The following is a 71,087-nucleotide window of genomic DNA, read 5'->3' as shown; positions in this document are numbered from 1 at the left end:
CGCGTGAATGTTTGTTCCATAATGCAATTAGCGGGACAACACAGTTGTCAAAAGGGCACTGCATATGCGAGCGGATTCATGTGACAGAGATTAAAATATTTGTTCGAAATTTAGAAAGAGGAGATCTTTCCCGAACTAAACTCGGAAACTCTGGCCTCTTTCTAGAGCTCTGACTTTCCAAAATAATTCCAACTCGGAAACTCTGGCCTCCTTCTAGAGCTCTGACTTTCCAAACTAATTCCAACTCGGAAACTCTGGCCTCTTTCTAGAGCTCTGACTTTCCAAAATAATTCCAACTCAGAAACTCTGGCCTCCTTCTAGAGCTCTGACTTTCCAAACTAATTCCAACTCGGAAACTCTGGCCTCTTTCTAGAGCTCTGACTTTCCGAACTAATTCCAACTCGGAAACTCTGGCCTCTTTCTAGAGCTCTGACTTTCCGAACTAATTCCAACTCGGAAACTCTGGCCTCTTTCTAGAGCTCTGACTTTCCAAACTAATTCCAACTCGGAAACTCTGGCCTCCTTCTAGAGCTCTGACTTTCCAAACTAATTCCAACTCGGAAACTCTGGCCTCTTTCTAGAGCTCTGACTTTCCAAACTGAAGATCAGTGACGTCGTATTTCCCCAGTTGTGTTGAAAGCACCACAAGATGCTGCAGATGTTCTACTCAAAGGCTCTGCATTTGTATGCTGTACACGTGTGATAAGATAAATAACAAATATACTGTGCACACAAGCCAATTTAATTTCATACAATTATGCAAATGACCTATAGAACGATAAGCATGACTAGTCAAATGTATTTCCATCAGTGAATAGGCTAAAAAGCATTATTTCGCGCCAATTTTATTTATCAGCTTTTCTAAAAACTTTTTGGGGGACAAAAGCCAGCTTTTACAGGCTAACGGAAACCCTGGCACACACAGCCCATCTCCTGACCAATGGTAGGACTGAGTATTCTGATTGCTCGTTAAACAGGCACACAGTGTTCTAATGTGTCTGGGGAGTAGAACAGCCCAGCGCCAGCCCTGCTCCATGCCTCATTACACACACCCTTGTTTTTTAACCATTAACTGCCCCCCTGCTTACCCAATGTGTGGCCCCTCGGCTCCAGGGGGTCCGGGAAGGGAGGGGTGGAGGGGGCAGGTTTGGGAGAACCCCCCCTCTGCTCTGCTAGGACCAGGCCGATCCTCAGCGGCAAGGCCAGAGGCTGCAGGGGTAGGGCTGGAGTTACGGGCTGGGAGAGCTGTGGGAGAAGCACATTCTTTAATCCACCAATCAACCAACTAACTCATGAAATAATACATCAAATTCTACATTACTAACACATTTTATAAATGCCAAAAATACCAAAAGTACAAAGACAAAACTAACACTAGCAAGAGCGTCACTAGAGCACTTATATTTCCCTTGTAAACAAACAGAGGAATAGAGAGAGAGTACAATGTCCTGTAATTCACCTGTGCCAGAGGATCCAGAATTCTAGGTAAGAGGAGTTGTGGGAATACAGTACCTGTAGGGGGAAGGTATCCATGGAATAGAACACTGCCACAGGACGAACGTTCTATTTCCTCACACAGCAGCAACCTCCTCACTGAAGACAGCCACCACAACACAAGAGGCAGATATTCAGAAACCAAACATAATTATGCCACCAAATCAGCACTTCGTGTCAGGAAAGTAGTTTTATATTGTATATTTTATATAGGTAGGTATACTGTATCTGATAGCTAATAGGTAAATGGACAAGGGAAAACTATAAAGTGATTATTATTTGTGTTATTTCCCAGATTAGCTCAAGACATTAAGTGAGAAATATAGCAAATAAATAACTATGTAATACCATAGTAATACCAGATAGTAGCATAGTAATTATTCAATTTAGTGCACGGACGCCATACCTAATGGCGTTATCCCATAAAACTCAGCTTCATGGCGGAGAATGTTAATGTTTACCCCCCTACGAAGAGAAGAGAACATCAGTCAAGACCTAACCTGGCCCAATATGCTTTACCATAATGTAGACTATATACACATATTGACCTTGTATGTAAGAAGGGTCAGGTATTCTTACCTTAAGTCTAACTCTTTGGTTCGAAGGAAATTCAAGATGGGCGCAAAGGCTGTTGGGTCCCTGTCAATAAATATCTAGAGGACAAGAGGGACATTTAGAAGTCATGTTTTTTTTTAGGGGGGGGATAAATACCATTGGTACAGTAATATCACTGCATAAAAGAGCATAAGAGAGTACATCTGTGGAATGTTTAGTCCCCTGTCCAAAAAACATTGGAACATATTTGTTTATGTAACGACTCAGAACTCACAGCTCCAGTTTCATCCAGTAGAGATGATATTCTCCCACTCAGCAAACTGAAACACACACAGGCACATACACACACTTAACCTCTTTTTTGATTTGTTTTATTTCACCTTTATTTAACCAGGTAGGCTAGTTGAGAACAAGTTCTCATTTACAACTGCGACCTGGCCAAGATAAAGCATAGCAGTGTGAACAGACAACAACATAGAGTTACACATGGAGTAAACAATAAACAAGTCAATAACACAGTAGGGGGAGAAAAAAAAAGAGTCTATATACATTGTGTGCAAAAGGCATGAGGAGGTAGGCAATAAATAGGCCATAGGAGCGAATCATTACAATTTAGCAGATTAACACTGGAGTGATAAAACATCAGATGATCATGTGCAAGTAGAGATCCTGGTGTGCAAAATAGCAGAAAAGTAAATAAATAAATAAAAACAGTATGGGGTGAGGTAGGTAAATTGGGTGGGCTATTTACAGATGGACTATGTACAGCTGCAGCGATCGGTTAGCTGCTCAGATAGCAGATGTTTAAAGTTGGTGAGGGAAATAAAAGTCTCCAACTTCAGCAATTTTTGCAATTCATTCCAGTCACAGGCAGCAGAGAACTGGAAGGAAAGGCGGCCAAATGAGGTGTTGGCTTTGGGGATGATCAGTGAGATATACCTGCTGGAGCACGTGCTACGGGTGGGTGTTGTTATCGTGACCAGTGAACTGAGGTAAGGCGGAGCTTTACCTAGCATGGACTTATAGATGACCTGGAGCCAGTGGGTCTGGCGACGAATATGTAGCGAGGTCCAGCCGACTAGAGCATACAGGTCGCAGTGGTGGGTGGTATAAGGTGTTTTAGTCACAAAACGGATGGCACTATGATAAACTGCATCTAGTTTGCTGAGTAGAGTATTGGAAGCTATTTTGTAGATGACATCGCCGAAGTCGAGGATCGGGAGGATAGTCAGTTTTACGAGGGTAAGTTTGGCAGCGTGAGTGAAGGAGGCTTTGTTGCGAAATAGAAAGCCGATTCTAGATTTGATTTTGGATTGGAGATGTTATATATGAGTCTGGAAGGAGTTTACAGTCTAGCCAGACACCTAGGTATCTTGCTCTAGTTAGCCATAAAAAGCTCATCTCAATTTCGCTCTGGCTTTATCTCAACTGTGGGGCAATCCTGTAGTCCTAACGCTGTTTGATACCCTGTACATTATCAATATTGATTCGCTGGGAGATAAACATGAAGTGAACTGGGTCACCTTTCCAGAGCTGTAGCCAGATCACATCTTAGCAGAGATAAAGAGATGTGTGGATTGACCCACCTTGAAAAGAAAGAGTCTGGGATCCACATGAGAGTCTGTCTAGAGGTGCTGAACCTGAGGAAGGAGAGGATATACCTAAGATCAAACCGACTTAGACATATCATGACAATGCAAAATGAATGAGACTCAATGACAGTGGATTGTATTTTACAATACTATTTTTCATGAATTCTCATAGGTTGTCACGTTTTTTATCATATTCATCCGGTGTAGGATATCACCACATATTGTATTCCTATGTCCAAGCCAAGGTGGAATCATGTTACAGATCAATACACACATACAATATGGAAAGTGTTTAATGTGGGATATCATGCTTGGGAAATTCATATGCTGCTGCTAACACATATGTGACTGGAACACCGTCAATAATTCGGGCAATTTACTACACATTGTCCAGACATATGCTAAAATACGTTTTGCAACAATGTAAACACGCCTTGACAATGTGTTGCGTGCTTTTCGTGCATTTTATCTCAGCCCGAATTCCATGTTATCGTCTGCGACATCATATCAACCTAAAAAGAAACGACCAAGCCGTCTGTCTGCCTGTTCGAGTATGTTAATAGTATCCTGCCCTCCCTGAGAGCACATTGACAGTTTTTAGACTGAATTGGTCTATTTAAACGATGTAATACCGTGTCCCACCAACGTTCAGTTGGATAATTTCTCCCATCCCAGATGTTAAATTGTTGCCATTCGCGGCCATGTTTCCACCCCGTCCCGTGCGCGTGGGTCACTCGTAGCCAGCAGAAGCTGTACTGTTTCCAGTACGTTGTAGCAATCTCCAGTTTCCCCACTTCGGCTCTTCGCTCCCCGCGTCCTTCCAAGCCTCCATAAAAGATTTCACTTCCACGCAGCATCTGCAATTCTCCCTGCATACATAACCTAGCATAAACTACGGCTATGTGTAACCTTGTGGTAATGGTCAGGTGCGTCTAATTTTGCTGTATTCGCCGATATACTCGTTCCTATAGATCCATGTGTGTTTTTAGTGGCGTATATTTTAGGGTCTGGTTCGTTTTCTGTGTCGTACGGTTACTCGATGCTGTGATCTTCTTCTTAGATGAGGTTTAATGGCGGTTGGCATCCAATATTTTGCATTACCGCCCCCAACTGAACTATAGTATAAATCCATTACACGTTGTAATAGATCATGGGCAAAGGGGAAACGGGAATTTTTTTATAAAACATATTTTTAATTACCCTACCAACTAACCCTACACTCATATAAACCCACCACCTTATTCCACTAATTTAATCTGATCCTAGCCCAGGCCAACGACCTGGATGGACGGGACACCACCAGTCAACACACCCTGTAACTCTTCTAAAATCCAATCTCGTACACCCAAGTACTTCTCAGCTGCTGCCAAAACAACATCTATTTTCTGTGATTTACTTTCCATTTCTGCAGTACAGTTGATAACCATTGCTACAGAATGAACGCTAAGAAGCTAACCTTACTGAAGCATATATAACTCATAGGCCTATCCCTCTGTGCTGGCACAAATCTACTACTCAGAGGGATCCTCTCAGCATAACTCACCCTTGACCCATCTTCCTCTACTTTCTTCACTCCCTCGGCATACAACACCTGCCTCAGCACACATGCACTTCCGATCTCCAGCAACATGGGCACCCCTACAGTTGACACACAACTTTTACCACTGAAACTACACAATCCTTTGTCTCATGCCCTCCTGCACACTTCTCACATCTTGTAATCTCCCTCCTAAACACTGCTGCAACATGACCATAAACGTAGCACCTGAAACACAGCAGTGGATTTTGCACTAAAGATCTAACAGGATAACTGAAATATCCTAACATGACTTTGTCGGGTAAAGACTCTAATTCAAATCTCGAAAGGCACAGAGCGCCCACTCCCTCTGGGCGGAAGAAACACAAACAAACATCACAAGTCCACTTCAGTTTACCTTCACCGATTTAACAGTACCCAACATCTTTTCCACCCAACCCGATACCACATTTGGATCAGCCAAAACGCCTTATCATAGTAGTTACATATTCAACCTCAGGAGGCTGTAGAAATTTGGCGTGTCCCTAAAACCCTCACAAACTTTTACAGGTGCACAATTGAGAGCATCCTGTCAGGCTGTATCACCGCCTGATACTGCAACTGCACCGCCCGCAACCGCAGGGCTCTCCAGAGGGTGGTCAGGTCTGGGAAAACTACCTGCCCTCCAGGACACCTTCAGCACCCGATGTCACAGGAAGGCCAAAAAAATCATCAAGGACATCAACCACCCGAGCCACGGCCTGTTCACCCTGCTACCATCCAAAAGGGGAGGTCAGTACAGGTGCATCAAAGCTGGGACCGAGAGACTGAAAAACAGCTTCTATCTTAAGGCCATTAGACTGTTAAATAGCCTTCACTAGCCGGCTTCCACCCGGTTACGCAACCCTACACCTTAGAAGCTGCTGCCCTATATACATACAGTTGAAGTCGGAAGTTTACATAGACTTAGGTTGGAGTCATTAAAACTAGTTTTTCAACCACTCCACAAATTTCTTGTTAATCAACAAACTATAGTTTTGGCAAGTCGTTTAGGATATCTACTTTGTGCACGACACAAGTAATTTTTCCAACAATTGTTAACAGACTGATTTTTCACTTATAATTCACTGTATCACAATTTCAGTGGGTCAGAAGTTTACATACTCTAAGTTGACTGTGCCTTTAAACAGCTTGGAAGATTCCAGAAAATTATGTCATAGCGTTAGAAGCTTCTGATAGGCTAATTGACATAATTTTAGTCAATTGGAGGTGTACCTGTGGATGTATTTCAAGGCCTACCTTCAAACCCAGTGCCTTGTTGCTTGACATCATGGGGAAATCAAAAGAAATCAGCCAAGACCTCAGAAAAAAATTGTAGACCTCCACAAGTCTGGTTCATCCTTGGGAGCAATTTCCAAACGCCTGAAGGTACCAAGTTCATCTGTACAAACAATAGTGCGCAAGTATAAACACCATGGGACCACGCAGCCGTCATACCGCTCAGGAAGGAGACGCCTTCTATCTCCTAGAGATGAACGTACTTTGGTGCGAAAAGTGCAAATCAATCCCAGAACAACAGCAAAGGACCTTGTGAAGAGGCTGGAGGAAACAGGTACAAAAGTATCTATATCCACAGTAAAACGAGTCCTATATCGACATAACCTGAAAGGCCGCTCAACAAGGAAGAAGCCACTGCTCAAAAACTGACATTAAAAAAGCCAGACTACAGTTTGCAACTGCACATGGGGACAAAGATTGTACTTTTTGGAGAAATGTCCTCTGGTCTGATGAAACCAAAATATAACTGTTTGGCCATAATGACCATCGTTATGTTTGGAGGAGAAAGGGGGAGGCTTGCAAGCCGAAGAACACCATCCCAACCATGAAGCACAGGGGGTGGCAGCATCATGTTGTGGGGGTGCTTTGCTGCAGGAGGGACTGGTGCACTTCACAAAATAGATGGCATCATGAGACAGGAAAATTACGTGGATATATTGAAGCAACATCTCAAGACATCAGTCAGGAAGTGAAGGCTTGGTCGCAAATGAGTCTTCCAAAGGGACAATGACCCCAAGCATTCTTCCAAAGTTGTGGCAAAATGGCTTAAGGACAACAAAGTCAAGGTATTGGAGTGGCCATCACAAAGCCCTGACCTCAATCCTGTAGAAAATGTGTGGGCAGAACTGAAAAAGTGTGTCGAAGCAAGGAGGCCTACAAACCTGACTCAGTTACACCAGCACTGTCAGGAGGAATGGGCCAAAATTCACCTAACTTATTGTGGGAAGCTTGTGGAAGGCTACCCGAAACGTTTGACCAAAGTTAAACAATTTTAAAGGCAATGCTACCAAATACGAATTGATTGTATGTAAACGTCTGACCCACTGGGAATGTGATGAAAGAAATAAAAACTGAAATAAATCGTTCTCTCTACTATTATTCTGACATTTCACATTCTTAAAATAAAGTGGTGATCCTAACTGACCTAAGACATGGACTTTTACTAGGATTAAATGTCAGGAATTGTGAAAACTGAGTTTAAATGTATTTGGCTACGGTGTATGTAAACTTCCGACTTCAATTTATACACAGGCCATCAGTCGAATTCAAAATCATGTTAAGTGCAGTGGCTACTTTAAACGTTACTTTTTGTATCCTTGTAAGATTTTTTTCTAGACAAACATGGTTACTTTGTGTCATGATGCGAATACAACATTGATAACTAAGCGCTGATAAATAAGGGGCTATTTATCCAACAAATGCCCTAACTAATGGATGGGATTGGGTTGAGTTGGAGGTAGTGTAATCTGATCCTAGATCAGTGGTAGGGGAGCAATGTTTACCTCTCGAGCACTGAGGTATAGGTTATCAAAGCTGCGCTTTACATGCGCATTGCGCACAATGGTGGAAGTAGTTCTGATATTCTGCGAATGGGTGTCCCTCCCCCTGGCCATTTAGAGATAGCTAGCTTCTAACGTTATTAGCTAGATAAATTACGCACTGTGAGGGGTTTTACAATAAATACATGTCGTCGCTTTCTTCTAAGTAAGTAGCTAACCGTGTGTGTTGATATAATTGCTGGGTAACAATGGGACTATTGCTGACTTGTTAATACGCTAGCTAGCTGACAATAGCTAATGAACTGCTTGCCTAAGTTATCTTGCTAGTTCACTAGATAGCTAGCTAACTTTGCTAACGTTAGCTAAAGTTGTGTTTTCAGCTTGTTTGTTTGTTGTTTATCGGAGTTCGTGCTAGACATATTTTCTGAATGCATGTACGTTAACTGTTTATGTAGCATTTTGTAGTTGAGACCCATGGCCGGGGATAACTTTACGTTTTAGTGAAAGTTGATCAATTAGCTAGCTTCTGTTAGTTATAGCTAACTTAGTGTCCTGGGTTTGGGATAGAGAGGCGTGTAAAGTTAACTTGAGTGCCCGACAGCCAATTAGCTTGCTAACTAACGTTAGCAAACTAACAAAACAATTTACTTGGCTGCCTCATTAATTACAGTCCACTATAACAACTGCATAGCAAGTAAGCCACGTTTCAATTTTAATTCTGGCAAATTTCTTTTCTTTGCTGCCTTTACTGGTAACCATAGAGTTATTGTTGAGTGACATAGCAAGTCTTGACCCAATTGGATTAGTAGTTCATAAAGAAAAGTTGAGAAGGTCTTATTTCATATAACAGGTAAGGTATTGATTGCTATGTAAGTTGTGTGTGATATTAAGGTTCTCGTTTGCCTATAGTGCCTCATAGCTCCCAGGGTGTGTGAGGGAGTGGAAGGGGGCGCGACTGCTACAGTTTGAGAAGAGCGAGAAAGGCGTTCTGCCTTCACACCCCCCAGAGGAGAAGAGTAGCATAGTCCTTCTCAGAGATCTGTATTGCTGTGATGTCAGAGGGAGACGGTAAACCCCTCCAGGTCCCGGAAGCCAAGGCAGAGACGGTGACCCCAAGTGGCCAGGGACCTGCGTCTGTGTGTCCCCCTGTAACGGGGCCCCCCGCCACCACCCCCACAGAGGATGAGGAGGAGGAGAGCGAAGACGAGTCGGAGATCCTGGAGGAGAGCCCCTGCGGCCGCTGGCAGAAACGCAGAGAGGAGGTGAGACGGGAGACCATTGGACTATCAATGAACGTTTTGCAACTGTGTTTGTGAAGGTACTGAACCATGTCTCTGCCTCTGTTCTCTCTCCCAGGTGAACCAGCGGAATGTACCAGGGATAGATGCTGCCTACCTGGCCATGGACACGGAGGAAGGGGTGGAGGTGGTCTGGAACGAGGTCATGTTCTCAGAGAGGAAGAACTTCAAGCTGCAGGAGGTACAGTATGCCTGGCGGCGACACCAGCAGGATGCTCAGTCTGAAATCAGACCCCCAGTGTCCTTTTATTGACTCATTACTTAATCTGAACTCAAATTCAAACAGCTCAAGGCTTCCTTTCTAAGTAGCTGAATACAGGCAGCTCTGGCCTTAGAATAAAATCTAATTTTATTTATTCACCACATTTCAGACATGGAATGCAATGCAATGTGTGGTTTACAGGGGGGGGAAAACTGCTTCAGACTTCCTGAGGTCATGTATTCAGTGATGAAAATAACTTGAGGTGTAGACAAAGGGAAAAAAATAAGAATCATCATTCAAAGTATGTTGTTACATTGTTCCATCATTTCACTCACTCGCTTTGATGCTTCTATCTCATGATGCAATCTGGCCTGGAGGAAGAGAGAGCATTTGGTATTTCCCCCCTCCTCCTCTCTCATGTCTAGTAGAACTGTTATCTTTGTACTTGAGCGAATATCTAATTTCATATGCCTTGCACACTGATACAAACAGTTGAACCCACCACTACAGACCCTGTTTATTTAAATGTTTACCATGTCTGTCCACCTCTGTGAACAGGAGAAGGTGAAGTCTGTGTTTGACAACCTGATTCAGCTGGAACATCTCAACATCGTCAAGTTCCACAAGTACTGGGCTGACATTAATGACATCAACCGCGCCAGGGTAAGTTCTGTCTGCTACGGGAGGAGAAACCTTCCTTGTTTGGCCTGGTTGATATAATCAGGACTGAATGCGAGTGAGTAGTGAGTGAAATGACAACATTTCATTTCAACATTTTATGTAACAACATAATTTGAATGATTCTTCTTAACTTATTTTTTCCTTTGTCTACACCTCAGGTTATTTTCATCACTGAGTACATGTCTTCGGGAAGTCTGAAGCAGTTTCTGAAGAAGACCAAGAAGAACCACAAGACTATGAATGAAAAGGTGCAGATGTCATAATACAATTTACCCTGCCCACCAAGTCACCTACAACACAGTAGCACATCAAAGGATGCTTAGCGTATAAGAAGATGTTCAATAGTCTACATGTAACAGGAAGTATGTTGTTTGTTTGTTTGTTTGTTCTTTAGGCGTGGAAGAGATGGTGCACCCAGATCCTCTCAGCCCTCAGGTCAGTCTTTCTCTCACACAGACCAACTCTGTCATAGCTGCAACGCTAATACCAGGACCCCATATCCAATCCAAATGGGCAGCCAGGGTCATGCTCAGTAGGCAGGAAACATGGCTGAAAATGTTAAAACCGAGTGAAATGGGGAGGTACTAATACCCGATGTTGTCAATATTTTTTTTTATTTCCATTCCAAAATATTTTCCTGTGTAGTGCGCTACTGAACCTACCCTGGTTTATGAGGTAAGCCACAAAAACACAGTGCTTTACTTCTCTGCTTTCTGATGTGACTCTGTAGTTACCTCCACTCCTGTGAGCCACCCATCATCCACGGGAACCTGACCTGTGACACCATCTTCATCCAACACAACGGACTCATCAAGATAGGATCAGGTAGGACTCTAGTCATAACCACTGGTTTATTACTGGCTTAGCAGCACTGTCCAGGCCAGCCCTATCTTCCAGAGATAACATAGTTATAACAGATTTATAGACTGTGTCTAACCCAGTATATCTGTTTTTCTCCTTCAGTGGCTCCAGACACCATCAACAACCATGTAAAGACCTGCAGAGAGGAGCAGAAAAACCTGCATTTCTTCGCCCCGGAATATGGCGGTAAAGAAGGACATTTTATGGATAGGTTATATGTTTGGTTATTTGTAGGGTAAAAGGAATGCATATATTCTCAGGAAATGATAGACTATTGAGTCACTCAATCCATTGTTTCCTATCTTACATTCTCCCACCTGTAGCTGTTGCAGATGTCACTACTGCAGTTGATATCTATTCCTTTGGGATGTGTGCCTTGGAGGTGAGATGGGAGACTTAACATCACCAATTTCCCATGTCGATTTCTCTGTGTGCCAGAATTTTTGATGTCATCACTCCGCATAATTTTTATGTGACGGTGTTGCGACTTGTGTTGGGTGGGTGGTGGTGATATCATTGTGTGTTGTGTAGATGGCAGTATTGGAGATCCAGGGGAATGGAGAATCTTCCTACGTCTCTCAGGATGCCATCAACAATGCCATACAGTCACTGGAAGACCTACTGCAGAGGGTAGGAGAGTGTTTGTCTGTGTGCGTAAACATGAAACATGACATAATACAGAACATTAATAGATAAGAACAGCTCAAGGACAGAACTACATACATTGCGTGCATGTATTATACGATTTTCCCTGGAAGTGTGTGTGTGATGCCATGTGTGTGTACCTTGCAGGAGTTTATCCAGACTTGTCTGGAGGCTGACCTGTTTAAGAGACCTACAGCCAGAGAGCTGCTGTTCCACCAGGCTCTGTTTGAGGTGCCCCTGTTGAAGCTGCTAGCTGCACACTGCATAGTCAGCCACCAGCGTGAGTTTTATTGTACACACACACACTCTCACTCACATACTCTGCATCATCAGCCACCAGTGTGAGTCTTATCACACACACTCCAGTTTGAGTCTCAAACACAAGACACACGCATGCTCACAAATACACACACTGCATTGTCACCACCAGCGTGAGTACCCCAAATCTTTTCCATACCTCTTTCAGATATGATCCCTGAGAATGCCTTAGAGGAGATCACTAAGAACATGGACCCCAACCTCATCATTGCTGAGATAAAGGAGGGTGTGCAGCTCAAGTAAGAGACAACAGTTTATACTTCAAGGAAGACACAGTTGGTTTTTGATCTCAGGGTATTTTCTTCAGAAACCTGTGCTGATCCTGTTTCTTTCCTCATCAGGCTGTCTCAGTTTCCTGCCTTGGAGCTGGATAAGTTCCTGGAGGATGTCCGGTAAGTAACTTCTCATCAACTATTGACCACGACGGGACAGATGTCTATCATGCTCACCACTAGAGGGCGTAGTTAACCCACAGCACTCACTCTACCACTACAGTACTAGACAATGATTCTGTAATGCACTATACAACCACCTGGTGGCAGTATTTAACTTGGACTGTTATTCTGCTTTGCCTGTATCTCAAATGTGTTTGTATCCAGCCCTTCCATCACTCTTACTTTTAGTTGAAGTATTGCTAGAATCTCTATTTGAAAAATGAATGAGAATACCTGCAAACTCAAGATTTGTTCCCGGAGTATGAATTTGCAAGATTTTGAACAATCCGGGGTCTTCACTTTGGCCTTAATTAAATGTGTGTAAGATTATTGCCTGTCTGTGATTTGACCCCCCCTGTTTGGTCACAAACAAATAAAATGTGTCTTTTACCTGTCTAATCATGACATGTAAAATAACCCGCTGCCCTCCCTACCCAACAGGAATGGCATCTACCCCCTGACAGCATTCGGCCTGCCCTCTCACCAGCAGCCCCAGCAGTCCCCTGTTAAGTCCCCCATTGTCACCCCTTCTGTCAAATCCCCCACCCCAGAACCTGCTGAACTAGAGACACGCAAGGTGAGGGGGGAGTGGGGAAATTATACAAATCCACTCAATGAACTAATAATGGTAATACTACGTAATACATTTTATTTGTTGGCTTTCTATCTACATTTCTCACCTTCTGCAGGTTGTTCAGATGCAGTGTAATATTGAGCCGGTGGAGGAGGGTGCAAAACATCATGTAAGTAGCATTAATCAAATTATTTTTTAGATCAGTGAATAAACGTTAGATGACCATAGACGAGTGTGTTCTAGTGGCCAGTCACTGAATGTGTAACCGTTACATCTCCTTTCCATCCACAGCTGACACTACTGTTGAAGCTGGAGGACAAACTCAACAGACACTTAAGCTGTGACTTGTTACCCAGTAAGAACAAGAGATAGAAACACACAGACATTGATCTGGGCAGACAGGGGCTGGAGATCAAAGTATACGAACAGCTAAAAGAAAAGGAAGACTGCACACACACTGAGATCTATGCTATTGGCAACCCAGTGTGCTTTATTAGACAACGCTTGGACCCTTAGGTCTTCTATAATAATAGCCTGACAATCCACAGCCCATATACTGCTCCCAAGGGGGCCAATATGATTAAGTCTTACAGGATGGTCCCTCCTAACATGCCAGACAGACCACAAGTCACCATCAAACTATGTTATAACCCATATGTTATCTTATAGAGGATATGTTATCTTTGGGTAAGATAACATAACCACACAGCATTCCTTTAAACCAGGGATGGGCAAATGGCAGCCCTGAGATCAATTTAAAATATGTACAATAGCAATCAAAAGTTTGGACACACTCATTCAAGGATTTTTCTTTGTTTTAAAATCTTACCATTTTTAAATAATGTCAGATTTCACAATTGGAGAGATTTACAGTTATAACTCTCCCAGCTCTTATGTCGGACTCTGTGTGTGTATTGTCTGGGAATGGCACAACTTTGGCCATCCAAGCCTGTCTGAGTGTGTGTTTTTGTCTTTATGACTCCAGACACTGGCCTGCCCTAGTGTACTGTAACCCCAGCCTAACCCACACCAGTGGGGCTGCTCCTATCGCATGCATAGCTGCCACCAACAGACTGTGTGCGTGGACGTACATGCATGTGTGCCGTGTATGTGTGAAAAGTAGCTGGAGAGTCTAACGTGCAGATAAGATGGAATGGGGGGGGTGGGGGGAATGCATGGTAGGCCATATCAGTACAGTACAAACATGATATTATTGAACCCTGTAAGGAATAGAGGTTTAAGTCAGGGATATACATGGAACACAAGTCTTTGCATGGCCAGGTGGGTGTGTCCAGACACACACACGGCAGGCGTCTAGTGTTGCAGGCCTGCATGTTGAGAATGGCAGGCATGTGTGTATGCTGCTGGCAGCTGCTCTCTGGGGAGGGCTGGGCACTGATACTTTCTGCAGTAGGCACACACATTATGCGTCTATCAGTGATGGTAAGATTATGACAGGAAGAGACTAGGCACTACGGTTTCTGTCTAAAGTCCAATGTAACTCTGTTGTGGTTAATGTTGGTGTTACCAACACATTTAATTTTGCACCTAAAGGGCAACTTCACTGCTAGACAATGTATGTGTGTTTCCACTGACCCTGTTGTCTGTTCTGCTTCAGATGAGAATGTACAGGAACTGGCTGTTGAGCTGGTACAACTGGGCTTCATCAGCGAGGTAAGGGTGTACTTGTGTGAGAGAGAGGAACAAGTGTGTGTGTTTGTAGGGGTTCTGTGGTAGAGAGGTGTGTGTGTGTACTGTCAAGAGGTTCTGTGGTAGAGAGGTGTGTGTCAGGGTTTGTGAGTGTAATTGTTGTAGCTGGCATAGGAGAGGCAGTGAGTGTCCATTGAGAGGGTCACACCCTGCACCCACTTCAGCTCTCACTGACCCCTATAAACACACACGCCCAAATGCCAGATAGCAGCTCCTGCTCTCCACTCTACTACAGATAGGACTGTCTGTTTTTAGATTCTCTCACTCTTACTTTGTGCCTTCAGAAAGTATTCACATCCGTTGACTTTTCTCACATTTACAGCCTGAATTTAAAATGGATTACATTGAGATTGTGTGTCACTGGCCTACACACAATACCCCATAATGTCAAAGTGGAATTATGTTTTTTAGATTATTTTTTTAACAAATTAATTTTAAAATAAAAAGCTGAATGTCTTGAGTCAGTAAGTATTCAACCCCTTTTGTTATGGAAAGCCTAAATAAGTTCAGGAGTAAAAATGTGCTTAATAACTTGCATGGACTTACTCTGTGTGCAATAATAGTGTTTAACATGATTTTTGAATGACTACCTCATCTCTGCCCCACACATACAAGTATCTGTAAGGTCCCTCAGTCGAGCAATGAATTTCAAACACAGATTCAAACACAGATGCAAAAAATGTGGCAAAGCAATTAACTTTTTGTTCTGAATACAAAGTGTTATGTTTGTGGCAAACACATCACTGAGTACCACTCTTCATATTTTCAAGCATGCTGCATCATGTTATGGGCATGCTTCTCATCGGCAAGGACTAGGGAGTTTTTTTTTAATTAACAAAATAGAGCTAAGAACAGGCAATATCCTAGAGGAAAAATAGGTTCAGTCCTGCTTTTCAACAGACACTGGGAGATTAAATTCACCTTCAGCAGGACAAGTACCTAAAACACAAGGCCAAATAGACACTAGTTACTAACCAAGACAACGTTGAATGTTCCTGAATGGCCTAGTTACAGTTTTGACTTAAATCAGCTTGAAAATCTATGGCAAGATTTGAAAATGGCTGTCTAGCAATGATCAACAACTAACCTGACAGAGCTTGAACACAATCCAGGTGTAGAAAGCTCTTAGGCTGTAGTCGCTGCCAAAGGTGATTGATTCTAACATGTGATGACTCAGGGGTGTGAATACTTTTATGTAAATTACATATTTCTGTATTTCATTTTCAATACATTTGCAAAAATATCTAGCCATGTTTTCACTTCATTATGGGATATTGTGCGTAGATGGGTGAGAAATATATTTTTAATCCATTTTGAATTCAGGCTATAACAACAAACTGGAATAAGTCAAGGGGTATGCATACATTCTGAAGGCACTGTATATCTCTGAAGCATGGCATCCATAATATCTCCCACAGCTGTTGAATCTTCAATATGTGTTGCCGCTCCACAACATGTTAATTGATTGATTGTCCCTACAGGTGGACCAAAGCAGGATGGCCACTGTGCTAGAAGAGGCCTTCACCAAGTTCTTCAGCAGGAACGGTTCCCTCAATCCCGTCACTGTGTCCTCATAACAGGATCAACATGGACCCCCACTCCATTACCTATAATACCCCCTACATGCTTGTTACAACCCTCCCTTTCGTACCCCTAAGGATCCATGGATCCCCACTTCAGTACCTATATACCTATAGGCAGGCTTAGGCCTACACCTATACCCCTGCTGGCCCCAACCACCACACATACACACCCCCTGCCTCAGACTCTTTCACCCGAACCTTGTGTGGTGTCTTCTATTTCTCTGGAGGACCATAGAGCCTTATTATGGGGCTGTCCGAGTCAGTCCCTCTCTGTTTAGTTCTCTATATACACAGTAGCAACTTATTTTGGAAAGGAAGCCAACACAGTTATCATATGTCAGTGTTACTTGTTTGTGTTTTATATCTTTGCCATTTGCCTTCTCGGTGGCTGTATACATGCACACGCTATCCGCCTTAAAGTTCTCTGCTTCAGTGTGGTCACGCACAGCTGTGCATGAATGTCTGCAGTGAACATACCTGTAGGTGACCATTGTAGGCTGCGTCTAGACAGCATGCCAAATTCTGATCTTTTTTTCCCCACTAATTGGTCTTTTAACCAATGAAAATGATCTGATCTGAATTGGCCTGCCTGTCTAAAGGCAGCCATATAGATATGAGTGGGATAGGGGAAGTCTAGGGGCTATATTTATGTTACAAATGTGTCATTGTATCTTTCCTATTTTTGTTTTTTACACTCTGAAATAGTTTACTGTGGTCTCAACTGATGGAGCCACACCCCCATCGAGGCTGAGCCAATAGTCTGGGAGGGGCTGTATTTACAGTCAAAGCAGAGGAACAAGCTGAAGGATTTACTGGAGATGGCCAATGGCTGGAGCTGTAGTTTAGAGGTGTTTGGGTGTTGAACAGTATTCATGCCTCTGATTTGTTATCACAACTTTATCTGTTCTGTAAAAAAAGATATACTTTACATTGTTTGGCAAAACTTTCTTATAGTGTACTTGGATAATGAAATGGTTTCCTTTGGACGTCCCGTTGAATATTCTGGCTATTAAGAAAGTGTTTTTGTTGTGAACAGCAGGTAAGGGTTTTACTTTACTGTACACATCCAAAGAGGAGTTTGTATGACGAGTAAATATATATAGATATAAGTGGACAAATTGTTAATGTAGTGGCCTGGCTGTGTGACTGGTACTGCTTTAGCCAAGCTGTTGTCTTGCCAAATGCAACAATGAAATGCTGTTGAACGCAGTTAGGTAACCTGGGTCACATTCAGTCGGACACAATGTTGTGGAATTAAAATCTGTTTTACGGTTACTGTAATATTCAATGTGCTTTTTTTTCCTCTTTATAGTCTATGTTCTGAGGAGCACTTGGGCAGTGTAGTTAGTGGTTGAGAAAGAGGGTGTGTGTGCGTGCGCATGAGAAGTAAGTTTGTGCTCGTGTGCCTTCTGACAAGTGTGTATCCTATGACAGCCTCTGCAATGTATGACTTCCTGTTTCCTCTTTAAATGGTTTGTATTTTTTGTTTCCTCTTTAAATTGTTTGGTATTTTCTATTTGTAAATAAATATGTAATGCACCACTTCTGCCCAAATGTCTCATCATTCATTATTTACTGAATCTCCTTCCAACTGGGATGTTTAATCAGGAAGTGCTAACAGTAGCTCAGTGAATACAGTTGAAGTCGGAAGTTGACACACTTAGGTTGGAGTCATTAAAACTGCATATTTCTTGTTAACAAACTACAGTTTTGGCAAGTCGGTTAGGACATCTACTTTGTGCATGACACAAGTAATTTATCCATTAACTATTTACAGACAGATTATTTCACTTAGAATTCGCTGTATCACAATTCCAGTGGGTCAGAAGTTTACATACACAAAGTTGACTACATTTAAAAAGCTTGGAAAATTCCAGAAAATTATGTCATGGCTTTAGAACCTTCTGATAGGCTAATCGACATCATTTGAGTCAATTGGAGGTGTACCTGCGGATGTATTTCAAGGCCTACCTTCAAACTCAGTGCCTCTTTTCTTGGCATTGTGGGAAAAACAAAAGAAATCAGCGAAGACCTCAGAAAAAAATTGTAGATCACATGTCTGGTTCATTCTTGGGAGCAATTTCCAAACGCCTGAAGGTACCATGTTCATCTGTACAAACAATAGTACGCAAGTATAAACACCATGGGACCACGCAGCCATCATACCGCTCAGGAAGGAGACGCGTTCTGTCTCCTAGAGTTGAACGTACTTTGGTGCGAAAAGTGCAAATCAATCCCAAAACAACAGCACAGGATCTTGTGAAGATGCTGGCGGAAACGGGTACAAAAGTACAGGTAAAAAAGGGTGAAAAATTCAAGGAAAAAAAGAAATAGTGACACAATAAAATAACAGTAGCGAGGCAATATACAGGGAGTACCGGTACTGAGACAATGTGCAGGAGTATGAGGTAGTTGAGGTAATTAAGGTAATGTGCACATGTAGGTAGGGGTAAAAAAGGGGACTATGCAATCAGGATAGATAATAAAATCAAAGCACATTTTATTTGTCACATGCGCCGAATACTTACTTACAAGCCCTTAACCAACACTGCAGTTCAAGAAATAGAGTTAAGAAAACATTTCCTAAAGTAAAAAAAATGTAATAAAAAAGTAACACGAAAATTATTAACAATAACGAGGAAATATACAGGGGGTACCGGTACCGAGTCAATGTGGGGGGGGGTACAGGTTATTCAAGATAATTTGTAAAGTAGATTAAAAACAGCGATTAGCAGCAGTGTAAAAACAAGCAGGGGTTGGGGGACAATTTAAATAGTCTGGGTGGCCATTTGATTAACTGTTCAGCAGTCTTATGGCTTGGGGGTAGAAGCGGTTCAGGAGTCTTGGGTCGCAGACTTGGAGCTCCGGTACGGCTTGCCGTGCGGTAGCAGAGAGAACAGTCTATGCAGAGAGAACAGTCTATGACTAGGGTGGCTGGAGTCTGACAATATTTAGGGCCTTCCTCTGACACTGACTGGTATAGAGGTCCTGAATGGCAGGGAGTTCGGCCCCAGTGATGTACTGGGCCATACGCACTACCCTCTGTAGCGCCTTGCGATCGGATGTCAAGTAGTTGCCATACCATGCGGTGATGCAGCCAGTCAAGCTGCTTTCAATGGTTCAGCTGCAGAATTTTTTGAGGATCGGAAGGCCCATGCGAAATCTTCAGCCTCTTGAGGAGGAAAAGGCGTTGTCATGGCCTCTTCACAACTGTGTTGGTGTGTTTGGACCATGATAGGTCCTTAGTGTATACTAAACAACAGCTATGAACATAACATGTAACCCCAATAACCTTTGTCCCGTTAATATCCCGTGGGCAGATTCTGCGCAGTTGACCAAATATGTGAGATTTTACTTCTGGGTTAACCAAGATTGCCCTCCCTTGAACACCCAACTCAAACATCAAAGGCATCACATCCCTGGGAATAAGCTTCACCCTCCCCAATTTATTCTAACCCTTCCAGAACAAACTAATTCACTCAAAAATGATTTCCTTCCACCATTCATGTAGACAAGAGTGCAGAATCTAGAACACTTCCATCGTCTCCATTAGGGCTGTGGTGGAAATTTCGTCAGCTGGTGATTGTCAAGCAAATAACCGCCGGTCCCACAGTAAATGGCCGTTAATGAACATAAACACATTTAGCATTTCCTAGCTTCCATGCATAGCCTACAAGCTACTGATGCAGATCTTTGTAACATCTACATTTTAAAAAGTCTAATAAATCCATGTAATATAACCTATACCATCAAAATAAATCCATTATTTATTTTAGACCGGTTTGTTAGAAACATGACATGAAGAAAATGTAGAATGTACAATTCAAGGCACACTTAACCAGCATGGCTACCACAGCATTCTGCAGCGATACGCCATCCCATCTGGTTTGCGCTTCGTGGAACTATCATTTGTTTTTCAACAGGACAATGACCCAACACACCTCCAGGCTGTGTAAGGGCTATTTGACCAAGAAAGAGAGTGATGGTACTCAGCACTCTATTCCAATTATCTTCAGCGTTTTTCAATTTGGAAAATTTTGATATGGAATTTTGTTTACTTTCTGAATCGAAATGGTATTGACCCCAACCCTGGTAGCCTACTTTACAACAATAACCATACAATGATGACCGTGTGCTGATCTGTCAGATAAGGAGAAGGGCCCGGGGCATCTGATGAAGAAGGGGTTTACTCTGATGCTGGTGGGTCACATTAACTTCATCCTGGGAGCCATCATCCACGGCAGCATCCCGCGCCACATCTCTAAACCCAATGACCAGATCACCACCGAATTCACTGCCGCCAACATCCTCTCTGTCACCTCCGGACTGCTGGTCAGTCAGTGAACTATAGGTTACCTATAGGTTACCATAAAGAACTGTTGCACAACATGAGCTCTTTGGCTCTCATGAAAACATTTGTATTGATGCCATTGTAATAATAGAGTGCTGAGTACCAGGCAGTTGGCACGTTTAGTAGGCTACTAATGACCATCAGCAGCATCAGAGCTTGGAGAAGCCTAATTACTGTGACTAAACGGTCACATGGAATTCGACTGCCTTTATGACTCGTGACAACCGATGTGGCGGTAATACGGTCACCTTAACAGCACAAGTCTCCGTCACATTTCAGCCCGGCAGGTGGCGGTAGTGTTGGGGAAACTACTCTAAGAAGATGGTTTACCAAGCTACCAATTACTTCAGACTGAAAGAAGTTGTATAGTTTACTTAACTAAAGTTACATTGAAAAAGTAGTTAGCTACATCCAAACTACTTCGTGAAAGATTATCATATGTAAATCTGAAATGTCATAAACTATAAATTGCAAGAACAGATCACTTGAGTAATATGTTATCAGAATGTGTAATTTAGCTTATTAAACACAAAACAATGTTTCAAGCAAGAAATGATTGCCTACTTCACCCATATTTGGTTTAATTTGTGCAAAAAAGTAGTGTGTAGTTCCAGTAGTTAGCTGCACCAGTACATGGCAAAAAAAGGTTAACTACTGAAACACTTCCTAGATATGAATTTAGCTCAACTACCACCAAGCTAATAGAGCTCGCCAGCTTGTAGTCTTAAAAAACAGAAATTAGTTTGTTCAGCCATTCCTATGGAGAAAATGAATGGGTAAAGAATAGGAATTTGGGATAAACACCGAAAATAAGGTCTGAGGTGAACACAGGCTTAGGAGATCTTATACGTATTGTTCAATGAGATAATATCAGTCCGTTAACATGACCTTTATGAACTATGAAGCCTTTATGTGCTTTGTGTTTTTTTCTGACATAAATGCTTTAACATTTACAAAAAACGACATTGGCTGATTAAGATTATCTCATAGAACAACACATTTAAGATCTTCTAAGCCTGTGTTTACCACAAACCTTATTTTCTGCGTTAATCCGAAACCCCAACGAAAACGCCATTAATTTCCCCATAGGCTTTGTCCAATGAGCCATGGAGGGGTTAGTGAACTGAACATGATGAGCATATTGAGAGTTCAATCGATTTGAACAAGTGCTTACCGATGCATTTCATAACAAATAGTACGGTGTGAAGGCCTCTATGTAGCCCAATGTTTAGATAAGGACCAAATAGATGTGTTGCAGTAAATATATCTGCATAGTAATACAGATGTGTCAATGATAATGTGAGTAAGATGTAGGCTTTTGATCGTGTAAAATAATAACTATTTCTCTCTCGGCATAACATGTAGTTCACTACACAACACCAGCAGTATTTCCCTTAACAACACCAGCAGTAATTCCCTTAACATAGAGATCAATAGTAATGGCGTCTTTTTGTAAGCACTGTCCTTCGCAAACGCAGAACGTCCACATGCAGGAACGCCCCGAATTACGTGCTGCAGTTGCACACTATTGAAAATCCCAAATGAAGAACAACAAAAATTAACGCCCAACTTCCGCTCGACAGGTGAAGCCCGTGACGTCACCGACTCGGAAAGCGCGAGGAACTGCTTCATGAAAACAACAATAATTAGCCGTTTTGTTTCACTCTTAGAAACAATCTTGCGTAATATACGGCAACGATATGTGTGGTTTCGGTAAGTTAACTTTAAATAACTTATATTTTAGTGGAGGAGGCAACTAATTGTGTTAACTTTAGCAAGGCAACCATTATGTCTAGGTTGCACAGGTGTTCGTTTGCGTATTTCGAAAGTAAACCGATGATCTACCAATGATGCCGGTTGGTCTTGTTGGCGGTAGGAATGTGAGACAATATGTCTACACGAAAGTGTAATTACGTCATCTTTTCAAAGCGCCAGTAGTGAGTTCATATTTCTATCACGCTCACAACATAAACAATACATGCATGAAATAGCCTATTTACCGAGCTGGTGCACGTTTACATGGTTCTGCACATGCTTCATCTGAACTACTCTACCATAGCTTTGAAAAGTTACAGAATTATACTTTCCTGTGGATATATTGTCTCACATTCCTATCACCAAAATGACCAACCGCACGGTCCGGTAGGGTATGTTAAAATATATTTTTTTAAATCCAAATTCTGGCATGTAGAGGTCGTGAGAGTTAACTTCCCTGATTCATGCTCATTTCTGCTTGACTTGAATTCAATGCAATTCAACATTGGGTTTCCAGGTATATCTGGGGTGTATTCATTAAGTCTTGCAACGGAAACAAGTGACAGTTTAAGAACCAAATGGAGGCAAACAGAGCAATCAGAACGAAACAGTGAGAGTCCGACCTGAATTTGTCCAATCCATTTGGAGTAGACCGATGCAAAACGTTGAGCAACGGAATCCGACTAATGACTAGTACCATCTTGTTTCATCATGTAGGTCCTATTAGAACCATCAGTCTATTGTTTGTGTAGGTCAACATTCCACACCTTCTTTAGTGTTATAAATGTTTCTACCAAAAAATAGGCCAAAGTTGAAGAGGCGTACTTACTTTTATATAGGTAATCTCACAGAACTAGGATGAGATTAAACTGCCATTCTCTATGGTGATTACTGTGCACTGGACTGTGTAATCTTATTTCAATTCCAGTCCATTCAAGAAGTACACTGAAATTCCAATTATCTTCAGTGCTTTTCAATGAGGAAAATGTGGAATTGGAATTTGGTTTACGTTCTGAATCAATGATATTGACCCCAACCCTGGTAGCCTACTTTACAACAATGACCATACAATGACGACTGTTTGCTGATCTGTCAGATAAGGAGAAGGGCCCGGGGCGTCTGATGAAGAAGGGGTTTACTCTGATCCTAGTGGGTCACATTAACTTCATCCTGGGAGCCATAATCCACGGCAGCATCCTGCGCCACGTCTCTAAACCCAATGACCAGATCACCACCGAGTTCACCGCCGCCAACATCATCTCCGTCACCTCCGGACTGCTGGTCAGTCAGAGAATTATAGATTACCATAGTAACAATTAGTAATAACGCGATGTTATAGACAGAAACTGAAATGTTCTGTTTCCATTTTCAGAGCATTGCAACAGGAATCATTGCCATATTGGTGTCAAGAAATCTGTCCATTTGGAAGCTGGTAAGACCATCAATAACAAGAAAATATAATTTGTAAGATACAATGAACACCATTAAGTCTGCAACGGTCACCTCTTCACCTCATCTCATCAACATTTTCCCCACCTCCTTGACTTCACCCCTCTTTCTCTCCTCGCTTTCTCTTTCTCCCTGTCCTTCTGTTCCCCAACTCCAGCACATAGGTCTTCTGATTAGTTCCTTCCTGAATGTCCTACTCTCTGCGGCCTGCGGCGTTGGGCTCCTATTGGCTATTAGCCTCACCATTGCCAACGAGGGGCGGGGCCTCCTGTTGGGCTGCAACTTCACTGACTTGCCAGTCAACGCCCGCTCGCCAGTCAACGCAGACTGTCCCTTTGACACCACACGGATTTATGTAAGTCTCTATCCCTCTCGCTCTGTCTCTATGCTCCTTCGATACCACACAAATATACATATGTATTAAGTCTCTCTCAATCTATATTGCTATTAGCCTCACTATTGCCACACACACACACACAGTGCCTTCGGAAAGTATTCAGACCCCTTGACTTTTTCCACATTTTGGTAGGTTACAGCCTTATTCTAAAATTGATTAAGTCGTTTTTTCCTCATCAATCTACACACAATACCCCATGACAAGATTTTGGAAATGTTTGCTAATTAATAAAAAACTGAAATATCACATTTACATAAGTATTCAGAACCTTTACAGTACTTTGTTGAAGCATCATTGGCAGTGATTACAGCCTTGAGTCTTCTTGGGTATGACGCTACAAGCGTGGCACATCTGTATTTGGGAAGTTTCTCCCATTCTTCTCTGCAGATGCTCTCAAGCTCTGTCCGGTTGGATGGGGAGCATTGCTGCACAGCTATTTTCAGTTCTCTCCAGAGATGTTCGATAGGGTTCAAGTCCAGGCTCTGGCTGGGCCACTCAAGCACATTCAGAGACTTGTCCTGAAGCCACTCCTGCGTTGTCTTGGCTGTGTGCTTAGGGTCGTTGTCCTGTTGGAAGTTAAAACCTTCACCCCAGTGAGGTCCTTAGTGCTCTGGAGCAGGTTTTCATCAAGGATCTCTCTGTACTTTGCTCCGTTCATCTTTCCCTCGACCCTGACTAGTCTCCTAGTCCTTGCCGCTGAAAAACATATCCGCTGCTACCCATGCTTCACCATAGGGATGGTGCCAGGTTTCCTCCAGACGTGACACTTTGCATTCAGGCCAAAGAGTTCAGTCTTGGATTCGTCAGACCAGAAAATCTTGTTTCTCATGGTCTGAGAGTCTTTAGGTGCCTTTTGGCGAACTCCAGTTTGGCTATCATGTACCTTTTACTGAGGAGTGGCTTCCGTCTGGCCACTCTACCATAAAGGCCTGATTGGTGGACTGCTGCAGAGATGGTTCTCCCACCTCCACAGAGGAACTCTAGAGCTCTGTCAGAGGGACCGAGGCCCTTCTCCCCCGATTGCTCAGTTTGGCCGGGCGGCCAGCTCTAGCAAGAGTCTTGGTGGTTCAAAACTTCAAATTAAGAATGATGGAGGGCACTGTGTTCTTGGGGACTTTCAATGCTGAAGACATTTTTTGGTACCCTTCCCCAAATCTGTGCCTCGACACAATCCTGTCTGACCTCTATGGATAATTCCTTCGACCTCATGGCTTGGTTTTTGCTCTGACATGCACTGTCAACTATGGGACCTTTTATATAGACATGTTTGTGCCTTTTCCAAATCATGTCCATCAATTGAATTTACCACAGATGGACTCCAATCAAGTTGTAGAAACATCTCAATGATGATCAATGGAAACAGGATGCACCTATGCTCAATTTCGAGTCTCATAGCAAAGGGTTTGAATACTTATGTAAATAAGGTATTTTTGTAATTAATACATTTGCAAACATTTCTAAACCTGTTTTTGCTTTGTCATTATGGGGTATTGTGTGTAGATTGAGGGGGGGGGAACTATTTAATCAATTTAAGAATAAAGGCTGTAATGTAACAATGTGGAAAAAGTCAAGGGGTCTGAAAGGCTGTGTGTGTGTGTACAGTGGGGAGAAGAAGTATTTGATACACTGCCGATTTTGCAGGTTTTCCTACTTACAAAGCATGTAGAGGTCTGTCATTTTTATCATAGGTACACTACAACTGTGAGAGATGGAATCTAAAACAAAAATCCAGAAAATCACATTGTATGATTTTTAAGTAATTAATTTGCATTTTATTGCATGACATAAGTATTTGATACATCAGAAAAGCAGAACTTAATATTTGGTACAGAAACCTTTGTTTGCAATTACAGAGATCATACATTTCCTGTAGTTCTTGACCAGGTTTGCACACACTGCAGCAGGGATTTTGGCCCACTCCTCCATACAGAACTTCTCCAGATCCTTCAGGTTTCGGGGCTGTCGCTGGGCAATACGGACTTTCAGCTCCCTCCAAAGATTTTCTATTGGGTTCAGGTTTGGAGACTGGCTAGGCCACTCCAGGACCTTGAGATGCTTCTTACGGAGCCACTCCTTAGTTGTCCTGGCTGTGTGTTTTGGGTTGTTGTCATGCTGGAAGACCCAGCCACGACCCATCTTCAATGCTCTTACTGAGGGAAGGAGGTTGTTGGCCAAGATCTCGCGATACATGGCCCCAACCATCCTCCCCTCAATACGGTGCAGTCGTCCTGTCCCCTTTGCAGAAAAGCATCCCCAAAGAATGATGTTTCCACCTCCATGCTTCACGGTTGGGATGGTGTTCTTGGGGTTGTACTCATCCTTCTTCTTCTTCCAAACACAGCGAGTGGAGTTTAGACCAAAAAGCTATATTTTTGTCTTATCAGACCACATGACCTTCTCCCATTCCTCCTCTGGATCATCCAGATGGTCATTGGCAAACTTCAGACGGGCCTGGACATGCGCTGGCTTGAGCGTGCGCTGCAGGATTTTAATCCATGACGGCATAGTGTGTTACTAATGGTTTTCTTTGAGACTGTGGTCCCAGCTCTCTTCAGGTCATTGACCAGGTCCTGCCGTGTAGTTCTGCCGTGTAGTTCCTGATGATCAGTGATGCCCCACGAGGTGAGATCTTGCATGGAGCCCCAGACTGAGGGTGATTGACCGTCATCTTGAACTTCTTCCATTTTCTAATAATTGCGCCAACAGTTGTTGCCTTCTCACCAAGCTGCTTGCCTATTGTCCTGTAGCCCATCCCAGCCTTGTGCATGTCTACAATTTTATCCCTGATGTCCTTACACAGCTCTCTGGTCTTGGCCATTGTCGAGAGGTTGGAGTCTGTTTGATTGAGTGTGTGGACAGGTGTCTTTTATACAGGTAACGAGTTCAAACAGGTGAAGTTAATACAGGTAATGAGTGGAGAACAGGAGGGCTTCTTAAAGAAAAACTAACAGGTCTGTGAGAGCTGGAATTCTTACTGGTTGGTAGGTGATCAAATACTTATGTCATGCAATAAAATGCTAATTAATTATTTAAAAAATCATACAATGTGATTTTCTGGATTTTTGTTTTAGATTCCGTCTCTCACAGTTGAAGTGTACCTATGATAAAAATGACAGACCTCTACATGCTTTGTAAGTTGGAAAACCTGCAAAATCGGCAGTGTATCAAATACTTCTTCTCCGCACTGTATATATCTCTTTCGTTCTCTCCAGGACACTGCCCTGTCTCTGTGGTTCCCATGTGTACTTCTGGCTGGACTGGAAACAGGACTTTCTATCTGGTGCTTCGTAGTGGGACTGGTACTGAGGGGTCTAGGACCCTGCTCTCACACATACCTCAAAGAACAGGTAATACTTAGTCAGTCACTCACTCACTCACTCACTCACTCACTCACTCACACACTTCTTTCTCCATCTCTCCTGTTTCTGTTCTCTGTGTCAGCTGGAGGAGGAGGCTCTAACCAATAGGGCAGCGGCAGATCCAGAGTACTCACTCCAGGGCCGGAGCCTGATTGTTCAACACTCTGCCTACGCATAGAGGACTGCCACAGACCGGGAGGTAAGGTTTCATTCCACTGGAGCTTGATCCTTCCACCAGATTCTAGCCCCTTCTCCTTTCCCATTGCTCTAGGTCAGGGATGGGCAACGACGGCCACTATTTGTAGGCCTGTGGATCAAATCAAATGTATTTATAAAGCCCTTCTTACAACAGCTGATATCTCAAAGTGCTGTACAGAAACCCAGCCTAAAACCCCAAACAGCAAGCAATGCAGGTGTAGAAGCACGGTGGCTAGGAAAAACTCCCTAAAAAGGCCAGAACCTAGGAAGAAACCTAGAGAGGAATCAGGCTATGAGGGGTGGCCAGTCCTCTTCTGACTGTGCCGGGTGGAGATTATAACAGAACATGGCCAAGATGTTCAAAAGTTCATAGATGACCAGCAGGTTCGAATAATAATAATCACCTTGGTTGTCGAGGGTGCAACAGGTCAGCACCCCAGGAGTAAATGTCAGTTGGCGTTTCATAGCCGATCATTCAGAGTATCTCTACCGCTCCTGCTGTCTCTAGAGAGTTGAAAACAGCAGGTCTGGGACAGGTAACACATCCGGTGAACAGGTCAGGGTTCCATAGCCGCAGGCAGAACAGTTGAAACTGGAGCAGCAGCACGGCCAGGTGGACTGGGGACAGCAAGGAATCATCAGGCCAGGTAGTCCTGACGCATGGTCCTTGGGCTCAGGTCCTCCGAGAGAGAGAGAAGGAGAGAATTAGAGAGAGCATACTTAAATTCACACAGGACACCGGATAAGACAGGAGAAATACTCCAGATATAACAGACTGACCATAGCCCCCCGACACAAACTACTGCAGCATAAATACTGGAGGCTGAGACAGGAGGGGTCGGGAGACACTGTGGCCCCATCCGATGATACCCCCAGACAGGGCCAACCAGGCAGGATATAACCCCACCCACTTTGCCAAAGCACAGCCCCCACACCACTAGAGGGATATCATTAACCACCAACTTACCATCCTGAGACAAGGCTGAGTATAGCCCACAAAGATCTCCGCCACGGCATAACCCAAGGGGGGCACCAACCCAGACAGGAAGATCACGTCAGTGACTCAACCCACTCAATTGGCGCACCCCTCCTAGGGATGGCATGGAAGAGCACCAGTAAACCAGTGACTTAGCCCCTGTAATAGTGGGTTAGTGGCAGAGAATCCCAGTGGAGAGAGGGGAACCGGCCAGGCAGCGACAGCAAGGGCGGTTCGTTGCTCCAGAGCCTTTCCGTTCACCTTCACACTCCTGGGCCAGACTACACTCAATCAAAAGACCTACTGAAGAGATGAGTCTTCAATAAATACTTAAAAGTTGAGTCTGAGTCTGCGTCTCTCACATAGGTAGGCAGACCATTCCATAAAAATGGTGCTCTATAGGAGAAAGCCCTGCCTCCAGCTGTTTGCTTAGAAATTCTAGGGACAGTTAGGAGGCCTGCGTCTTGTGACCGTAGCGTACGTGTAGGTATGTAATGGCAGGACCAAATTGGAAAGATAGGTATGATCAAGCCCATGTAATGCTTTGTAGGTTAGCAGTAAAACCTTGAAATCAGCAATTGCCTTAACAGGAAGCCAGTGTAGGGAGGCTAGCACTTGAGTAAATAGATCACATTTTTGGGTTCTAGTCAGGATTCTAGCAGCCGTATTTAGCACTAACTGAAGTTTATTCAGTGCTTTATCTGGGTGGCCGAAAGTAGAGCATTGCAGTAGTTTAACCTAGAAGTGACTTAAGTATGGATACATTTTTCTGCATCATTTTTGGACAAAGTTTCTGATTTTTGCAATGTTACGTAGGTGGAAAAAAAGATGTCCTTGAAACAGTCTTGATATGTTCGTCAAAAGAGAGATCAGGGTCTAGAGTAACGCCGAGGTCCTTCAGTTTTATTTGAGACGACTGTACAACCATCAAGATTAATTGTCAGATTCAACAGAAGATCTCTTTGTTTCTTGGGACCTAGAACAAGCATCTCTGTTTTGTCCGAGTTTAAAAGTAGATCATTTGAAGCCATCCACTTCCTTATGTCTGAAACACAGGCTTCCAGCGAGGGCAATTTTGGGGCTTCGCCATGTTTCATTGAAATGTACAGCTGTGTGTCATCCGCATAGCAGTGAAAGTTAACATTATGTTTCCGAATGACATCACCAAGAGGTAAAGTGTATATACAGTGGGGCAAAAAAGTATTTAGTCAGCCACCAATTGTGCAAGTTCTCCCACTTAAAAAGATGAGAGAGGCCTGTAATTTTCATCATAGGTACACTTCAACTATGACAGACAAAATGAGAAGAAAAAAAATCTGAAATTCACATTGTAGGATTTTTTATGAATTTATTTGCAAATTATGGTGGAAAATAAGTATTTGGTCACCTACAAACAAGCAAGATTTCTGTCTCTCACAGACCTGTAACTTCTTATTTAAGAGGCTCCTCTGTCCTCCACTCGTTACCTGTATTAATGGCACCTGGTTGAACTTGTTATCAGTATAAAAGACACCTGTCCACAACCTCAAACAGTCACACTCCAAACTCCACTTTCCGACAGATAAGATCTAAACCAGGCCAGAACTTGTCCCTGTAGACCAATTAGGGGTTCCAATCTCTCCAAAAGAATGTGGTGATCGATGTTATCAAAAGCAGCGCTAAGGTTTAGGAGCACGAGGACGGATGCAGAGCCTCGGTAATTGACCATCTTCTCAAGTGGGATCGCAGTGCTATGATGGGGTCTAAAACCAGGCTGAAGCATTTCATATACATTGTTTGTCTTCAGGAAGGCAGTGAGTTGTTGGGCAACAGCTTTGTCTAAAATTTGAGAGGAATGGGAGATTCGGTATTGGTTGATAGTTTTTTATTTTCTGGATCAAGGTTTGGCTTTTTCAAGAGAGGCTTTATTACTGCCACTTTTAGTGAGTTTGGTACGAATCTGGTGGATAGAGAGCCGTTTATTATGTTCAACATAGGAGGGCCAAGCACAGGATGCAGCTCTTTCTGTAGTTTAGTTGGAATAGGGTCCAGTATGAAGCTTGAGGGTTTAGAGACCATGATTATTTTCATCATTGTGTCAAGAGATATAGTACTAAAACACTTGAGTGTCTCCCTTGATCCTAGGTCCTGGCAGAGTTGTGCAGACTCAGGACAGCTGAGCTTTGGAGGAATACGCAGTTTTAAAGAGGAGTCTGTAATTTACTTTCTAATGATCATGATCTTTTCCTCAAAGAAGTTCATGAATTTATCACAGCTGAAGTGAAAGCCATCCTCTCTTGGGGAATGCTGCTTTTTAGTTAGCTTTGCGACAGTATCAAAAATACATTTAGGATTGTTCTTATTTTCCTCAATTAAGTTGGAAAAATAGGATGGTCGAGCAGCAGTGAGGTCTCTTCAATACTGCGCGGTACTGTCTTTCCAAGCTAGTCGGAAGACTTCCAGTTTGGTGTGGCGCCATTTCTGTTCCAATATTCTGGAAGCTTGCTTCAGAGCTCGGGTATTTTCTGTATACCAGGGAGCTAGTTTCTTATGACAAATGGTTTTGGTTTTTAGTGGTGCGACTGCATCTAGGGTATTGCTCAAGGTTAAATTGAGTTCCTCAGTTAGGTGGTTAACTGATTTTTGTCCTCTGACATCCTTGGGTAGGCGGAGGGAGTCTGGAAGGGCATCTAGCAATCTTTGGGTTGTCCGAGAATTGGATCAATCCGCCCCCCAGGATAAAAAGAGTAGTAGAATACACAAGGTGCAATTTAATAATGTGGTTGTGCATCAGCAGTTATGTCAGTCACTGACAGTCAATTAGCCATGTCGGCTAACAAAATGTCATCTCGCCAGCTATCTAAACTTGTACTAATCGTGGTCAAATTAACGACCGGGGGGCCCTCATTGATTTTGTTTGTTACTCTCACTCAGATATCATATTTCAAACTTCAAAACGTGTCAAGAGGGGGTCACTAAAATGTTTTGTTTGCAACGTGAGGGGGGCCCCATAGTCAAATTTTGACTGCATGTGTGGGTATGGATGTGGGTACGCAGACCCGCAAGCCACTGTGGCCCCTCATGATGAGTTCAGATTTTTGTGGCCCCCACACCCCATCAAAGTTACCCATCCCTGCTCTAGGGGGCACCACGGTGCCTAATGGTGCTTGTTTTAGTGAATCCGCAAAACACAAGTAGTTCATGGGTTATATCTGTGTAATTACCATTTAATTTGAGGTTATTTCTGTCTGGTAAACGGAAGTGCTACCGTTTTACATGTAATCTGCTTCCTTCAGATCTGCCAAAACTGAAGATATGTTTCAACTGAGCTGAAGTAACATCTCTCCTCATGCTTTCTTGTCAACAGTGTTTGATGACAAAGGTGTGACTGAGCCTCTTCGTCTTCAGAGAACCTCCCTGGTGCCTTTACCTCCGTTCATACCAAAGACTCTCCTCTCCCTCAACGTGATAGGCTAGTTAGACTGCTGGATGACATTGTCTCCGTGTCTGCCTCAGAATGTCTGTCCTCCCCTCGATCCGCCAACATTTCACAAATGCAAAATTACAAACGCCTGTAGTGTAGAGATTATTTATGGATCAATATCTTCGTACTAGTATTTTAAATAATTGCATTTAATCACATTTGGCATTTATCATGCTTCATGCTTTTTTCATTTTCTGCACATGTTATTTCCTCCTTTTAACAGCAGCATGCTGTTATATACCTCGTTAAATTTAACGACTAACTCTCAGCTAAGCCAAAGATGTTTATTTTATGACTCTACGCTTGTATTTAACTACCAATCTCAGCCAAATATGTGTTTTATTGTCATGTTAGTTTTTGTAACCTGATTATGTCTACCTGCCTGATCTACCAGGCCTCGATGTGCTCCATAGTGTTTACTACTGTGTTATTCCCTGGCTTGAATGTATACTGTGGGGATATAGGAATAGAATGCCTGAGAGGGGCTCTGAGGGTTCATCTCAAAATGCATTTTCTTCTTTCCAATTCCTAGAAACATATCTCCCACATTGCAGTTTTCTCCCAATTTGATTTCTCCTGCAGGTGCATATAGAAGAAGGGGAACAGGGAGAGCTGAACCACTTTAGTGTACTGAGACGCACCCTGACATTTTGACTGAAACCCAATGCAGCAGAGCAGCCCCTGGGGGCCAGGGTGCATGAGTGGTCAGGTGGACACCAGTATGTAGGCCATACAGGCGTAGCTGGGATGGGCTCACATTCCCCGACACCAGGCAGAAGTGATCAGCTCAGTGCTGAAACGGTTAATCTGGTGCTGGGTTAAATCAAGCGGGTCGTAATCTTTGCACACAACGCTAATCCCCCGAGTTGAGGGGGGAATCAATATTGATATAAGGAGGTGACTGACCCTGTCACAACAAAGGTTGTTTTCTATGTGTGGCCAGCTGAATGTTGTTCCTCCAGGGCTGCCATATGTTGTACTGTAGTACTACTACTGTAGTGGGTGTCCACTAGCTTCCATAGCCACAAAGTCATATTCCACAGTCGTAATTGGCTACAAAAACAAGCTTTTTGGTTTTAATTTAAGGTTAGCAGTATGGTTAAGTTCAGGGCTAAGGTTAGGTTTAAATCTAATTTTAAGACTTTAATTGTAGAAATGGGTGGGGTGTATGACTTTATGGTAACTAGTGTCAACCACTTTGGAGGGATAAACTAGTGTCGGCTACTCATTAGAATGAGCTGGATTTCACTGAGTTTAAACCCTGGTGGATTGATTGTCACTGGAATGTGGTCCAATAACATTTTATGTGTAAGGGTTGGGGTCTTACGTTTTTTATTCAGGAAGTCAGTTGAACTTCCTTTATTTGATCCTGACCATGATCTCAATCTACATTTCATGCATGGTGTGTTTTGGTTGCCTGCAGTATTTTTACACAAAGTTGCATGTGTTTAGTTGATTTTATATTTAAGGACTGCACCGATCAATGTGTTCAAAGTTTTTATATGAAATAATTTTCTTCAAATAAATGTTAGCTCTTTGATTTATCATTACTATCCTCTGTGTGCTCTTCACATGACTGTTTACATCAGTGTTAAGGTGGGATGGGGACTTTCAGGTTTACTCAGTCGGCAAACTATTGCGCAACCATGAAGGAATGCACAGTATCTCTAACAGGACACGATGTGAATTATATTTGGGTTTCTCTGATATATCACACAAATCAATTGAACTGATCGATGATAATGTTGCATACACTGGTGCTCTAGCTCAAAGCGCGCGTCCGGGGAACAGATCATTTCATGGATTTGCGTGCAGCGGCGAGAGAGAGGAAGACTGAGAGCTAGCGACGTGCTTGTGTATTGTCACTGGAAGAAACAGCGGCAAAGAGCAGTGCAGATCGACGATTATTCCCATTGCAGGTGAAGTTTTGCTTTGGGGTTTTTTTGGAGAGCGGGGGGGGCTTGGATTTTTTTTCATTATGCATAAGACGTTCCTTCGAAGCGTTTGTTCTTGTTATAGCTTGCATATTTAGTCACTTTATCAGTTTGAGGTTGGGGCACAAATTGCAATGTAACCATGTCACGTTTACGAGTTAGCTATCGTATACAATTTTACAATTACTAAAACAAGCCAATATATTATTTGTTTTCTTTGCTTCCTATAAAAAAATGGTAGCGTTAGAACAGAGACAAGTTCGTGCGCGAGCTGTAGTTCAGAGATTGTCAGACATTGTAAAATGACATGGGGCTATTTTAGCTAGATAGAAAAACAATGTTACACTATTATTACGCTGCATTTTGTTACTAGTAACCGGCATATCTACATTACTACACACTTACAGAGGTTGCTGTATCTCCTATACACCGTTTAAATGGCTTTTCTTTCAGACACCGGCAGTGGCAGAGTAATCAACCCATGCGAAACATTGGGAGAATACGTTAGTTGCCCGGCTATGGTGGTGGGTCGGCTTGCATGGAGGTACATTTAAATGAAAAGAGAGTGGAAATGCAAGACGATGATGCATGATAGATTGAATTGACTGGAAGGGCGTGTGCGCAGCTGTGTAGTAACAACGCCCAATAAGGTTGTCCTGCAAAAATGACTATAAATTGCTCTGCGTAGTAACCACTACATAGATACATACTGTATTGGACGACACACAACTATAGGCCTGTATACCTATAGGTGTGTGTCATAGATCTATAGGACAGTATCATGTTGACAGTAGCCAATCCTGATAGAAATGCATTTTATTTTATATCTGCTTGAATGTAAGCTTATGTTTACCAGTGAAGTTGAACTGACACCCAATTGTTTTCACCCTCATCAATGCTCCGTCTGTTTGAACATAAATAAATACCTAAAACAATAACAGTGACTAATAATAATGTAATAAAGACAATCTATGGGGACTTGTAAATGAGGGGTGGGGTTTTTCTACTCCCGGTCTCTTATTTACAATAGGACTGTCTTGCCACTTGTCTAAACATTCTTTTGTATTTTAACTTGTAGGTCTTGCTTGACTTGTGCTACTGGGCCATTGGACGTTCTTTGGGAAGAAACACTGAATACTTTCAATGGGCAGTCTCTTCCTTCATTGGAGACAGAAGACCATAGCTGTGCTGGGGGAAACGGGGGAAAATCTAGGCTGATAATCACAGCCCTCCAGCGGGTACAGACCTAGACAGAGGAGGCTGACTGTGTGGATCCCGAAGCCAGACAGGGTGCACTCCTCTGGGGGATGGAAGCAGCAGGATTCCCCTGTGAGTGCCACAGATCTCCATGGTGTGATTGTGTAGAAGAAGAAGAATAGCCCTGCTGTTATCTCATCCCTCCTTTCCTCTCTTCATCGCTCTCTCCCCCTCTCCTGCTCATTGAGGATGAGAGTGAGGTGGGACTACACGTCACCTGCAGTGGCGTACTCGCACAGAGAGAGGGTCATGTTTAGGTCACTCTTCCTCTTGCTTCTCTTCCTCTCATCCCTCTGCTCCACTTGTCTGTCCATCCATGCGGAGACAGCAGAGAGCCACAGTACGTTTACCTGTGAGCCAGTAGGACTGCGGATGTGCCAGGACCTGCCTTACAACGCCACCTTCATGCCCAACCTCCTCAACCACTACGACCAGCAGACGGCCGCACTCGCCATGGAGGTACGGACTATAGCTGTGTCTGTATATATGGGCATTGCTGTTGCCCCAAAGGGATAATGGTTTATGAATAGAGACTGATATGAGATTGTAATTGGAGCGTTTGGGCAGACATAGAATCCAATCGACTCAGGTTACTGGCTGTTCTATCCTTCTTCAGAATGAATGGGCAAGGATAGGTTTTTACAGTCAGTAGGGTACTAGCTTTAGCCTACTAGTAATTATTTCTCAGCAGATTTCAAGGCTGACATATTTTTCTGTAGAAGAGTTTTGTTCTATAGGGGTAAAACATTGTAAATACATGTCTTTCTCTGTCCGTATGCCTGTGGCTTGGAGGCGACATGTCAGAGACACAGTATTTTCTGATAAGATGATGAAAGGTCTGACTTGTGTGTGTGTCATCTGCTAGTCATCCAGTTAGAGGCATTAGTACCATTAATGACTATGATGGCATAATGTTATCTCCAACCTTTCAAAATGCCCTCATCTGTTTTGTTACCCATCACCTTACTACACATGCACACTCAGTGTATATAGCTTCCAAAAACCATGTAGCTGTACTTTCATCTTTTGCCTCGCTTTCTCTCCTCTGTCTAAATCTAGTTGTAGCATGATGATGATGACATAACTTATGTTTTGCTGCAGTGGACCAGTTATGTAAATATATTATGAATGAAGTGTAAAAATCCAATCTGGTCCAGAAATTCCCAGCACAGCTGTTCCTCATTTTCAGATTATCTTGCCCCCTTCTGAATTACCCGAGAACATCACATGGGGAAAACCAACTAGGCAGTGATTTATTTTCTGTGTGTTCAATCATTTAGCATTTTTTTGTTGTTGAATTGTATCAACATATATTCATGTTAAGATTTTAAACTAACGTCTGTTGTTGAACTTGATTTAGTCCAGTAGAGAAGTAGCCTAACCTAAACCCTAACCTGCAGCCCCAGAAGGCAGCTTTACAAAAGTGTTGAAACAAGAGGAGCTGCAATGTGAGAGTGTTCTAGTTCTCTCCCAGTCACCCTGGCAGCATCAGTGGAGGGCTCTGGATGTGGGAGCCCGCAGAGGAAATGGAATAACATCCCTCACGGGACACTAGCTATACCCGCTCTGATTCATAGTGTCTTTGTGTGTGCGTGCACGAGAACGCGGCTTACATCTGTCTCACCAGAACGCTGTGTAAACCCTGCCTGTAGTGAACCACATCCAATTACAGCAACAGAAAATGTTATATCGAGTAGAGCTGTAGCCCTGGCTGATACAATGCTGTGTGAATGGCTTGTTGAGCTGTAGCTGGGCCCTGGGTTTAGTGCTGTATGTTTGTCTGAGGCCTGTAGCCCTGGTTGGTGCTGTAGCTGGGCCCTGGGTTTAGTGCTGTATGTTTGTCTGAGGCCTGTAGCCCTGGTTGGTGCTGTAGCTGGGCCCTGGGTTTAGTGCTGTATGTTTGTCTGAGGCCTGTAGCCCTGGTTGGTGCTGTAGCTGGGCCCTGGGTTTAGTGCTGTATGTTTGTCTGAGGCCTGTAGCCCTGGTTGGTGCTGTAGCTGGGCCCTGGGTTTAGTGCTGTATGTTTGTCTGAGGCCTGTCGCCCTGGTTGGTGCTGTATGTTTGTCTGAGGCCTGTAGTCCTGGTTGGTGCTGTATGTTTGTCTGAGGCCTGTAGTCCTGGTTGGTGCTGTATGTTTGTCTGAGGCCTGTAGCCCTGGTTGGTGCTGTATGTTTGTCTGAGGCCTGTAGTCCTGGTTGGTGCTGTATGTTTGTCTGAGGCCTGTAGCCCTGGTTGGTGCTGTATGTTTGTCTGAGGCCTGTAGCCCTGGTTGGTGCTGTGCTGTGTGTCCTGTGTGATTGACAGCAGGTCTATTGGTGCCAGCTGACATTATTCACCAGTGCTAACTAGCCACTAATCTGCCTCAACTCTCCACAATTGAGGGTTTGATTCTCAGCGTGGAACGATTCTCTCTCACCCGACACTGCAGTCAATTATGCCTAGGGGGAGGAGAGGGGGGAGAAAGGGATGTGGCGAGAGGGTTGAGATTAAAAGAGAGAGAAAGAGTGTGAACGGCCAAATGAGCTCTTGAGTCACAACAGAGATCCCAATGTTGCACCCAGTAAGCACCCCCCCCACACACACCTCTGTATATAGCCTTGTTATTGTTATTTTATTGTTATTTTTATTTATTTTAACTTTTTGTTTATTTAATAAATATTTTCTTAACTCAATTTATTGAACTGCATTGTTGGTTAAGGGCTTGTAAGTAAGCATTTGACGGTAAGGTCTACACCTGTTGCTTTCGGCGCATGTGACAAATAACATTTGACTTGATTTGACACAGTGGTGGCAGCCAGGTGGGTCCCAGGGTCTTACGGTTCCCAGGGGAAATTGGGCATGATGACATCACTCTGGAGTTGACCTGGTCTGACAGGAGAATAATAAGGTTATTTAATTAATAATAACTGATTGGATTTATCCCCTCTACCCTCTAATAATAACCCTGTACAAGAGAGAGACCAGATAGACCTGAGCTGAGGGACAACTACATGAGAGAGAGAGAGTTAAGGAGGTAGGATAGAAGAGGGAGAGAGTATGTGGTGTGTGTCAATTTCATACAGAGGGAGGGTGAGGGAAGTGGGTGAGTGGGATAGAAAGAATCTCAGACTGGAAGAGAGGGACAGTCAGGGTGTGTGGGAGGTCTGTCTCCACCATGGTGCTTTTCTACTCTGTCTGTCTCTCTCCCAGCATGGGGTCCTGGCTGCCTCAGCCCACAGACTCTACTCTGCTGCTCTAATCAACTACACTAAACCCTGGGAACACCACTTGACCAACAGGTCCTTAAAAAACACACACACACACACTGCTACCCTGAATTGGGTGATTACACCATTCAAAGTCTGTCAGAGAAATGAAGGGAAGCCTTTAGTATTTAGTCTTAAAAGCCTTAATTATCTTGCCATTTCTATAGAGCTTAGTTAAAATACAGAGAAACAATCAGAATGTCAATGCATTTCCACACATAGCCTTCACCAGAGACAGACAGTTGGCTGGGATAACACCAGTTAGCCTACACCTCGGTGAGACAAATCAAACCCATTCATCGATCTAAACTGTGTAGGCTAGTAGTAGCTATATCCTATATGGTGATGACTTATCCTCAGTGGGCAGAGAGCCAAGTGCTGCTTGGTGAAGTAGAGAAGAGCAGAACAGTCCTGTGATGAAAAGCATACCTACAGTGCCTTCAGAAAGTATTCACACCCCTTGACCGTTTCCAACATTTTGTTAAAATGAGATTTTTTGTCACTGGTCTACACACAATACCCCATAATGTCAAAGTGGAATTATGTTTTTTGACAGAAGCCCAAACAGATATAATATTTGACTAAAACATAATCATTTCAAACCTTGCTTACATTTGGTATACACACACATATACAGTGCATTTGGAAAGTATTCAGACCCCTTTACTTTTTCCACATTTTGGAATGTTACAGCCTTATTCGAAAATGGATTAAATATTAAAAAATGTCCTGAGCAATCTTCACACAATACCCCATAATGACAAAGCAAAAATAGGTTTTTAGACATTTTTGCTATTTTATTACAAATAATAAACATTATTTTTGATGGTAGTCTACTTGTGGTAAATTCAATTGATTGGACATGATTTGGAAAGGCATATACCTGTCTATATAAGGACCCACAGTTGACGGTGCATGTCAGAGCAAAAACCAAGCCACTAGGTCGAAGGAATTGTCCGTAGAACTCCGAGATAGGATTGTGTTGAGGCACAGATCTGGGGAAGGGTACTAAAAAAAAATCTGTAACTAGCTTTGAAAGTCCCCAAGAACACAGTGGCCCCCATAATTCTTAAATGGAAGAAGTTTGGAACCACCAACACTCTTCCGAGAGCTGGCCGCCCGGCCAAACTGAGCAATCGGGGGAGAAGGGCCTTGGTCAGGGAGGTGACCAAGAACCGAATGGTCACTCTGACAGTGCTCCAGAGTTCCTCTGTGGAATGGGGAGAACCTTCCAGAAGTACAACCATCTTTGCAGTACTCCACCAATCAGGCCTTTATGGTAGAGTTGCCAGACGGAAGCCACTCCTCAATAAAAGGCACATAACAGCCCGCTTGGAGTTTGCCAAAAGGCACCTAAAGGACTCTCAGACCATGAGAAACAAGATTCTCTGTTCTGATGATACGATTGAACTCTTTGGCCTGAATGCCAAGCGTCACATCTGTAGGAAACCTGGCACAATCCCTACGGTGAAGCATGGTGGTGGCAGACTAGTAAGGATCGAGGGAAAGGTGAACGGAGCAAAGTACACAGAGATCCTTGATGAAAACCTGCTCCAGAGCGCTCAGACTGAGTCCGAAGGGTCAGCTTCCAACAGGACAATGACCCGAAGCACACAGCCAAGACCAAACAGGAGTGGCTTTGGGACAAGTCTCTGGATGTCCTTGAGTGGCCCAGCCAGAGCCCGGACTTGAACCCGATCAAATATCTCTCAGGAGAAACCTGAAAATAGCTGTACAGCGACGCTCCCCATCTAACTTGACAGAGCTTGAGAAGATCTGCAGAGAGGAATGGGAGAAACTCCCCAAATACAGGTGTGCCAAGCTTGTAGCTTCATACCCAAGAAGACTCGAGGCTGTAATCGCTGTCAAAGGTGCTTCAACAAAGTACTGAGTAATGCGTCTGAATACTTATGTAAATGCTGTGCGATTTTATCATGTAAATCTTGGTGGGGCAAAAAAATATAATGTGGGATGCATGCCAGCAAAGCCACTACACAACACTAAACAATACATGAATTGCACTATAACGGTGACAAATGGTGCCCACAAACTGTTAGGGCTTACATAAAGCTGTCCCAACAGCAGAGTCCCAACAGCAGTCCCAAAACCTTACCACTGCTACACCTGGCTTTCAGCTGAGCCTTGTCTGGCAGCGAAACAGTTCATTCAGCCTCATTTTCTGCCTTTTAAAAAACATAGCTGATATGGCTGACTTGCTCAAACAAATGTGGTTTGTACTGACAAATGAGACATATTTTTTACATTGTTTGCAAACTGATATGTAACATGTATTAATGCCAAAATAACATGCAAAACAGGCAAGGCCCCCCAAAATATTTATTATATATACACTACCTTTCAATAGATTGGGATCACTTAAAAAATGTCCTTGTTTTTGAAAGAAAAGCACATTTTTTTGTCCATTAAAATAACATAAAATTTATCAGAAATACAGTGTAGACATTGTTAATGTTGTAAATGACTATTGTAGCTGGAAACGTCAGATTTTTTATGGAATATCTACAAAGGCGTACAGAGGCCCATTATCAGCAACCATCACTCCTGTGTTCCAATGGCATGTTGTGTTAGCTAAGTTTATAATTTTAAAAAGCTAATTAATCATTAGAAAACCCTTTTGCAATTATGTTAGCACAGCTGAAAACTGTTGTGCTGATTAAAGAAGCAATAAAACTGGCCTTCTTTAGACTAGTTGAGTATCTGGAGCATCAGCATTTGTGTATATGTATTTGTTGCTACCAAAGCAAATTCCTGTGCTGTTTGTAACTACCCTGGTAGGTTGATTGTCAACTTGATCCAGATTACAGGCACTGGTTACAGTTTGAAGTTTTTTCCTGAGTGGGCAGCTTGATGATAGCCAGTAAATATGATAGCCAGTAAATATTTAAATCACCCAGAAAATATACTTCTCTGTTGATATCACATACATTATCAAGCATTTCACACATATTATCCAGAGACTGACTGTTCGCACTCGCTGGTCTATAGCAGCTTCCCACAATAATGGGCTTTAGGTGAGGCAGATGAACCTGTAGCCATATTACTTCAACAGTATTTAACATTAGATCGTCTCTAAGCTTTACAGGAATGTGGTTCTGAATATAGACCGCGACAACGCCTCCGTTGGCATTTCTGTCTTTTCGGTAGATGTTATAACCATGTGTTGCTACCACTGTATCATCAAATGTATAATATAAGTGAGTTTCAGAGATAGTCGGAATATGAATGTCATCTGTTACAAGCAAGTTGTTGACTTCATGGACCTTGTTTCTTAGGCTACATATGTTAATATGGGCTATTTTTAGCACTTTTCTGGGTTGCTTGATTGTTTTTAATGCTTTACTGGGAAGCGTATCAGAGGTAGACTTACTCATGTTATTTACATTGGAGCTGATAGTGCAGAGTGAGCTGCATAAAGTGGTCTTCCTACTATTGCACACCACCTCAGTGCTAACAGTGTAACTTGGGTATATAGGCTCATGATTACTGCTTACAATAGCTATAGGATAAACAGATGTATTTGGTGCAATTAAATTACTTACATTGTGTTTGCCAATACCCCTAAGATCATGTACATTTGATGCAGCATTATGACGACTCATTGTCACAATGGTAGGGATTAACTGAGCTGGTCTTGAATCATTTACCAGTCATTGTTTCAACGCCTTGAAATTTGTGGACAGAGTCCAGAAGCCAAGATGATTTGGATGGGCTCCGTCATTCATGTAGAGTATCTTCTGTTTCCAGAAGGTGTCAAAGTTATCAATAAAAGTGACTTCAGCAGAGCTACAGTAGTCTTTTAGCCAGATGTGTAATGCCAGCAGTCTGCTGAATCTTTCACACCCGCGGCCCAACGATGGTAGTGGACCTGAAATTATTGGCTGTTTTTGAGTTTTTTAACGCTAAAATCAGTTCTTTAAAATCCATTTTCAAATGTTCCGGGCTAGCCCTCCTGATGTCGTTTGACTCCACATGGACTACAACAGTGTGAGCTCCCGGAAGCAGCCTTGTTATGTCCTGTACTCGTGCTCCTGGGTAGCACAGGGTTTTTGGGGACCAAGATGTTTCTCACCACAGAGCTGCCTATGATGACAGCTAGTGATGTTGAATGGGCCGGTCTCTCAGGCCGCCTCACGGTCTGGTGAGGCTGGGAGCTCGATTACTCCAATTACGGGCTCAAAATGGCCATAAACAAAGAACAAAGAACTCGTCAGTCTATTCTTGTTCTGAGAAATGAAGGCTATTCCATGCGAGAAATTGCCAAGAAACTGAAGATCTTGTACAACGCTGTGTCCTACTCCCTTCACAGAACAGCTCAAACTGGCTCTAACCAGAATAGAAAGAGGAGTGGGAGGCCCCGGTGCACAACTGAGCTAGAGGACAAGTACATTAGAGTATGTAGTTTGAGAAACAGATGCCTCACAAGTCCTCAACTAGCAGCTTCATTAAATAGTACCCGCAAAAAAAACTGTCTCAACGTCAACAGTGAAGAGGCGACTCCGGGAAGCTGGCCTTCTAGGCAAAGTTGCAAAGAAAAAGCCATATCTCAGACTGGCCAATAAAAAGAAAAGATTAAGATGGGCAAAAGAACACAGACACTGGACCGAGGAACTTGGGCTCGCCATCTACACCAGGGCCGCCAGTGTATCTGGGAACCCTGGTGTAGATGGTGCATTTTGGTGTAGGATTAAGGAAGTGATGTTGGTTTTAAATCCTCAATGATTAAGTCAGAATCTTTAAAGGGTAGGCTGGTCCTAAATCTGTGGATAGTGGCAGCTTCTATCTATGATGTATTGACTGTATTATAAAGCTGTTGTGACATAGGAGAGTAGTTTATATGAGTCTGATGTAACTGAATGGTGTGTGATGCAGCCCATAGGGCAGTGTTGTGTGACAGGAGCTGTGTGGGTGGTAGTGATAGTGGGTGTGACTGTATCTAGGGATGGTACCCACTGTGATGGCTGTGGTGCATACACATTCAAATAGACAAAACATGGGAACATGCTTTGATTTCCTCTTCACAGGGGTATGTGCATAAATACTCGTAGTGTGTGTGAGTGCGTGCACGCATGTACATACTCCCTGACCTCCAGCAGGATGAGGACCATCAGAAGCCTTGATGTCAGATTGGTCCGTTTCTCCTCATCACCGGTTACTATGGTACCCAGAGCGGAAATGCAAAAAGATGAATGCCAGGAAGAGAAGAGAGGAGGGGAGCAGGAGAGATCTGATGAGAGAGAGAGAGAGATAGTTATGGAGGGAGGTGAAGAGGAAATTAAGGAGGTGGGTGTATTGCAAGGATGGATAGGAAGGGTAGAAAGTGGATGTATATAGGGATGGCAAAAGGAGTTGAGAGAGGGAGGAGGGGAGTGAGAATGTGCTGGAATGCCGGGAACAGCTCTTGTCTGATCCGGATTGAATGATGGAGGAATTAATAAATAAAATTAATGAACGAATGACTTGGAGAGGGCTGTCTTTTAGTCCCTCTCTTTTCAGAGAAGAGGAGTACAGATTAAACTGTTTGTCCTCCTGCTCTAATCATGACCAGCCCCCTCTCTCTCTGGAACGCCTGAGAGAGGCAGCCCAGTATGGACAATAAGGTTACGGAACAAGAGAGAGAATGATTGGAAAATGGAAATGGTTGATGCAATAAGAGTAAGGAGTGTGTCACATTGTGCAAGGATGTGGCTAATAGAGAAAGGATATTATGAATGACAGAGTGATACAGCTTTAGGGTATGGGTGATGAAGAGAAATACAAGGATGTTATGCGATAAAGAGAGAGAGAAAGGAGGTAAAGAATGGGTGATGGAGAGAGGGCTGACGGTGTTGAATAGAGTAAGAGAAGAGATGAGTCAGCATTATTTTTAAAAGATGAACTGGTCTTAAAGATGCTGTCCCTAAGTGCTCTGACCCCGGTGACAACAAGACAGACTACAAACACAGCTGAGCCTAAAGCAACACGCTACAAAAACAAGGTGATTTCTAATTATGCCAATGATTTCCCCTTCCCTGATTGGCTTCACCTCTTCTTTGGTTTTACAGGCGTGTGTCAAATAAAATAAAATGGTATTTGTCAAATGCGCTGAATACAACAGGTTTAAACTTTCATGTGAAATGCTTACATTTAAAAGTACCATAATTGCTGGACTATTAAGCGCACCTGAATATAAGCCGTACCCACTGAATTTTTTTAAAATATGTATTTTGTAGATAAATAAACCGCACATGTCTATAAGCCGCAAGTGCCTACCGGTACATTGAAACAAATGAACTTTACACGAAACACAGCTTGTAACAAAAATAAATAGGCTTTTAAACGAAACACGGCTTGTAACAAAAATAAATAGGCTTTAACGAAACACGGCTTGTAACAAAAATTAAAAAAATAGCAGTAAACAGGAGCCTACCAAGAAAGTCAAACTTCATTGCGATGGCGATTGTTTTGGCTTTTAGTCGGATCTGCACAGTTGAAACACCTCGGCCGTCTGCTCTCTGTGTGTTGACCCAGTCTTCAAGCTCATTTTCTAGTTCGGGCCATCTGCTTTTCTTCTCTGAAAGCTTTTGTTGTCTTTTTGCACTGAGTCAGTTCCTCACGCTGCTGTTTCCAACGTCTTATCATCGACTCATTCAGGCCAAGCTCCCGTGCAGCAGCTCTATTTCCTTTTCCAACAGCCAGATCAATCGCCTTCAACTTGAAAGCTGCATCATATGCATTTCTCCGTGTCTTTGCCATGATGAGGGTGACAAAATGACTACCGTAATCAGAATGATGGGAAGTTTGAGCGCGCTCGATTTACGTCACATTATGTGACGGTGCTCAGTTTTTTGGCGGTGTGAATCTTGTGAAAAAAAAAAAATAATCATAAATTAGCCTCGTCATTGTATAAACCGCGAGGTTCATAGCGTGGGGAAAAAGTAGCGGCTTATAGTCCGGAAATTACGGTAATACAAAGTTAGCAAATTATAAAAAAAGGAAATAGTAACACAATAAAATAACAATAACGAGGCTCTATACAAGGAGTACTACCGGTACGAAGTCAATGTGCAGGGGTACGAGGTAGTTGAGGTTGTTGAGGCATGTACATGTAGGTAGGGGTAAAAGTGACTAGGCAATCAGGATAGATAAAAAATAGAGTAGCAGCAGCGTATGTGGATAGTGTGAGTGTGTGGTGCCAATTTGCAGGTGTGTGTGTAAGCATATGTAGTGTGTGCGTGTGTAAGCCCCAGCACCATGTGATTGCAGTCTGCATGTTAGCGCTCAGCTAGATTAGTAGTATGTGAGGTGTCAACTGTCACCATCACCAGAGTGGCATTAGGGCACAGTAAGACCAGTCACCTGACCTGACCACTGGGCCATATTACAGAGACCAGTCACCTGACCTGACCACTGGGTCATATTACAGAGACCAGTCACCTGACCTGACCACTGGGCCATATTACAGAGACCAGTCACCTGACCTGCCCACTGGGCCATATTACAGAGACCAGTCACCTGACCTGCCCACTGGGCCATATTACAGAGACCAGTCACCTGACCTGCTCACTGGGCCATATTACAGAGACCAGTCACCTGACCTGCCCACTGGGCCATATTACAGAGACCAGTCACCTGACCTGCTCACTGAGCCATATTACAGAGACCAGTCACCTGACCTGCCCACTGGGCCATATTACAGAGACCAGTCACCTGACCTGCCCACTGGGCCATATTACAGAGACCAGTCACCTGACCTGGCCATAGTAATCCCACTACTAATGACAGCTTTAGGAAGTGAGCTGCCGTGTGTGTGTACTTTCCTACCTTATTAGGACCCCAACAATTCACCGACTGTCCTGACAAGTAAGGAAAACAAGACATTTTTGGAAAAGTAAGGAATCTTTGTCCTGAATTTGTTAAAATTCTATTTTAAGTTTAGGGGTTTTGGGTTAGGGTTTTTGGGTTAGGGTTAAGGTTAGGTTAAGGAGTAGTGTTAGGGGTTAGGAAAAATAGGATTTTGAATGGTCAAAACATTTGACTCCCCCAAAAGTCCTGAAATTTCACGAAAATAAAGCTGTCTGTGTGTGTCTGGTAAACACAGGGCTCGGGCAGACAGAGGTAGCAGGTTCTCACATTCCAAACACCAATCCCATTGACTCTGATCCTCAGGGAAACTGCCATTCTTTTCCCTTTTTCTCCTTCCTTTCTCTCCTTCTTTTCACTTTTTCCCTCTCTCTCCCTCTCTCTTCTTTAAGCCGGAGACATTATACAGAGGTTTTTCAAGAGTTGGCAAACTGGCTTTCCTACCGTCACCGTAATCTTCACCACACACGCACACACTGTGCAACTTGTTTTTCTCTGTATCTGCTACCAACAGCCCCACCCTGTACCTTACAACTATCTGGGGATGAGAGGAAGGAGGGACGGAGAGAGAGGGTGAATGAAAGGTTATAGCGATAGAGGGAGGCTGTGAGACAGATAAAGAGATGAAACAGAGAGAGTGAGATTTATTTCCCTGTCTGGAACTATCCTCCAGACCCATCCATCACTGTCCCCATCAAACTCCCAGGTGACAGCCCAGGACAGGCAGAGTCTGCGCCAGACAACTACCCCTCTCCGGTGCCTGCCTCTCTCTCTCTCTCTTGCTCTCTCTTTCAATTAAATTAAATGTACTTCTCTCTCGTGGGGCTCACTAAGGTAACTTCCATTCAGTCTTTCTTTATACAAACCGTGGCTTCTACCGGAGGGAGAGAGGAAAGGAGGGAAACTTAATCCGGCTATTGAAGCAGAGGAGGAACAGACGGGGTCTTTTTCGCCCCTACCAAAATACCCTCCCTGTTTCACATACATCTCCTCCTACACACACAACCCACACAGCCTTCTGCCCAGCACCCCATAAACACCCCCAACGCTGCTGCCAGCACACACTCCTCTCCTATGGAGAATCTAACATGAACTTGTGTCTTCTGGAAACGTCATATCTATGTAGCACACACTGATACAAAACTCTTCCATTAATTAAAGGGGTTCAGAATACTCAACTCACCATAATCCTCAATGTAGAGCTGGGCTGAAACAAAAGCATGCACATCGTATAACTATTCTCCTGAGACCAGTTTTTCAAAAGTTATCTATCTGGATTTCGCCTATCGGATAGGATTAAATACATAGAACCAAAATGCATAGATTGGGAGTCCCCATTCCATTCAATGATTTGTCCGTTCTATTCATTCTATTTTTATGCATGAAATCGTATCCAATAGGTGAAATCCAGATAAATAACTTTTGAAAAACTGAGCCCAGGGGATGACCACCCCTGCCTCCTCCCCATCCTTAAGCCAAAGGGTTGTGCAATCACCCCAAGGCTTGTTTTAGGGGCGAAGGCTTTTGTCTTGTTTTTGACCAGCGACAGCAAAACAAAACATTTGCACCCAAATAAAACCAGGTCGTCATGAATACAGATTTGATCACCATTCTTATCCCCCTCCTTTGACACCACAATCAAACCACTTAATGTCGATATTCTCAGTACACACACACACAGTACACACAGTGGTAGAGAGACCAGCACAGTACACACACACAGTGGTAGAGAGAGAGACCAGCACAGTACACACACATAGTGGTAGAGAGAGAGACCAGCACAGTACACACACACAGTGGCACACACACACAGCAACTGTACCGCTCTCAACCGCAAGGATCTCCAGATGGTAGTGCGGTCTGCACAACACATCACCGGGGGCAAACTACCTGCCCTCCAGGACACCTACAGCACCCAATGTCACAGGAAGACCAAAAAGATAATCAAGGACAACAACCCCCTGAGCCACTACCTGTTCACCCCGCTATCAGCCTGAAGGCGAGATCAGTACAGGTGCATCAAAGCTGGGACCGAGAGACTGCTTCTATCTCAAAGCTGGGACCGAGAGACAGCTTCTATCTCAAGGCCATCAGACTGTTAAACAGCCATCTCTAACACAGAGAGGCTGCTGCCAACATAAAAACTCAAATCTTTGGCCACTTTAATAAATGTAATAAATTGATTTCATAAAAGGTATCACTAGTCACTTTAAATGACGCCACTTTAATAATGTCTACATATCCTACATTACTTATCTCATGTATATATACTGTATTCTATACCATCTACTGCATCTTGCTTATGCCGCTCGGCCATCGCTCATCCATATATTTACAGTTGAAGTCGGAAGTTTACATACACCTTAGCCAAATACATTTAAACTCCGTTTTTCACAATTCCTGACATTTAATCCTCGTAAAAATACCCTGTCTTAGGTCAGTTAGGATCACTACTTTATTTTAAGAATGTGAAATGTCAGAATAATAGTAGCGAGAATGATTTATTTCAGCTTTTATTGCTTTCATCACATTCCCATTGGGTCAGAAGTTTACATACACTCAATTAGTATTTGGTAGCATTGCCTTTAAATTGTTTAACTTGGGTCAAATGTTTCAGGTAGCCTTCTACAAGCTTCCCACAATAAGTTGGGTGAATGTTGGCCCATTCCACCTGACAGAGCTGATGTAACTGAGTCAGATTTGTAGGCCTCCTTGCTCGCACACGCTTTTTCAGTTGTGCCCACAAATTTTCTATAAGATTGAGGTCAGGGCTTTGTGATGGCCACTCCAATACTTTGACTTTGTTGTCCTTAAGCCATTTTGCCACAACTTTGGAAGTGTGCTTGGGGTCATTGTCCATTTGGAAGACCCATTTGCTACCAAGCTTTAACTTCCTGACTGATCTCTTGAGATGTTGCTTCAATACATCCACATAATTTCCCCACCTCATGATGCCATCTATTTTGTGAAGTGCACCAGTCCCTCCTGCAGCAAAGCACCCCCAGAACATGATGCTGCCACCCCCATGCTTCACGGTTGGGATGGTGTTCTTCAGCTTGCAATCTTCCCCCTTTCTACTTCAAACATAATGGTGGTCATTATAGCCAAACAGTTCTATTTTCGTTTCATCAGACCAGAGGACATTTCTCCAAAAAGTACCATCTTTGTCCCCATGTGCAGTTGCAAACCGTAGTCTGGGTTTTTTTATGGTGGTTTTTGAGCAGTGGCTTCTTCCTTGGTGAGCGGCCTTTCAGGTTATGTTGATATAGGACTCGTTTTACTGTGGATATAGATACTTTTGTACCTGTTTCCTCCAGCATCTTCACAAGGTCATTTGCTGTTGTTCAGGGATTAATTTTTTTAACTTTTCGCACCAAAGTACGTTCATCTCTAGGAGACAGAACGTGTCTCCTTCCTGAGCGTTACGACGGTTGCGTGGTCCCATGGTGTTTATACTTTCGCACTATTGTTTGTACAGATGAACGTGGTACCTTCAGGTGTTTGGAAATTTCTCCCAAGGATGAACAAGACTTGGAGAGGTCAACAATTTTTTTCTGAGATCTTGGCTGATTTCTTTTGATTTTCCCAGGATGTCAAGCAAAGAGGCACTGAATTTAAAGGTAGGCCTTGAATTACATCCACAGGTACATCTCCAATTGACTCAAATTATGTCAATTAACCTATCAGAAGCTTCTAAAGTGATGACATCATTTTCTGGAATTTTCCACGCTGTTTAAAGGCACAGTCAACTTAGTGTATGTAAACTTCTGACCCACTGGAATTGTGATACAGTGAATTATAAGTGAAATAATCTGTCTGTAAACAATTGTTGGAAAAATTACTTGTGTCATGCACAAAGTAGATGTCCTAACTGACTTGCCAAAACTATAGTTTGTTAACAAGACATTTGTGGAATGGTTGAAAAACAAGTTTTAATGACTCCAACTTAAGTGAATGTAAACTTCCGACTTCAACTGTATATGTACATATTCTTATTCACCCCTTTACATGTGTGTGTATTAGGTAGTTGTTGTGAATTTGTTAGATTACTTGTTAGATATTACTGCACTGTCGGGAACTAGAAGCACAAGCATTTCGCTACACTTGCATTAATATCTACTAAGAGAGACCAGCACAGTACACACACACACAGTGGTAGAGAGATAGACCAGCATTGTACACACACACAGTGGTAGAGAGAGAGACCAGCACAGTATACACACACAGTGGTAGAGAGAGAGAGACCAGCACAGTACACACACACACAGCAGGAGATGGTATGAGAGAACACTCCATTCGGCTGGCCTGTAACACAGTCATGCAGAAAGAGAGCTATGTTAAGGGTTTCCCCATGCTTCTGTAAGGACATGGCACTCAATAGGAATGTAGAGAGAGTGTGCGTGCATGGTGGGGGATATCAAAAGAAGGCCTCTGATTGGTAGTTTTAAAGTGAGGTGCTCCCATTCAGCCATTCTGATAGGTAGAGCAGGACAGGACCAGATGAACACTGAGACATAGAAATGGTCATACACACACACACTCACGCACAAACACACACTCATGCTCTTGCTACTCACACACTATCTAGGGGTGTCCATTTGTGGTGCCAACATGTTCACCTGTGAGCTTTGGCCCGTAAATCCAAGCTCACACGCTCTACCACTCTTTTGCACAAAGGCATTAATGCATGACCAAGATCTCACCATATTACATTTTATTGTATTTTACCAGGTAAGTTGACTGAGAACACATTCTCATTTACAGCAGTGACCTGGGAAAAATTTACAAGGGAGAGGAAGGAGGATGAATGAGCCAATTGGCAGCTGGGGATGATTAGGTGGCCTTGATTGTATGAGGGCGGTTTAACGTCCCCCTGCACAGGGCCATGTCCCAAAATACTGACCTGGAGCATTGGGATATTTCTTTAGACCTGAGGAAAGAGTACCTCCTACTTGCCCTCCAACACATTTCCAGCAGCATCTGGTCTCCCATCCAGGACCAACCCTGCTTAGCTTCAGAAGCAAGCCAGCAGTGGGATGCAGGGTGGTATGCTGCTGGCCTAATATTGACTGTGCGTGTGCTCAGTCATTTGAGGCTGTTGTGATGGTGTGTGGGGTGTGCTGTTACTGTCTTAATTAAGAAGAAACAAGAAAGATGCACCCATTTGCGGGTAGAACATCTTTTCTCGTGCACAGATCTGGAAAGCATCAATTGAGAAAGATCAAAACAGATTCCAAACAGGGCAGGTAGGCCAACACACACACACAGAGAGAGCTGGGTGGGCCGTGCTCTAAGTGCAGCTTTTTATTCCTCTGCATTTGTCTTGATTCATTACCGTCACATAATGTCTGAGTGCTGCTCATCGCTTCAAAATCCACTCGCCTGAATAACCATCTTCCTTTAGGCAACAATAAAAGGACACTCTAAAATGTGTAGTTTTGCACAAAACACAATGCCACAGATGTCTCAAGTTTTGAAGAAGCATGTAATTGACATGCTGACTGCAGGAATGTCCACCAGAGCTGTTTCCAGAGTATTGCATGTTAATTTCTCTACCATGAGCCGAACGTCGTTTTAGAAAATTTGGCAGTACGTCCAACCGGCCGCACAACTATAGACCACATGTAACCACGCCAGCCCATGACTCCCACATCCATTTTCTTTACCTGCGGGATCGTTTGTCGGGGGGGGGGTCTGGCTGCCAAGTGGGTGGGCCTATGTCCTCCCAGGTCCACCCATGGCTGCACCCCTACACAGTCATGAAATCCATAGATTAGGGCCTAATGAATTTATTTCAATTGACTGATTTCCTTATATGAACTGTAACTCAGTAGAATCTTAGAAATTGGTGCGTTTATATTTGTGTTCAGTATATTTGGATAACTATTTAACTAACTATTTACAGGTCTTATGGCTTGGGGTTAGAAGGTGTTCAGGGTGCTGTTGGTTCCAGACTTGGTGCATCGGTACCGCTGGCGTTGCGGTTGCAGAGAGAACAGTCTATGACTTGGGTGGCTGGAGTCTTTGACAATTTTTATGGCCTTCCTCTGACACCGCCTGGTATAGAGGTCCTGGATGGAAGGGAGCTCAGCCCCAGTGATGGACTGGGCCGTACGCACTACCCTCTGTAGCGCCTTGCGGTCAGATGCCAAGCAGTTGCCCTACCAAGCGGTGATGCAGCCAGTCAAGATGCTCTCTATGGTGCAGCTGTAGAACTTTTTGAGGATCTGAGGGTCATGATAGGTCCTTAGTGATAGGCTTGGTTGGTATTCAGATTGTCAAACCTTCATACCGACCATGTGCCATACCAGGATATTCGGTAATACCGGCACTGAACACAAGGGGTGCTGTTTTCAAACTTCACTGAATACTCTGTAATCCGAAGGTTAGCAATGCTAACAAGTACATGTAAAATCCCATAGAGAATGCTAACTAAATGCTAACGAGCGCATTGCAAAGATTTTGTACAGTTTTTGACCTAGTATTGAAGGAACAACATTTTTTTACTCCAGTTGGCTGCACGCACAAAACAAATATTAGCCAGCAAGGCTCTTGATCCAGGAGGGGATTCTCTGCTGTTACCAAGCGAATGCTTGATATATATAGCTAACTAGTTACTAAATTATCAAACCAAATGGACAACTGCTGAGCATTTAGCAGATTTTATACAGATGACTTAATAGTTATGATATCTAGCTGGCAAACATTTAGTTGTAAATTGCATACTGTAATTAATTCACCTGGCCCATGCTGCACAACAGTGAGTGACTCTCATTATTCATAATAATGTGACAGGTGAAATGAAGAACGCAATGTTCTTTATCTCCTAACGTATTGCACAAGTTGACTTCAGGTATTAACTTAAAAGTAGCTACGAATATTCAAATGTATTTAAAAACTTAAAAGAAATTGTTTAGTTTTCCAACTCTCCGGGTATACGGTCTATACCCTCTCCACTATAGTCCCGTCGATGTGAATGGGGGTGTGCACAAATGGGGGTGTGCTCGGCCCTCCGTTTCCTGTAGTCTACGATCAGCTACTTTATCTTGCTGACGTTGAGGGAGTGGTTGTTGTCCTGGAACCACACTGCCAGGTCTCTGACCTCCTCCCTATAGGCTGTCTCATCGTTGTCGGTGAACACTGTTGTGTCGTCAGCAAACTTAATGATGCTGTTGGATTCGTGCTCAGTCGTTGGTGAACAGGGAGTACAGGAGGGGACTAAGCACGCACCACGGAGGGGTCCCCGTGTTCAGGACCAGTGTGGTGAATGTGTTGTAGCCTACCCTCATCACCTGGGGGCAACCCGTCAGGGAGTCCAGGATCCAGTTGCAGAGGGAGGTGTTTAGTCCCAGCGTCCTTAGCTTATTGATGAGCTTGGAGGGCACTATGGTGTTGAACACTGAGCTGTAGTCAATGAATAGCATTCTCACATAGGTGTTCCTTTTGTTCAAGTGGAAAAGGGCAGTGTGGAGTGCAATAGAGATTGCGTCATCTGTGGATCTTTTGGGGCGGTATGTGAATTGGAGTGGGTCCAGGGTGTCTGGGATGATGATGTTGATGTGAGCCATGACCAGCCTTTCAAAGCACTTCATGGCTACAGATGTGAGTGCTACGGGGCGTAAGTCATTTAGACAGGTTACCTTGGCGTTCTTAGGCACAGGGACAATGGTGGTCTGTTTGAATCATGTAGGTATTATAGACTGGGTTAGGGAGAGGTTGAAAATGTCAGTGAAGACACTTGCCAGCTGGAGACACACACTCACAGTATACACACGCCTGCTACTATTGTACAAATTACACATGGACGTACACACAGGTTGTTTTGACTGGCCCTCTGTGTATCTGTGTTGGTGTTAGATGTATGAGCTGTTCATATGAGGTGACATTTAGACGGTGTAAAGCCCTCACACTGGTTGCCTGTCTGCTGGTCAAACACAAGGAAATCCCATCTCTGTCTGCCTCTGTCTCTCACGATTCTATTTCTCTGCTGGGGATTATATCTACTGTAGATGTGTGTGTGTGTGTGTGTGTGTGTGTGTGTGTGTGTGTGTGTGTGTGTGTGTGTGTGTGTGTGTGTGTGTGTGTGTGTGTGTGTGTGTGTGTGTGTGTGTGTGTGTGTGTGTGTGTGTGTGTGTGAGAGAGAGAGATTTCTGTTTTCTGTGAGCCCTTACATGCCTAAGAAAGAGCACTAATCCTTTTTCACAGCATTAAAGTGATAGACAGGGCAAATTAGTGGGATTGTGTGTGTGCATACAGAGTGTGTGTGTTTTGACACAAGGGCTCAGTACACAGATTGCTAGGGCTTGTAGAGAAAATGCATGCAGACAAAAGCACTGATGTAGCCACTAGCTAGCTACCCAGCTGCTAGAGCAGCGGCGCACAATTGGCATAGCGTCGTCCGGGTTAGGGAGGGTTTGGCCGGTAGGGATATCCTTGTCTCAGTATGTAAAATGTAATAAAATGTATGCACTCTACTGTAAGTCGCTCTGGATAAGAGCGTCTGCTAAATGACTAAAATGTAATGTAAATGTAAGCAGGGATGGGTTCTCTCCGTCTTTCTAACCCTGAAGTATCTGCTGTTTGTTCTTCAAACCAGCATCTGATTTAGATCTGGGAAACCAGGTGTGTTTGCCAGTAGAGCAGACACTCGGGCCCCAAAGGACCAGAGTTTCCATCCTGCTCAATAGCATAAAGGTTTATCTTGTTGCTCTCTGTGGGTGATGTGATGCTGTGGCTGGTTGTGGCTGGCCAAAGGCGTGATATTCACTGTGTGTGTCCTGACTGTTCACTGATGTGAGGGCTCCCTGTGAATATTTCATAGCCTGGACTAAATATTTATGGTGCTTCTAACGATAACTTTCAGTCTCTCTCCCTCCCCCTCGCTCTATCCCCCTCTTTCCCTCTATATATCCCCTCTCTTCTATCCCTCTCTCCCTCCCCCTTTCTCTATCCTCTTCTCTCCCTCTCTCTATCCCCCTCTCTCTATCCCGTTCTCTCTATCCCCTTCTCTCCCTCTCTATATCCCCCTCTCTCTATCCCCCTCTCTCCCTCTCTCTATCCTCCTCCCACCTCTCTATATCCCACCTCTCTCTATCCCCCTCTCTCTATCCCCTCTCTCTATCTCTATATCCCACCTCTCTCTATCACTCTATTCCCCCCTCTCTCTATCCCCATCTTTCCCTCTCTCTATCCCTCTCTCTATCCCCTTCTCTCTATTGCCCTCTCTCCCTCTCTCTATCCCCATCTTTCCCTCTCTCTATCCCTCTCTCTATCCCTCTCTCTATCCCTCTCTCTCTATCGCCCTCTCTATCATTCTCTCACCCTCTATCTGTCTACTCTCTATCCCCCCTCTCCCTCTCTCTCTCCCTATCCCCCTCTCTATATCCCCCTCCCTATCCCCCTCTCTCTATCCCCCCTCTCCCTCTCTCTATCCCCCTCCCTATCCCCCTCTCTCTATCCCTCTCTCTATTTTCCTCTCTCCCTCTCTCTATCCCCCACTCTATCGCTCCCTCGCTCTATCCCCATCTCCCTCTCTATATCCCTCTCTACCCCCCCTCTCTGTATCTCCCCCTATCTCTATCCCCCTCTCTCTATTCCTCTCTCTCTATCCCCTTCTCTTTCTCTCTCCCTCCCACCTCTCCCACGTTGTTTCCCTCCCTCTCTCATTTCCTCCTTCAGCCCTTCCACCCCATGGTGAACCTGCAGTGTTCGGAGGACCTGAGGATGTTCCTGTGTGCCCTCTACGCTCCAGTCTGTATGGAGTATGGCCGGGTGTCCATGCCCTGCCGAGCCCTGTGCCACCGCGCCAAGAGAGACTGCCACAAACTCATGGAGATGTTTGGGGTGACCTGGCCAGACGAGACAGAGTGTAGCAGGTATGTATGGGACTGTTTCTGGGTTGGCTTTACACAACACTGTGTCCTGAACTTACCCTGAGTCTACTTTAACCTGAACTTACCCCTGAGCCTACTTTAACCTGAACTTACCATGAGCCTACTTTAACCTAAACTTATCCTGAGCCTACTTTAACCTGAACTTACCATGAGCCTACTTTAACCTGAACTTACCCCTGAGCTTACTTTAACCTGAACTTACCATGAGCCTACTTTAACCTAAACTTACCCTGAGCCTACTTTAACCTGAACTTACCATGAGCCTACTTTAACCTGAACTTACCCCTGAGCTTACTTTAACCTGAACTTACCATGAGCCTACTTTAACCTGAACTTACCATGAGCCTACTTTAACCTAAACATACCCCTGAGCCTACTTTAACCTGAACTTACCCCTGAGCCTACTTTAACCTGAACTTACCATGAGCCTACTTTAACCTAAACTTACCCCTGAGCCTACTTTAACCTGAATTTACCATGAGCCTACTTTAACCTGAAATTAGCCTCAGCCTACTTTAACCTGAACTTACTCTGAGCCTATTTTAACCTGAACTTACCCTGAGCCTACTTAACCTGAACTTAGCCTGAGCTTACTTTAACCTGAATTTAGCCTGAGATTACTTTAACCTGAACTTACTCTTAAATTGTTGGAGAAATCTTAAACTGTCCATAGCCCAGTATCACCATCATCACAACCCTAATCTGATTTCCATGTAGAGCCTGAACCTTGAACCCTGACTGGTTCTCAACTCAAACATTACAATCCCTCTTACCACCTAAACTTAACTATTTTTTATAATCTCTCTCTCTCCCCCTCCTGCCCCCAGGTTCCCAGACTGTGACGAGCCCTACCCTCGTGCGGTGGACCTCCAGACCAGTGCAAATCCCACCGATATCTCTCCCATGTCTGTCCAGAGGGATTTTGGCTTCTGGTGCCCCCGGAAGCTCAAAATGGAACCCGACCTGGGCTACTCGTTCCTGGGCGTGAGGGAGTGCTCACCCCCCTGCCCCAACATGTACTTCCAGCGCCCGGAGCTCACCTTCGCCCGCTACTTCATTGGCGTGGTCTCCATCGTCTGTCTCTCGGCGACACTCTTCACCTTCCTCACCTTCCTCATCGACGTCACGAGGTTCCGCTACCCGGAGCGGCCAATCATCTTCTACGCCGCTTGCTACATGATGGTGTCGCTTGTGTTCTTCCTGGGCTTCCTATTGGAGGACAGGGTGGCTTGCAACCCGGCAAGCCCCACCCAGTACCGGGCGGCCACCATCACACAGGGCTCCCACAACAAGGTGAGACATCCCCGTCTGTTGTCTTAGTGATTTATTGATTAGCCGCTTTACTCTGTGACATTTCAAAGAAGGTAGCAATGATAGGATGCAAGTGTGAGATATTTTCAATGTCCCCCCCTCCAGGCGTGCACGCTGCTGTTCATGGTGCTCTACTTCTTCACTATGGCGGGCAGTGTGTGGTGGGTTATCCTCACCATCACCTGGTTCCTGGCGGCCGTGCCCAAGTGGGGCAGCGAGGCCATCGAGAAGAAGGCCCTTCTCTTTCACGCCTGTGCCTGGGGCCTGCCCGGCTGCCTCACCGTGGCCCTGCTGGCCCTCAACAAGATCGAGGGCGATGGCGTGAGTGGTGTGTGCTTCGTGGGCCTCTACGATGTCATGGCGCTGCGCTGGTTCCTGCTGGCACCGCTCTGCCTCAACGTGGCGGTGAGTGTTTTATGTTCTAGAAAGGAGAGTTATTCTAAAGGCTTTTACACCTCTGTCTAACTACAGCAAATTAATTATCCATCTTGCATTGGGTAGTTTTTCCCCAACTCAGACCAACTGTCCGTGGCTGATTCTACGTGTTAAATCTGGACCAACTACGATGGAGAATGTCTAGTGGCGAACAACTGAGATTACACAAGGGGCAGATTCTTTCAACAAACGTCCATAGACGGTTGGGTTGGCTGTTGGATAGATGTGTAGAAGCCTTTAGAATCTGACCTATGCATCACTAACATACATGTGATGGCCCCTTGAATCAATACATTATCAATATTTGAAGATGGCCCCTTGAATCAATACATAATCGATATCTGAAGATTGTTCTCGAACCTAGTCTAATCCCTATATATCTGCCTCTAGGTGGGTGTGTCTCTGCTTCTGACGGGGATCGTGGCGCTGAACCGTGTACGTATGGAGATCCCTCTGGAGAAGGAGAACCAGGACAAGCTGGTGAAGTTTATGATCCGTATCGGGGTGTTCTCTGTGCTTTACCTGGTGCCCCTGCTTACGGTCATCTCCTGCTACCTGTATGAACACAGCTACAGGTCTGTCTGGGAGACCACCTGGGTACAGGAGCACTGCAGAGACTACCACATACCCTGTCCCTTCCAGGTAGGTGTACAGTTCAGAAAGTATTCATACCCCTGGACTTATTCCACATTTAAAGGTGAAATAAAGATGTAAATAAAGGTGAAATAAAAAAACTCAAAAAAACTAGGCAAGCTAGTTAAGAACAAATTATTATTTACAATAACGATCTACCCAAGGAACAGTGGGTTAACTGCCTTGTTCAGGGGCAGACAGGCTTTTTCAGGTCTTGCCATATATTTTGAAGTAGATTTAAGTTAAAACTGTAACTCTTGGTAAGCAACTCCAGTGTAGATTTGGCCTTGTGTTTTAGGTTATTGTGCTGCTGAAAAGTGAATTAATCTTTCAGCGTCAGGTGTTCCGTTCTGTTTCTTTTTTATCCTGAGAAACTCCCCAGTACTTAACGATTACAAGCATACCCATAACATGATGCAACCACCACTGGAGAGTGGTCTTCCATAATGTGTTGTATTGGATTTGCCTCAAACATAACACTTTGTCTTCAGGACAGAAAGTGAATTGCCTTGCCACATTTTACATAGGTGCACTTCTTTGCGAGACACTGGTAACCTCCCTGGTCTTTGTAGTTGAGTCTGTGTTTGAAATTCACTGCTCGACTGAGGGACCTTACAGATAATTGTATGTTTGGGGTACAGTGTTGAGGTAGTCATCAAAGATCATGTTAAACACTATTATTGCTCACAGAGTGAGTCCATGCAATTTATTATGTGCCTTTTTAAGCAAATTTTTACTCCTTGAGTTATTTAGGCTTGTCATAACAAAGGAGTTGAAGACTTACAGTGCATTCGGAAAGTATTCAGACTCCTTCACCTTTTCCACATTTTGTTACATTACAGCCTTATTCTAAAATGGATTTAATCGTTTTTTTCCACTCATCAATCTACACACAATACCCCATAATGACAAAGCAAAAAAAATATATAACTTAAATATCAAATTTACATAAGTATTCAGACACTTTACTCAGTACTTTGTTGAAGCACCTTTGGCAGCAATTACAACCTCACGTCTTCTTGGGTATGACACTACAAGCTTGGCACACCTGTATTTCGGGAGTTTCTCCCATTCTTCTCTGCAGATCCTCTCAAGATCTGTCAGGTTGGATGGGGAGCGTCGCTGCTCAGCTATTTTCAGTTCTCTCCAGAGATGACCGATCGGGTTCAAGTCTCTGAATGGGCCACTCAAGAACATTCAGAGACTTGTCCCGAAACCACTGGCTGTGTGCTTAGGGTCATTGTACTATTGGAAGGTGAACCTTCGCCCCAGTCTGATGTCCTGAGCGCTCTGGAGCAGGTTTTCATCAAGGATCTCTCTGTACTTTGATCCATTCTTCTTTGCCTCGATCCTGACTAGTATCCCAGTCCCTGCTGCTGAAAAACATCTCCACAGCATGATGCTGCAATCACCATGCTTCACCGTAGGGATGGTGCCAGGTGATGAGCAGTGCCTGGTTTCCTCCAGATGTGACGCTTGGCATTCAGGCCAAAAAGTGAATATTGGTTTCGTCAGACCAGAGAATTTTGTTTCTCATGGTCTGAGAGTCCTTTAGGTGCCTTTTGGCAAACTCCAAGCGGGCTGTCATGTGCCTTTTACTGAGGAGTGGCTTCTGTCTGGCCATTCTACCATAAAGGTCTGATTGGTGGAGTGCTGCAGAGATGGTTGTCCTTCTGTAAGCTTCTCCCATCTCCACAGAGGAACTCTGGAGCTCTGTCAGAGTGACCATCGGGTTCTCGGTTACCTCCCTGACCAAGGCCCTTCTCCCACGATTGCTAAGTTTGGCCGGGCAGTCAGCTCTAGGAAGAGTCTTGGTGGTTCCAAAATTCTTCCAGTTATGAATGACGGAGGCCAATGTGTTCTTGTGGACCTTCAAGGCTGCATAGATGTTTTGGTACCTTTCCCCAGATCTGTGCCTCGACACAATCCTGTCTCAGGGCTCTACGGACAGTTCCTTCACCTCATGGCTTGGTTTTTGCTCTGACTGTGGGACATTATAAAGACAGGTGCGTGCCTTTCCAAACCATGTCCAATCAATTGAATTTACCACAGGTGGACTCCAATCAAGTTGTAGAAACATCTGAAGGATGATCAACGGCAAACAGGATGCACCTGAGCTCAATTTCGAGTCTCATAGAAAACGGTCTGAATACTTACAGTTGAAGTCGGAAGTTTACATACACCTTAGCCAAATACATTTAAAGTCAGTTTTTCACAATTCCTGACATTTAATCCTAGTAAAAAATCCCTGTCTTAGGTCAGTTAGGATCACCACTGTATTTTAAGAATGTGAAATGTCAGAATAATAGTAGAGAGAATGATTTATTTCAGCTTTTATTTATTTTATCACATTCCCAGTGGGTCAGACGTTTACATACACTCAATTAGTATTTGGTAGCATTGCCTTTATATTGTTTAACTTGGGTCAAACATTTCAGGTAGCCTTCCACAATCTTGCCGCAATAAGTTGGGTGAATTTTGGCTCATTCCTCCTGACAGAGCTGGTGTAACTGAGTCAGGTTTGTAGGCCTCCTTGCTCGCACACGCTTTTTCAGTTGTGCCCACAAATTTTCTATGGGATTGAGGTCAGGGCTTTGTGATGGCCACTCCAATACCTTGACTTTGTTGTCCTTAAGCCATTTTGCCACAACTTTGGAAGTATGCTTGGGGTCATTGTCCATTTGGAAGACCCATTTGCTACCAAGCTTTAACTTCCTGACTGATGTCTTGAGATGTTGCTTCATCATTTCCCCACCTCATGATGCCATCTATTTTGTGAAGTGCACCATTCCCTCCTGCAGCAAAGCACCCCCACAACATGTTGCTGCCACCCCCGTGCTTCACGGTTGGGATGGTGTTCTTCGGCTTGCAAGCATTCCCCTTTTTCCTCCAAACATAACAATGGTCATTATGGCCAAACAGTTCTATTTTGGTTTCATCAGACCAGAGGACATTTCTCCAAAAAGTATGATCTTTTACCAATGTGCAGTTGTAAACTGTAGTCTGGCTTTTTTATGGTGGTTTTTGAGCAGTTGCTTCTTCCTTGCTGAGTGGCCTTTCAGGTTATGTCGAGATAGGAATCGTTTTACTGTGGATATAGATACTTTTGTACCTGTTTCCTCCAGCGTCTTCACAAGGTTCTTTGCTGTTGTTCTGGAATTGATTTGCACTTTTCGCACCAAAGTACGTTCATCTCTAGGAGACAGAACGTGTCTCCTTCCTGAGCGGTATGACAGCTGCGTGGTCCCATGGTGTTTATACTTTCGCACTCTTGTTTGTACAGATGAACGTGGTACCTTCAGGCGTTTGGAAATTGCTCCCAAGGATGAACCAGACTTCTGGAGGTCTACAATTTTTTTCTGAGGTCTTGGCTGATTTCTTTTGATTTTCCCAGGATGTCAAGCAAAGAGGCCCTGAATTTAAAGGTAGGCCTTGAATTACATCCACAGGTACACCTCCAAATGACTCAAATGATGTCAATTAGCTCATCAGAAGCTTCTAAAGTGATGACATCCTTTTCTGGAATTTTCCACGCTGTTTAAAGGCACAGTCAACTTAGTGTATGTAAACTTCTGACCCACTGGAATTGTGATACAGTGAATTATAAGTGAAATAATCTGTCTGTAAACAATTGTTGGAAAAATTACTTGTGTCATGCACAAAGTAGATGTCCTAACCGACTTGCCAAAACTATAGTTTGTTAACATGAAATGTGTGGAGTGGTTGAAAAACAAGCTTTAATGACTCCAACCTAAGTGTATGTAAACTTCCGACTTCAACTGTATGTAAATATTTCTAACATTTCTGAAACCTGTTTTCGCTTTGTCATTATGGGGTATTGTGTGTCGATTGATGATGATTTTTATTTATTTAATCAATTTTAGAATACGGCTGTAACTTAACAAAATGTGGAATAAGTCAAGGGGTCTGAATACTTTCCCGAATGCATTGTACTGACTCAAGACATTTGAACTTTTCATTTATATTTAACAATTTCTAAAAACATAATTCTACTTTGACATGATGGGGTTTTGTGCATAGGCCAGTGATGAAAAATCTCAATATAATACATTTTAAAATCGGGCAGTAAAACAACAAAATGTGGAAAAAGTAAATGGGTTTGAATTCATATTGAAGTCACTGTAGGTTTAGAGGTATTTTTCTCTCTCGCTCTCTGTCTCTCTATCTGTCTCTGTCTCTCTCTGTCTCTTTGTCTCTCTTTCTCTCTCGCTCTGTCTCTCTATCTGTCTCTGTCTCTCTCTATCTGTTTCTGTATCTGTCTCTTTCTCTCTCTGTCTCTATCCATCTCTGTCTCTCTCTGTCGCTTTGTCTCTATCTCTCTCTCTCTCTCTCTGTGTGCTAGTTTACTGCTCCTATTACCAGTCCCTCTAGTTCGTTTTCTGTAACCCACACATTGTAACGTTACTCTGCCCAACCCAACTGCACGGCATTAAGTTTCCTCCACTCTGGAGGCTTTGTAGTGCTCCCTCTTAATTATTAAGCACCTGGTGTGTGTGTGTGTGTGTGTGTGTGTGTGTGTGTGTGTGTGTGTGTGTGTGTGTGTGTGTGTGTGTGTGTGTGTGTGTGTGTTTGTGTTTGTTTGTGTGTTTGTTTGTTTGTTTGTTTGTGTGTGTTTGTTTGTTTGTTTGTTTGTTTGTTTGTTTGTTAGATAGAGCTGGCACAATCACCATGTAACCGTAAAACATTTTTGGTAACGAACTGCTGACTGAAGACAGGACGGCCGGGCATTCGTGTGGTTGAGTCCGTTTCTGTGGTAACAACGTGACGAAACTGTGTTGCTCCTTGCTGAAACAACCCACTGGGCACAGATGTCAGTTCAATATCTAGTTTTGATTTACATTTGGTAGATTTTTCAACTAACATGAATTGAATGTAAAATCAACAAAAAATGTTACCATCTCATTTGATCCAACCAATCAGTTTTTCACGCCGATTCAACATCATCACATCGATTATTTTGGTGGTTGAAATGAGGTGGAAACAACGTTGATTCCACCAGTTTTGCCAAGTGGAAAGCAAGGTGTTGTAGCAAACGAGCACACATAAAAAGCTGCAAGCAAGGTGCAGCACTAGCACACATTGAACAGGAATGAATAGAACAGGTTTGGAACCTCTAATCCTGGCAATTTGGCTGGTAAACTCATGGATACACTCGCAATGGCTGCCTGGTATTGGGATGCAATAAATTCCATGGTAATGTAGAATGTTCATTCAAATGATTGGAATCAACAAACCACAGCACATATTGTACTTCATTGTACTGATTTGACTTCCTGCTTTGCTTCTAGGTTGAAAATGGGAAGGTAAAGACAACGTAATAATTCCATGCTGAAGCGTTAGAAAATAAACAAATTCATGGAACCAGCGCTGTTGCTGGATTCTACAGGATTAGCCTTGATAATATGACCAGCAATCAGGAAATCCAGTAATAACTTGGCTGTAGATTCTTCTATTTTTTATGAACAGAATGACAGTTATAGTATGTGTTCGCTGAGTAGTTAGCTGAAATTCAGTACGATTGTGTTTACTTTTCACTTTGATGCCAAACTTTCTGTACGGCTACCATTCACTCCCAGTCATTCTGAATGCAGAAGCTGGTCCCTTGTTAAATAGTGGCGCAAAGAGTTTTGGCAGGGTTCCCCAACTAGTTGCCCAACTGCCTGCCCAACTGGCGACCCAACTGGCGGCCCAACTGGCTGCTCAACTGGCGGCCCAACTGGCGGCCCAACTGGCGGCCCAACTGGCGGCCCAACTGGCTGCCCAACTGGCTGCACAACTGGCGACCCAACTGCCTGCCCAACTGCCGACCCAACTGCCTGCCCAACTGCCTGCCCAACTGCCTGCACAACTGCCTGCACAACTGCCTGCACAACTGGCGGCCCAACTGGCAACCCAACTGGCGGCCCAACTGGCGGCCCAACTGGCAACCCAACTGGCCGCCCAACTGGCCGCCCAACTGGCAACCCAACTGGCCGCCCAACTGGCAACCCAACTGGCAACCCAACTGGCAGCCCAATTGGCAGCCCAACTCGTGGTTTTATTTGACCCCTCAAGTTTTCTGATGGAAAACAATGATATACAGTACCAGACAAAAGTTTGGACACACCTGCTCATTCAAGGGTTTTTCCTTCAGGCCTTATTGCTTAATTATAACATCTGTGCTTACACACGGTCTCTGTTCGACACATACACACACATACACACACCAACCACACACCGCACACAGATTACCAGGTGACGAAAGCCTTTCATCTTCCCGGCCATATATCAGTTAAAAGTGGATGTGTGTCTGCCACTGCAATAGAGAGACTGTACGTTATTAGAAATGTTGAGAAGGATGGACATCACAGGAAGTTGGTGGCACCTTCATTTGGGAGGATGGGCTCATGGTAATGGCTGGAGCGGAATATTTGGAATGGTATCAAATACAGCAAACACTTGGTTTCCATGTGTTTGATGCCATTCCATTCACTCTGTTCCAGCCATTATTATGAGCGTCCTCCCCTCACCAGCCTCCACTGGTAGACATTACAGCTGCAATAGTACACACACGTCTATCTCTCTCTATCTCTCTCTCTGTCTCTCTCTACATCTGTCTCTCTCTCTGTCTCTCTTTCTCTCTTTCATAGTATAAAGTTGAATGAAATGAATGAAAGTAATATGAGCAGTGATGAGTGTGTGAATGTGTTGGTGTGTATGTGGAATATGTGGTACGAGCAGGTGCTAGTGCTCAGGTTTCTCTGACGTGTGTGTCCTCCCTGTGCAGTGACCCTCTCTGCATCCCATAGTCACTCTGGAATTCACATTTTACTCCCATGTTATCGATCGCTCTCCCGGAGGTCGATATGTGTGTGTGTGTGTGTGTTGTTTGTTTGTGTGTGTGTGTTTGTCAGTGGCACATTTTAGTGATGTTATTTGTGGCCACAAGAGAAAGTTGTGGTTTTATTCCAGGGCTCTCCAAGCCTGTTCCTGGAGAGCTACCCTCGTGTAGGTTTTGTAGTGAAGTGAAAACCTACGGTACAGTAGTCTCCAGGAACAGGGTTGGAGAGCCCTGTTTTAGACTACAGGTAGCTAGCCTTTCTCGCTGTCTCTGTGTGCACACATACACACAGACAGACACACACACAGTCACTGTGCTGGCATGTGGAGTAGAGCAGAAGGGAGGACTGTCTGTGGGCAGTGAGCTGTGCAGTATGAGGAAGAGGACACACACCATCTTACTCTCCTCTCTGTCCTCCCTCTTTCGCTGTGTGTTAGGTTGAATAGTTGTTTTGATGAAATAGCAGATGATTCTGGACTCACTCCCTCAACCCCTCTTTCTCTGTCTAGGTTGAGCAGACCAGTCGTCCAGACCTGGCCCTGTTCCTCATTAAGTACCTGATGATGCTGGTGGTGGGGATTCCCTCAGTTTTCTGGGTGGGCAGCAAGAAGACCTGCTTCGAATGGGCCAGCTTCCTACACAGACGCAGAAACAAAGAGTAAGCCAGGAGAGAGAAAGCGAGAGAGTGTGTGCTCATGTCTGCGCGTGTATTTTAATGTTTGTGTATTTCTCATTTCAAGCCGGTAATTTCAATACTTAGTAATGTAGAACCACTCGCTAGCTTCATAAATTGCAGAAAATATTCAAATGAGCAATTTGACCAACATTTGAATGTGGAATGTCATTAAAAGCCTCGTCATTCCCTCCCTCCTGACACACACACTTCCCATAACCCGGTCTCCATGGTGATTAGGTTATTTTCTGTGCCTGTTCTCCCACCCTCAACAACACCCTCCTCCTCCGCACACCCCATCAATCTCTCCTCCCTCCCACTCCTCCATATCTCCATCTCCTCTCTGCAATTCTCTCACCCTTCTGCCTTCCCTCTCTCCCTGCCCTCTTCTGTGTATCACTCCCTTTCTTTCCCTTCTCTCCCCCATCCCCTTTCTTTTGGCTTGCCCTTCTCCCTCCCTCCCTCTCTCCTCTCCCCTCCCCTCCCCTTCCTCCCTCCCCCTTTCCCTCCCTCCCCCTCTCACTTCATCCTCCCCTCCCTCCCCTTCCACTCATTGCCTGCCCTCCCATGCCCCTCCCTCTCTCCTCCCCTCCCTCCCCTTCCACTCATTTCCTGCCCTCCCATGCCTCTCTCTTCCCCTCCCTCCCACTCTCCCTCCCTCCCCCTCTCTCTCCCTCCCTCCCTCCCCCTCTCACTCCCTCCCCCTTCACCCCTTTACCCCTCTCACCCACTTCCTCCTCTCTCCCTGCACTCCTCCCTCCGCAGTAGTGGGGTGAATGAGAGCAGACAGGTGCTCCAGGAGCCAGACTTTGCCCAGTCTCTACTGAGGAACCCCCACACCCCCATCATCAGGAAATCACGGGGAACCTCCACCCAGGTATGACTGGCACCATGACCTTGTCATAAAACATAGCCCTAACCATAATTCATAATGTAATATAATATGATATCACTAATTGTTTTTCATTCCTAATCCTCCTCCCCCAGGGCACCTCCACCCACGCCTCCTCCACTCACCTGGCCATCCTGGACGAGCCTGACGACCCCAGACACACCCCTGATGACCGCAGACCAATCCACTCACTGAGCCACGCCTCCTCCACTCACCTGGCTATCCTGGACGAGCCTGACGACCCCAGACACGCCCCTGATGAACGCAGACCAATCCACTCACTGGGCCACGCCTCCTCCACCCGCAGCAAGGCTGGCAGTGTGCACAGCAAGACCAGTTACCATGGCAGTCTACATTGCTCCCGAGACGGACGGTAGGAGAGTGAGAGAGAAGGTGGAAAGGAGGGAGAGAGGGTTGGCTACGGGATGCCACTATATATGAGACGTTTTTATATTCAAAGATGAATACATGATGAAACTAGATTCAGGCTTTCCAAAGCCTATTGTAGTTATGGCACTTCAAGAGATCCTTTTCTGTAGACAGCTGCTAGTCTATCTGTTATTAGTTCTATACCTGAGATAAAATCACCTGGCTGTAGATTAGAGCGCACAGCTGGCATACCTGTTGGTGTGGATGTGTGTGTTGTACATTAAGTTATGAACTACTGAACTAACGTCTCCCCCCCTTCTTTTTCCCCTACGCCCAGCTACACCCCCTGTAGTTACCGAGGCGGCGAGGAGCGCACTCTACCCCCCCACGGCAGCACGCCCCGCCACGACCACCTGCTGTCCACTCACAGCAGCCTCCACGGACTAGATGCCCAATCACAGCACAGCAGCCAGTGTGATCTCTCCGTGGCCCCACCCACCCTTATCACCCACGGGACGAGCTTCGGCCGCGTCACTAATAATGGTGACAATGGAGCCAGCGCCTGACCGGAAACAGGAAATGATGTCATCACTGCTGAACAGGAAGTTGTCAGTTGTCCCGCTCCCCACCTTTGACATACACACAGGTCGCTCCCATTCAGGAGGAATGTGTGAGAGAGGAAGTGGGGCCTTCAGTTTGACTGACAGATGGATCACTCCTGGACAGCTTTTCACAGAGGTTGCTAAGTAGCGAGATGCTAACCGTCAATCAGTCAGTTGGACTTGGATTGGACTCTATGGAGGGAATGGCTTCATGGCCAGAAAGCCAGCCCACTCTGAATGAGGGGGGTTGTGTGTGTACTCTGATACACACCAACAGACGCAGAGATGAGCTGATAAGGTCTACTTTACATTTACATTTAAGTCATTTAGCAGACGCTCTTATCCAGAGCGACTTACAAGTACATACATTCATACTTTTTTTGTACTGGCCCCCCGTGGGAAACGAACCCACAACCCTGGCGTTGCAAGCGCCATGCTCTACCAACTGAGCCACACGGGGCCACTCTGTGTGTGTTACGGTGCTCTTTTGCTGTGGTTGTGAAACAAGACTATTATAATTTTTATACTGTCAAGATTGGCTGTGAGTACTGCTGAACATATGAGCGTGTGTGTACTTGTAGTGCAGTACGTTAAACGGCACTATACTCCCACCTGGTGGAGAGAAACTATAGAAGCTAGGAGAGATCACTGCCTAGGCCCGACTTCCTAGGCACTCCTGTAGGTCAGTAAGGATGAATAGGGTTCAATAATAAGGTCATTCCTTAAACTTGTCTTATGATATGATAGGTGAAATTGTTTTGGGGCTGTATTGCTTCAGGAGTGCGTAGGGAATAGTTGCTAGGGATCGATTTGTGATTCACAAAGTTAGGGAAAAATAGGGAAGGACGGATGGAGGTTGGAGTAGTGCTCATTTTGCTGCTGCTTCCGAGCTAAGCAGAGGAATGTGGGGGACTTTTTAAAGGGGATGGGAGGGGGGGGTGTATCCGAAGTCTTTGCTATTGACAAGCGCTGTGTGAAGCAACAGACGATCTGTACCCCTAACACTGGAAGAAAGGACTACTGGAAGAATACACTGGGGAGGAGGAGGAATACACTGGGAGGAGGAATACACTGGGGAGGAGCAGGAATACACTGGGGAGGAGGAGGAATACACTGGGGAGGAGGAGGAATACACTGGGGAGGAGGAGGAATACACTGGGGAGGAGGAGGAATACACTGGGGAGGAGCAGGAATATACTGGGGGAGGAGGAGGAATACACTGGGGAGGGGGAGGAATACACTGGGGAGGGGGAGGAATACACTGGGGAGGGGGAAAAAAGGAAAATTGATAATATGGGAAAGATTGTGCTTGTGTTTACTTGTGTTTCTCCTGTCTTTCTGTCTTTCTGTATCCCTCTCTCACTCACACACATAAAACTGCAGTAGTCTTCTCCATTATGGTCATCAGGGGATTTTCTCACAACCCCTCAAAATCTCTCAGCCTAGCTCACCCCTACCCACAGCCTTACCTGTGAACAAACACACACGCAAACCTACACACACACACACACACACACACACACACACACACACACACACACACACACACACACACACACACACACACACACACACACACACACACACACACACACTCCAATGTACACTAAACCCTCCCTTGCCTTTAACCCAGCCTACCTCATCAGTCCAGAGGTACCTTAAACCATGCCTGTCACTCATCAGTCACCTCAGACTGCTGCTGCTGCTATTGTGTGTCTTTGTAATACAATGCTGCTCCTGTGTGTGTGTGTGCGTGTGCGTGTGTGTGTGTCAGGACACTGTCAATCTCTGGAGTTCTTCTTTGGTGTTTTTCCACCTGATGCCTAACACTTTACCCATGGTGCTTCACCACACTGAGTTGCACCTCAAAGACGTGTCCACTGGGCACCTCAAGATGCAACACGTTCTTCTCTCTGTCTGTGTCTGCCTGTCTGTCTGTAGTGTGTTCCTGAGCAAAGTAGCATATTTTTGCATGTCAAACACCCAAATATCCTTGTTCCGTGCCCACTTGTGTGATTGACTGTGCTTTTCCCAGTTGCCTCCTCACTCTCACTCATTCCCCTTCAGTCTCCAAAGCTCTCCTGCCTGCTGTCATGGTAGAAGTTGCCCTTACCCACAATCATAACCTAAACCCTGGTCCTCGAGTGTCCAGATATTGCATGGTTTAGTTCCAACCAAGCACCTCAATTGTCTGACTACTGGTCTGGTCACCTCACGGAATGTTGAGGGATTCATTGATCAATATCAATGATTGGCTACATTTAACCTACATGTCCAAAGCAAATAATCAATTCCTTTTCAATTCCAGCAAATTCAGAAAGTAAACAAAATTTCAATTCCAAATTGAAAATCATGACAGAGAATTGGAATTTCTGTGTTCTTCCTGAATTGACAGGAATTGACCCCAACCCTGATTCCAAGACCAGGATTTGCTACACGGAATGAGGGACTATTTGTTCTACCTAATCCTCTTGCTGTAAGTCTATGTCTGTTCTCTCTGTACACATCACAGCTTTCCTAAAAAAATAAAAAATAAAGATTGAGCACTTTAACTCTATGGCTAGCTCTGTCCGAATGTGTGTAGATGTCAAGTTGAGTTGTAGAGTTATGCAAAAATTCCAATAAAGTTTTTGTATGAAACGTGTTAGCGATGTTGGGGTGTGTTTTTGTTCATCTTTGTGTGGTTATGTATACAACACTGCTGGGCCATCTCTCTCTCTCTCTTGTAAATATTGGATCATGAAGTCAAGATATTTTGGGCTCTATACCTAAGCAACTTTTGACTTAATATATTAACAAGAAACAAATGAAGCCTACAGGATGTCAGTTAGTCAAAACAAAAAAACTCCAGTCCAGGTGGTGGCGGTAATGCATCACAAGCCATGCCAACCGAC

General features: G+C 44.1%; 4 protein-coding genes across 5 annotated transcripts in view; 3 read left to right on the top strand and 1 right to left on the bottom strand.

The window, feature by feature from the left end:
* LOC129811503 (BTB/POZ domain-containing protein KCTD3-like) overlaps positions 1-4,739 on the bottom strand; it is a 30,985-nt gene extending 26,246 nt beyond the window's left edge. Inside the window, exons 1-7 of the mRNA XM_055862865.1 lie at positions 4,274-4,739; positions 3,636-3,689; positions 2,324-2,369; positions 2,074-2,147; positions 1,901-1,959; positions 1,513-1,593; positions 1,090-1,245 (exon numbers count right to left, since the gene is read on the bottom strand). Of these exons, the coding sequence (XP_055718840.1) occupies positions 1,090-1,245; positions 1,513-1,593; positions 1,901-1,959; positions 2,074-2,147; positions 2,324-2,369; positions 3,636-3,689; positions 4,274-4,344 (541 nt within the window). The 5' untranslated portion in view covers positions 4,345-4,739. The remainder of the gene's footprint in view (positions 1-1,089; positions 1,246-1,512; positions 1,594-1,900; positions 1,960-2,073; positions 2,148-2,323; positions 2,370-3,635; positions 3,690-4,273) is intronic.
* Positions 4,740-8,003: 3,264 nt separating this feature from the next.
* LOC129811500 (nuclear receptor-binding protein-like) lies at positions 8,004-17,842 on the top strand. Its single transcript, XM_055862859.1, has 18 exons — positions 8,004-8,199; positions 8,904-9,256; positions 9,351-9,473; positions 10,053-10,157; positions 10,334-10,423; positions 10,570-10,610; positions 10,906-11,000; positions 11,139-11,222; positions 11,360-11,418; positions 11,568-11,666; positions 11,829-11,961; positions 12,148-12,238; positions 12,341-12,391; positions 12,875-13,010; positions 13,123-13,176; positions 13,299-13,362; positions 14,626-14,681; positions 16,199-17,842. Exons 2-18 carry the CDS (start codon positions 9,047-9,049, stop codon positions 16,292-16,294), a joined length of 1,587 nt encoding a protein of 528 aa, XP_055718834.1. The 5' UTR covers positions 8,004-8,199; positions 8,904-9,046; the 3' UTR covers positions 16,295-17,842.
* Positions 17,843-22,206: 4,364 nt separating this feature from the next.
* On the top strand, positions 22,207-33,733 carry LOC129811499 (keratinocyte-associated protein 3-like). Its single transcript, XM_055862858.1, has 7 exons — positions 22,207-22,364; positions 23,503-23,687; positions 23,779-23,838; positions 24,013-24,210; positions 27,465-27,599; positions 27,694-27,810; positions 32,132-33,733. The coding sequence occupies exons 1-6, from the start codon at positions 22,352-22,354 to the stop codon at positions 27,787-27,789; spliced, it is 687 nt and encodes a 228-aa protein (XP_055718833.1). The 5' UTR covers positions 22,207-22,351; the 3' UTR covers positions 27,790-27,810; positions 32,132-33,733.
* Positions 33,734-33,885: 152 nt separating this feature from the next.
* On the top strand, positions 33,886-70,837 carry LOC129811498 (frizzled-3-like). Of its 2 annotated transcripts, XM_055862855.1 has the most exons (11): positions 33,886-34,167; positions 34,636-34,726; positions 35,261-35,898; positions 56,223-56,419; positions 57,265-57,730; positions 57,854-58,153; positions 58,574-58,825; positions 66,167-66,315; positions 67,096-67,207; positions 67,318-67,595; positions 67,929-70,837. In XM_055862855.1, the coding sequence occupies exons 3-11, from the start codon at positions 35,629-35,631 to the stop codon at positions 68,155-68,157; spliced, it is 2,253 nt and encodes a 750-aa protein (XP_055718830.1). In that variant the 5' UTR covers positions 33,886-34,167; positions 34,636-34,726; positions 35,261-35,628; the 3' UTR covers positions 68,158-70,837. The 2 variants fall into 2 exon arrangements, with proteins under 2 accessions (XP_055718830.1, XP_055718831.1); XM_055862856.1 differs by lacking the exon at positions 34,636-34,726.
* The last annotated feature ends 250 nt before the right edge of the window (positions 70,838-71,087 follow it).

The sequence above is a fragment of the Salvelinus fontinalis genome, chromosome 15 (assembly GCF_029448725.1).
Source record: "Salvelinus fontinalis isolate EN_2023a chromosome 15, ASM2944872v1, whole genome shotgun sequence".
In the NCBI taxonomy this organism is placed as follows: Eukaryota; Metazoa; Chordata; class Actinopteri; order Salmoniformes; family Salmonidae; genus Salvelinus; species Salvelinus fontinalis.
This window is presented reverse-complemented; position numbering and strand designations above follow the sequence as displayed.

Excerpts from the sequence above, each read along its gene's own strand:
- LOC129811498 (XM_055862856.1), top strand. The coding sequence starts at position 35,629 with ATGAGAGTGAGGTGGGACTACACGTCACCTGCAGTGGCGTACTCGCAC. Across the intron at positions 58,826-66,166 it reads ACATACCCTGTCCCTTCCAG|GTTGAGCAGACCAGTCGTCC; the intron begins GTAGGTGTACAG and ends TTCTCTGTCTAG. Across the intron at positions 67,596-67,928 it reads CATTGCTCCCGAGACGGACG|CTACACCCCCTGTAGTTACC; the intron begins GTAGGAGAGTGA and ends CCCTACGCCCAG.
- LOC129811499 (XM_055862858.1), top strand. Across the intron at positions 24,211-27,464 it reads TTGACACCACACGGATTTAT|GACACTGCCCTGTCTCTGTG; the intron begins GTAAGTCTCTAT and ends CGTTCTCTCCAG. Across the intron at positions 27,600-27,693 it reads ACACATACCTCAAAGAACAG|CTGGAGGAGGAGGCTCTAAC; the intron begins GTAATACTTAGT and ends TCTCTGTGTCAG.
- LOC129811500 (XM_055862859.1), top strand. The coding sequence starts at position 9,047 with ATGTCAGAGGGAGACGGTAAACCCCTCCAGGTCCCGGAAGCCAAGGCA. Across the intron at positions 11,001-11,138 it reads ACTCATCAAGATAGGATCAG|TGGCTCCAGACACCATCAAC; the intron begins GTAGGACTCTAG and ends TTTCTCCTTCAG. Across the intron at positions 11,223-11,359 it reads CTTCGCCCCGGAATATGGCG|CTGTTGCAGATGTCACTACT; the intron begins GTAAAGAAGGAC and ends TCCCACCTGTAG.